Genomic DNA, 59,150 nt, shown 5'->3' with positions numbered 1-59,150 from the left:
GAAGAAACTGATATAAAAGAACTGCTGTAGCGGACTGGATCGCCTTCTTTATTACTGCCCATACTGCACGAAGTGAAGTAAAATATCACAAATGAATTCAAATTATAAAATTTTGAGTTTCACTTGACCATAATTCTGTTTTTCAAACTTATTACACAAGGTTAATCTAAAATGTTCTTGACAGGAAGGAAAATTTTTCCGAAAATATAAAATAAATTTGCATGCATTGAAAATGTGAAGACCTGGCACGCCATTCTGTTGGGTATCAAAAAATAATCTAAAATTGAGGATACCGGGACACGTATGATATTTAGCAAAAATTATTTTCCTATAAAACTTCTCTTGTATGCACGACTGTGGTATGTACGTGTACCATAGTGTACAGTAGTGTATGTACGCTAGGCGGTGTTTAAACAAGCAATCAATGTTATCTTTTAATTGATTAACACACTAATGCTAGTCAGACAACCAAATTAGGACATTCTATCTTTATTCAGATTAGTGTGGAGTGATGATTTGGTTTGTGTCAATTTCCTGAACAACAATTTGACTCGAGACCTACCGGTATTCGCTGAATCAGACACTATATGCGTGATTAACTTCCTTGGTCGGTTAATACATGTATCTTTATCCAGTGTTATTTCTATGGAAATAATGAAACATATACAATTTCCAAGGCAGTAAAGGACGAAAGAATTCTCCTTTAACCTCTGAAATACATTACCCGGAAAACAGAATTAGTTAAAACTAAATATTCAAAGTTATAGTGTTGTTCAAAGTTAAACGAACACATCAGTTCAATGGTGAATTTAAGGGTGTCTCACAATAATGTCACGTGCGGGGGTATCGACATCTACTTTGCAAGGAGTATCTCATCATTGACATCCAACAAACCTCTCTAACATTCTTTCCCCCTTTTTCGTTTGATTTTGTGGTCCCCTCCCCACCTTCCTTGAATCATATAATATCAGGCATCATTATGCTCTCCACCACGCACTTATGAGTATAAATGCTGGTCGTGACGCTTCGGATCATCTATAAAAATATTTATTGTGAAATACAAATTTTAATACTGAATGTTGTATCTGAAGCAGATTTTGAAGTTTTAGAAATTTAGAAGAATTTACAACTATTGATAAATCTAAAAATAGAACGTAAACTTTCTCTCACCATTAGGTGGGGTTGTTTCCCTGTGACGGCAAGAAATGAAAACTGCTTCGATAACACAGAACTCGCGATATCGTAGGAAGGAAGCATATTAATAATGAAGAAGCATTAAAATAAACATCGAATAATGCAACAATTTTAACACCCCCCCCCCCCCGATGTTATGAAAATCCCCAAAAGTAAATTCAGACAACCATTTTTGTTTCCTAGGTCTACATGGAATATGCAATCATCTATACAGTACAGCAACTAGGCTAACATTCACATTGATAAACAAGAGGCCCGTGAGCCACAAGGCTCACCTGAGTCACATTGGCTGTCCAGAAGATTTTACCCTCTTTAATACCATGACAAATTTTAATCCCGTGTTATGGTCTCAACCTAGCCCTATGGGTTTATTATTTTCCCAAACTTGAATCCACACAACACAGAGATGCTTCAATATCGATCTGACTAACATAGTATAGTTTGCTGCTTCAATATCGATATGACTAACATTGTATAGCTTGCTGCTTCAATATCGATCTGACTAACATAGTCTTGCTGTCTGCCTTAGACAGAGGAGATTTTTAAAAATGATTTCAAAGATTTTCCCCAATACTCATGTATCATGTGAAATTTGATTCCCGACCTTAGACCCAAATCAATCTCAAAGTTAATATAAAATTGTATTCACACAATTTGGGAACGTTTGCATATTGACGTGATTTAGTGCGGCCTTGCTACTCTTGAACGATTTGTCTTCATTTTCAATACATTCTCATGTAAGAATTGAATCCCTATTGAAGACAATCCTAGTCAAATCTGCATTACATTGGAATGCTTCCATCTACACCACAATGACATGCTTGTAATTTATATGAGTAGTTTTCGAAAAGAAAGTTTTCAAAGAATTTATATTTTCCATGCCAAATTCTGATGCCTACATGTACCTATTGAAGCTCCATCATAACACACACACACCCTTCGGACCATGAAGGTGCTTGTACATCAATTTGTCTAATCACGGACCTGCTATTCGGGGGGGGGGGGGTATACTGAAATCTGAACTACCTGTGGATGATTGCATACTGATATGACAGAGCAATTCACTTTTGCTCAAGAGAATAATACGTTTTAAAGTTGTTTTCAATAAATATTCCCATACAAAACTTTGTCCCCATATTGCCCCCCCCCCCCCCCCCCCTCCTTCTCGATCCATGATTTGAACAAACTTGAATCTACGTTATTTGATGATGTTTGTATATTGATATGATTAATTATGACCCTGCTGGTCCTGAGAAGATTTTTGAATGTATTTCCTACATTGTATATATCTCATTGTGAAAAATTCCCTATTGTGGAATTTGTGGCCCCAATTTACCCCTAGGACCCATGATTTGAATAATTGTGAATCGGAAACGTTTACATAAGTTTTGTCTTTTCTTGTTCCGTGGTTCTTAAGAATACTTATAAAAGATACCACCATATTTTCACTATTTCTTAATCATCACCCTTTAAAAAGGGCGTACTTCTCCATCTGAATAATTCTGAATACCCTTTACACAAGTGTTTTATTGCAAGTTTGGTTGGAATCGGCCCTGTGCTTCTGAAGAAGATGTCAAAAATATTACAAGTTTACGGACGGACAGACAAACGGACGGTGACGCCGGGCAAAATATGTGATCAAAAAAGTTCATTTAAGCTGTTTCAAATTAGATTAATTTAAAAGACTAGCTGATTCGTGGCGATGCGATATTTTAATAAACTGGTCATTTAGTCTTTGGTTGATAGTAAACAAAACAGATTTTGCATTGAAAGGGAATTTCGTTATTCTTATACCTATGATAAACTCACAGAAATTAAAATGTATGCAAAATGTCCAATCAATCAGGCAGACATTCGGGTACAACGACAATATTAATGCTTAGCTCAAACTTTAAAGAAAAATATCACACATGGTAAAGGATTAGTGCGGTGCGCAATTTGGAATCAAGTATTAAATCCATCACATGTACATGCTTGTATAAAGAGAAAGGTATTTTCATTTCCTTCATTACTCAAAAATACTCAAACTCTGCTACAATATATACTGTTCATATTTGTGATTAAATATATATAATCTCATCGAATCCGAGTGAATCTAAAGCCACAAACACGTTAAATCAGAAGAATTGACCTCGGAGGTCACCAGTTCCAAAAAATCACTGCACTAGTCATATTTGTAAATATGCCAGGAAATGAAACTGATTTCTGCCAGAAAAAGACGAAAACGAGGCGTAAATTCAAAGTTAAACCAAACCAGTCTACATCGGCAATCTTGATCAATGGAATGAATTCAAGATGAAACTAATGCAGATTTATCGAAGATTCTCATGGTATTAAAATGTATCCAATATGCCAATTTTATTGAAAATTCATGATAGAAATTTCTCAGTGGCACATTTTCCCGCAATAATTGTTTTCTAACACTTCTAAAACGTTTTAGTCATTCATGACACAATGCAATATTTCAAAACACTTACTGGTCATTTAAACCATGTATTGCTTTTAACCATAAAAATAATCGGGAATCGATCTCCATAGGCATTTCACGCGGTTGATATCGTCAAGTGCCTTCGCTATCGTTAAAGCGAAGGGATGGATCCAGAAATTTTCAAACGCAGAGGCGGGGAGAGCGGCGTGTTTGTACATTTACTGCGCAAAGTGTGCGTGTTTGTGAAGAGCATAACATTTTATTAAAAACAAGGAATGGGTTGCAACCCCCTCTAAATCCGTCACTGAAACGTAACAATACACAGATTTCATATAAATCATATGGCTGATAGAGCAAGAGACCATTGCATTAAGTAAACAATATGAAGACATTCACAATGTACATAATGCTTATCCAGGGCTTCACCTTCAACTCTCTATAAATTCGTTACGAGTAAGTTTCTTACATCTATAGCATACTATATGCGAGTATATATGTATTCATTGCCCCTGATCTGTTCATTTGTTTGCTTGACCCATATGGCTGCATTCTGCAATAGAGTATTCTACAATTTCGTTATGAAATCTGATGTTCTTTTGTTTTATCAATATCGACCGATTATTCGGGTGTGAAAGGGGGCAAGTTTCCTATACAAAGGTTTCTTTGGTAAGCAGAGGGGGGTATTGTATAACCTTATTTATATTAAACTCTTGTTCAACGACAATTCACACTGACCTGCGATTTTCTTTCGATTGTAAAAGCTTTTGTCAAGGCGTCAAGAGCTCATTTTCAAAAAAAATATATAGATATATTCATGTTAACACGTTTTATCAATACTTGCAAAATACGTCACAAATTGGATGTTCTGACTTCAACTCATAGATATTGACCAAGTAGTTCTTGTCTTAACAATTTATTACATTGTAAGTAACAATCATATAAAGTGTATAACAGAGTATAAAAAAAATGTATAATGGATGAAATGTTTTTGATCTCAGTATATGAAATTTTCCGTGTTATGCAATCCTTAGAACGAACAGTACTTAAAAGCACTTCCTGTGGACAATGGATGGACCAGATTCATCGTATTCCTGTTTGCTGATCCACATCTGTTGGAAGGTGGAGAGAGAAGCAAGGATGGAACCACCGATCCAGACGGAGTATTTCCTCTCTGGTGGGGCAATGATCTTAATTTTCATTGTGCTAGGAGCTAAAGCTGTGATTTCTTTCTGCATACGGTCAGCAATACCAGGGTACATGGTTGAACCACCAGATAATACTGTGTTTGCGTACAAGTCTTTACGGATATCAACATCACACTTCATGATACTGTTGTATGTGGTTTCATGGATACCGGAAGATTCCATTCCAAGGAAAGATGGCTGGAACGTTGCCTCTGGGCACCTGAATCGCTCGTTTCCAATGGTGATAACCTGACCATCAGGAAGTTCATAACTCTTCTCCAGGGACGATGAGGATGCAGCAGTGCCCATCTCCTGTTCGAAGTCCAAAGCAACATAGCACAATTTCTCTTTAATGTCTCTGACGATTTCTCTTTCAGCTGTGGTTGTGAAGGAGTAACCGCGTTCTGTGAGGATTTTCATGAGGTAATCGGTCAGATCACGTCCAGCAAGATCCAATCGCATGATGGCGTGGGGAAGGGCGTAACCTTCATAGATGGGTACTGTGTGAGATACTCCGTCTCCGGAATCCAGTACAATACCAGTTGTACGACCGGAAGCGTACAGGGAAAGTACGGCCTGGATAGCGACGTACATGGCGGGAGAGTTGAAGGTTTCGAACATGATCTGTGTCATCTTTTCTCTGTTGGCCTTGGGGTTAAGTGGGGCCTCGGTCAGGAGGACGGGATGTTCCTCTGGGGCTACACGGAGTTCATTGTAGAAGGTGTGATGCCAGATCTTCTCCATATCGTCCCAGTTGGTGACGATACCGTGTTCAATGGGGTACTTGAGAGTGAGGATTCCTCTCTTGCTCTGAGCCTCGTCTCCTACATAGCTGTCTTTCTGACCCATACCAACCATTACACCCTGAAAATTATTGAATTATAAAGTTATTCATTTGAGTATATGTATATAGAGGATATAGTTCATGTAATAATAAGCATGGGTTTAGAGAAAAACAACATTTTACTGAATGTGTACATGTATATGCCGAATCACTTTAAAATATGCACGAGTTCAAGTGAATCGAAGCGAACCGTGCTATACAAAAAAAAACCCAACCCACCCAGTATCACCATTAGAAGAAAGAAAAAACGTTACAAAGATAGAAAAGCCATGGCTGTTGTGCAGAAATTAAGAATTTTCAAATGCGTAATTCTTATATCATCATTAGCCTCTGATAACGGTTTTATTACTCCGCTTTGAACCACGAGGTTCCCGTCTTATGCTACTCATCAATATAAGTAAACTACTAAATGAAATCGCTAGAATATTTCAAATATATTTAAGCAATCTTGATTCGAAATTATCTTCTTAAACGCTGTGTACGATGCCACCTCTCCACTCACTAGTTGCCAACCACGCCCAAATTTCCATTCATTAAATGCCACGTGTTCTAATAAAGTCTAATAAAGACTAGTAGATTGATACAGTCGTAGTGCGATAGTCTACATATAATTCAATTTACCTGATGTCTGGGTCGTCCAACAATGGAGGGGAACACGGCCCTGGGGGCATCGTCTCCGGCGAATCCGGCCTTGCACATTCCGGATCCATTATCAATAACTAAAGCTGCAACGTCTTCGTCACCCATTTTTTTCTGTTACTTTTGAATATTCTTCCTACACTCAGTGTACGTGTTGATCTGAATGAGAAAGCCAGCCGGTGCGCGTTCCTAAATATAAGCCGAGACACAAGTTCACCTGGAAGATTACCATATATGGTAAAACCTATCGGGCGTTTAAATGTCTGGAAATCACGTGATATACCCGCAGGGAGCTGTAATGCACATTTTATGAGTGTCCTGTTCTATTGACTTGTTTTGGGGCTGTGAGTGTTCATAATGCATGACAAATTGACGACTTCTCGGTGTAACAAACGAATGCACCGTTTATTTTATCAGACATTACCAAGGCAGATAAATTATGTCTTTTTTATGATCAATTTTATAACACACGCACATGTGTAACGTAAAAATAAAAAGAAAATAAAACGAATATATGCAGTTTCAAAGTTTATTCAAAACACTAGCGCTAGTGTTTGAATACATATTTAGGGACTGCATATTTTTCTTCTATTTTCATATCATTTTAACTGCATGTGATACCAACTCTTTCTTGGATTATGTACACACACACACTCGTTATGGAATGTGTCATTCTGATTTTCATTATTTATTTACAACTGTACCGAATCAACTTCTAATATATATATATATATATATATATATATATATATATATAGCAGGGCCGTAAATTACATGGAGGCGGAGGAGGCAGCTGCCTCCTCCAACTTTTGAGCCAAAAAAATTAAAATTTAAAGTTCATTAGAATTTATGTTGTTTCCAATAACTAAGAACATGATACCTCCCTTAAAAAGCATTCCAAATCTTTCTTTTAGAATGAGTTAGTCAAGTAACATCTTAGAAGGCCCTAGAATCAAGGATTTTGCACGAAACGTGTTCATTGTGCACAAAATGTGCTCAGCATCTGGGGGCCTGGGCGGCCCCCAGACCCCCGCTTAATTTCCTGCCTCCTCCAAATTGAAGGTTAATTTACGGCCCTGTATAGAGAGAGAGAGAGGGGGGAAGAGAGAGGGAGAGAGAGAGAGAGAGAGAGAATGAGAGGAGAGAGAGAAATGACAAGGTATCGGCCAATCCTGGATTATTCGTTTACCGAATTCGTTTTATATTATGTAAATGGTAAAAGTATCACTAAAAGATACATTGATATGTATTAAAGGGGTATTAGCTGTCATTTTGTCTCAAAACTTTTAATTCATCAAAATTATCCCATATTATATATTTCAGTAATAACACCAGTATTTAATTATTTCAAACACTTTTTACCCTCAAAACAGGCACATGATTTTGTAATTTTGGTGATTAAATAATTATTGTCTTGAAAGACAACAATTCTTTAAATTTTCAAACGTATGGTAAATCGTCGTGTCTTGTTTAGAAAAATGTAAACAATAATTCCTTCCACTCTCGGAGATATAAATGACGAAATCTTTTGATTTATTGAATTCCTCTTATTGGGAGAACTTAAATTTTTTCCAAAAACTCTTAGAATTTACGTCATTATATTTAGTTCACCTTATTAATAATGGCAGAAAATAGTAAAATTAATACATAGGAGACATATTTCAAGCCCTATAAAATCTGTAAAATGCAGGAGCTCCCGGGAGCTACGTCCCCTGGGCCCCCAGTGGGGGTATCAAGGCGGCCCCCAGTTCCCCTGCCTCATAAAGTTGCGCCTCTTTATTGCTGTTTCTAAATCCGCTCCTGCACACGGACATATTGATTTTGTCAAACATGAAATGACTGAATACACAACATCTATCCCTGCTGTATTTTTGTAGGATACATATTTATATTGTTATCTATTTATTTTTGTAGTTGATTTCACCAACAACTCATCCAAACTTTCAGTTTTTAGCTCACCTTAGCTGAAAGCTCGAGTGAGCTTTTCGGATCGCGTTTTGTCTGTCGTCCGTCTGTCCGTAAACTTTTATCATTTTCGATTTCTGCTGCAGAACTAAGGATTATTTTTAAGCAAACTTCCAACAAAGCATTCTTAAAATTGTATGAAGGGGATTCAATATTCGTCAAAAGAAAAAGCCACGTTGTGTTTTAAGAAGAGAAATGTTCTCAAGAACCACTGCGCCAAAAACTATGACATTTTTGAAATATTTGAATGCATCTTATAATAATAATAATAATGTCCTTTATTTCAACAGGATAGCACAATTAGTTTAAAACTAGTTTACATTGTGGTCCTGAAAACATATATACAGACAGCAGTATTATACAGATACAATATAAAATAGTATATGAAGGTGTGTTGTATACATACATGTATGCTATTTACATATATAAAACTGAAAATAAAACAAAGTAAACAAATAAAAATAAAACTGAAAATAATAAAAAACAAATCTATATGGTTTTAATTTCCCTAATGAAAAAAATTTCAAAGATAAGCGGATTTAAAAGTTTCCAATGTTGGGTAATATTTTAAAAATTCTGGCATATTATTCATTAACTGCGAACCGTAAATTGTAAAAGACTTTCTAAAATATTGTGTCTTTGCTCTCTGGATATATAATGAATTACTTTGACTTAATCTGGTAGATCTACTGCTAATTTCATGAACATACTGAAAAACATCTAAATAATCGGGGGTTAGACTATGTAAAACTTTGAAGAGAAGAATGATAGTTCTATATACAAAATAGTCTGACAGAGGCATCCATCTAAGTTGCTACATCATTTCTGTTGTAGGTGTATAAAAATTTCTATTTAAAATCACTCTAGCAGCTCGCTTTTGAAGTTTGCATAATTTGTAAAGACCGTCCTTGTTTTTCATATTGCCCCAGTCAGTACAACAGTAGTTAAAATTAGGAAAAACAATTGTATTAAAAATTTATAGTAATAATTCAGTTGACAAGAATGAACGTAATCTAGATAACACACCTATATTGCTTGCAAGTTTTTTGGTTAAAATTTCAACATGTTCAGACCACGTGAGACATCTGTCAAATATAAACAGATTTCTTCAGAGCAAATTTAGATTTATTCAAAGCAAATGATAAGTCATGCTAATATTGAAACAACCTTAGGTACAACCTATCGCAGATTCAAGTTTGTTCAAATGTACGCCCCCGTGGATAGATTGGGGTCACAATCGGGGATAAAAGGTTTAGATTGAATATACAAGAAAAAATTATCTTGAAAATCTTCTCTAAATTGACCATGATTTGTCTTTAATTTGCAGGCATACTCAAGTAATGCAAATTCAAATTTGTTGAAATCCTCCCCTGTGGTAGACTAGGGCCACATTAGGGGATTAAAGTATTATGTTGGGATATACATGTATAGGAAAATCCTTCCTCTCAAGAGCAACAGGATTATAATTAGTCGTATCAATATGCAAGCATACTCAGGTAACGTAGATTTAATTTTGTATACATTATGGCCCCGGGTGGGACCGCTTATAAAAAATATTTTTTCTCTAGAGAAGAAGTGCCATGATTAGTCATATTGTATGATGTCCGGATAGGACCATTTGCAAAAGCGTGGCAGCGCGTTAGTCACAACTCGCCTTCGCGCCGACAAGCAACGCGCCGTCACGCTAACACAACTTTACACAACTCGCTTTCACGCCGACAAGCAACGCGCAGTGACGCTAACAGAACTCACTTTCACGCCGACAAGCAACGCGCAGTGACGCTAACAGAACTCGCCTTTGCGCCGACAAGCAAACAGAACTCGCCTTCGCGCCGACAAGCAACGCGCAGTCACGCTAACAGAACTCACCTTCGCGCCGACAAGCAACGCGCAGTCACGCTAACACAACTTGCCTTCGCGCCGACAAGCAACGCGCAGTCACGCTAAAGGCCCTTTTATACTGAGCGCGAACGCGAACGCGACCACTGCGAGTTTTCACGCGACTTTCCGCGCGAATCATTGTTCGTATTGAAAGCGGTGATACTCGTGGAAATTCGCAGATGACACGAGGTCATTTATGTTTTGGCCATGGCGAGCTACATATCTTCGGCTTTTATCATAAATAATTGGATGTTCCTCGATTAAGAGAATGAGTTGTTCTGTTCTGTCACCTGGCATGATGAAGCCTGAATTGTCACAGACAAGTATGACTTTTGACCTCACATTCTGATTGGCTAATGAAAATTGTTCGCGCGGTCTTTTTCCCAAAAATTCGCTCTGGAGACTATTTCCGCGGTGTTCCGCGCGAACATGAATTTGGCCGCGTTCACCGTCAGTATAAACAACATCATTCAAAATGAAGTTAAGCAATCCAATGCGAACGCCGCGTTCGCGCTCAGTATAAAAGGGCCTTTACAGAACTCGCCTTCGCGCCGACAAGCAACGAGCCATCACGCTAACAGAGCTCGCCTTCGCGCCAACAATCAACGCACAGTCACGCCAACAGAACTCACATTCGCGCCGACAAGCATCGCGCAGTCACGCTAACACAACTGGTCTTCGTGCAGACAAGCGAGTTGTGTAAGCGTGACTGCGCGTTGCTTGTCGGCCCGAAGGCAAGATGTGTTAGCGTGACTTTGTGTTGCTTGTCGGCGCGAAGCGCAAGTTATGTAAAGTTGTGTTAGCGTGAATGCGCGTTGCTTGTCGGCGCAAAAACGCGTTCCTTCGCACCGGGTTATCAAAGATCAACTGGTGTGCGCCGGTTTGACAAAGGAATTCCTTTGATCCAATTATTTTCCTAAAAAGTAAAGTGGATCTAAGGGGGTGGAGGATGTTAAATAGCTTGTGAACACTATTTTGTACTACAAATATTTGAATATTCTATCAAAATGACAAGAACGATAGTAATGTTCCTTATTTTTTCGCCGGCTTATTTCATTTGTCAGTGCGCCGCTTTACGCCGTTCTCTCTCCTTTGATTTATTGACAGAAGAAATTCTTGCATCATAAATTTATTACATTGCAACAAATATATAAAGTGTATAACAAAGTATTAAAAATGTATAAAGGATGAAATGTTATGGTCTCAATATATGAAAATTTGTATAATATCTTAAGAGTCCCTAGAAAGAACAGTACTTAAAAGCACTTCCTGTGGACAATGGATGGACCAGATTCATCGTATTCCTGTTTGCTGATCCACATCTGTTGGAAGGTGGAGAGAGAAGCAAGGATGGAACCACCGATCCAGACGGAGTATTTCCTCTCTGGTGGGGCAATGATCTTAATTTTCATTGTGCTAGGAGCTAAAGCTGTGATTTCTTTCTGCATACGGTCAGCAATACCAGGGTACATGGTTGAACCACCAGATAATACTGTGTTTGCGTACAAGTCTTTACGGATATCAACATCACACTTCATGATACTGTTGTATGTGGTTTCATGGATACCGGAAGATTCCATTCCAAGGAAAGATGGCTGGAACGTTGCCTCTGGGCACCTGAATCGCTCGTTTCCAATGGTGATAACCTGACCGTCAGGAAGTTCATAACTCTTCTCCAGGGACGATGAGGATGCAGCAGTGCCCATCTCCTGTTCGAAGTCCAAAGCAACATAGCATAATTTCTCTTTAATGTCTCTGACGATTTCTCTCTCAGCTGTGGTTGTGAAGGAGTAACCGCGTTCTGTGAGGATTTTCATGAGGTAATCGGTCAGATCACGTCCAGCAAGATCCAATCGCATGATGGCGTGGGGAAGGGCGTAACCTTCATAGATGGGTACTGTGTGAGATACTCCGTCTCCGGAATCCAGTACAATACCAGTTGTACGACCGGAAGCGTACAGGGAAAGTACGGCCTGGATAGCGACATACATGGCGGGGGAGTTGAAGGTTTCGAACATGATCTGTGTCATCTTTTCTCTGTTGGCCTTGGGGTTAAGTGGGGCCTCGGTCAGGAGGACGGGGTGTTCCTCTGGGGCCACACGGAGTTCATTGTAGAAGGTGTGATGCCAGATCTTCTCCATGTCGTCCCAGTTGGTGACGATACCGTGTTCAATGGGGTACTTGAGGGTGAGGATACCTCTCTTGCTCTGGGCCTCGTCTCCTACATAGCTGTCTTTCTGACCCATACCAACCATAACACCCTAAAAATCGAATTGTAAAAATACATTACTTTGAATTTGAGTTTATGCATGGATAATGGACGTAGTTATACTATATGCTATAAGCACAAAAAAAAAATAAATGTTCAAATCAATTTATCCATTCACACGACATAATACACGTATATATGCCGAATCAGCAATATTCAAGTGCACGTGAAGTGAATCGAAACGTATCGTACTATATCAAATAACGTTATTCTTCTACCAATCTAAATAAAATCAGATGTAGGTCCAATTTTAATTAGATTGTTTTTGTACAGAATTAAAAGAAAAACGATAAAGGTATCTAGATAAACCACGTTTCTCGTCCAGAAAATCAAAAAAGAAAAAAAAAAGAAATATGAAATTGCGTATTTACATGTATTATAGATCAGTATATATTCAAAATTAGCCTCTAATGAAATGTAGGGACTGGTTCTGATTACAGGTAGACTGCTCAACAATACATTAATGAATCACGTGGTTCCTGTTCAGTGTTATTCATATAGAATGTACTAGTAGATGTGGATTTAAAAAAAATGAACACACTGCTTAATGAAAGTTCTAATATATTATATTAAAGCAAAATCTTTTTAACAGTGTGTACGATGCCACGCCCCTACACACTAGGTCGCCAGCCACACCCAAATTCTTAAAAGCCACGTGTTCTAACAAAGACTTGTAAATCAATATAAGTCAAGTGTTATGTAGTCCACATGTAATTCAATAGTCACAAATGCTATCCAATTGATTTGTTCAATAAATGTGCTTTATATACGACAGAGCTAGAAGCATTAAACAATTGATTGTTCCAAATATAGTTAGGGAAACAGAATTTACCTGATGTCTGGGTCTTCCAACAATGGAGGGGAACACGGCCCTGGGGGCATCGTCTCCGGCGAATCCGGCCTTGCACATTCCAGATCCATTATCAATAACTAAAGCTGCAACGTCTTCGTCACCCATTTTGTTTTATTTTTCAGTTCCTTGGCCTACCACCGTCAGTACGAGTTTTCTAATGAATGAGGAGGCCGGCCGGTGCGGTTCCTTAAATATAGCTGACAAACACATTCACCTGAAAGATTACCTTATATGGTAAAAACTATTCGGCGTTTAAATATCTGGGAATCACCTGATATACCCGCAGGGAGCTGTAATTATATTACACGCTAAAACAGGTCAATTATGAGTGTGAGGTGACATCCGAATGAAACAAAGTTTGGCTTTTATTCAATGGAAGATTTTATGTTTTTATGTTTTGATAAACTTGTATCTCAAATATTTCATTCATCGCACTGACTATATCATAAAACGGACACTCCTCAAGAGTACTAAATTATGTATCTTTTTAATTTTTGATTAACTTTGAAATGAAACGGCACTGACGGGTATTCACCATCCAAGTTTATCATCTCTCTCTCTCTCTCTCTCTCTCTCTCTCTCTCTCTCCTCGCTGTGAATTGTGTATATGATAAAATTAAAACTGACATGACTTCATAAATACGCAATATGTTTTTCAGTTAACCTGGATTACCCTACCAGAATATAAAGTTCAAGTACATTCTATACAATATATTCTGTTTTCAGGGCTTTCAAATAATTTTCACTAGTATGAAATAATTCCCAATACCAAATACAATTATCACGCTTGAGTGCACATGATCTACTAGTTTGAATTGACTAATGTACATCTCTGATCCTATCGACATGATCTTTACCAAAGGATTAATTCAGGGTAACAAAAACAAAAGGCCAAAAAATCCATAGGACACATCGCTCACCTGGGTAACCGTGGTCCTGCCATTGTTCAGCTGTTGTGATTTTTAAAAGATTTTTTTTTTTATCAACCTTTACTCCCATAAAAAATTCGACCCCATATTGTGGCCCTAACCTAGCCCCAGAGGATCACAACATAACTGAAAATGAATTCACACAACACTGAGATGTCTCAACACCAATATGACTAACCTGATCTTACTTTTCTGGATAAGACCAAGGTCATAAGGTAATTGATTATGGTATGTTATGAAGATATTGCCACAAGAAACCTATACTTAGTATATCTACAGAATATGAAAGCTCCATCTTTCAGGAGAAATTAAAGTAATTTCTCCCTCTTGTGTGAATGTATGAATGAGTGTTATTATCAGATATTAAATTTTGGAGAGAGAAAATTCCTTCCTCTTACGATGTCATCAGATTGTGCGAAATCGATGATTTATTTAGATTTATCCATGATAGGAACATAGATTTTGTTGAAGTCTATTTCGATAGTTATTGTAAAAAATATTGTTGAAAATAAACTATTTCAAAAGTCTAAGTTACAGATGAATAATCTACGATATGTTTCAATATATTGAATCCAAGAGTAATAATTCTGCTTTTATTGATATCTTTATAAAATCTATCAATCGATATATCTCCTTTATTTTTTACAGACATTTTGTATATTTTATGAAGGAACAGTTTTGAAATTGTTGTGAATGCTATCATATCGTCATAATAAGTTTTTATGAAATTTGGATAACGCTGTTTAAAGAAAATTGCAATTTTCTAACGGTGATATATGATTCTGTTTATGTATGTCTCGCATCTTAAACACTGTGATGACCTATAAATATTTGATAATTTATTAGTTTTAACTCTAATGAATGGAAATAAATACACCTTTTAAACTTGTATCAGATAAAACTGCGAGTATGGAGTTACCTTAAATAGGTAAAAGTTTCATTAAAAGTAGGTTTAAACTTCTAGGTCATGATCACACGGTCAAGCTCCACAAAATACTAATGTCTTGCCATAAAGATACTATATACAAAATATGAAAGCCCTACCTTCAGGAGATATTGAATAGGCCAGGGGTTTTATTAGAATGTAGGTAAAATTCCAAAGCCAAAAGATCAAACACCATTGTGTACAAAGCCTGGCCACAAAGAATCTATCTACAAAACATTAAAGACCCATTTAAAATAGTTTCGAATATATTTAATCAGTTATATTTTATAAGAGATAGGTCAAATTCCGAGTTCAAGGTCAAAGTTCAAGATATGAAATGAAATGTATTGTCGTAAGAAATATATATACATGATATGAATGATCTACCTTAAATAGTTCAGGACATATTGCATAGGTCAGATTGTTATCAAAAGTAGGTCCAACGTCCAAGTCAAGGTCACAATATCACACACCATTGCATCATATAAAAGGATTCTCCGTAGAAATGTATAATGTATACAAACGGGATAATTTTCAGCCTCTCCATCGTCAACTTCCCAGATTTATGTAGCAATATTCCATTATCACCCGCATATGGTGTTGATTCGATACGCAAGAGCTTGTTCTGTGTAAGGTCGCGAAAGTTTTTAAATCGAGACAGGCTACTGACAAACAAGTTGATGGTAGAGGGGTTTCAACAGTCTCCAGGCCCGTAGGAAGCAATTTTACTTGGGGGGGGGGGGGGGGGGGGCACCACACCAAAGTAATTTACGACAAAAAATTTACGACAAAAAAGTGATATCGACAAAACCATTAATAAAAAGATAACTGCATAAATATGTGCAAGCATTGAGGAGTACGTCATGTACATAAATCTAATTATGTACATAGAATCTAATTAGTTTCCCAGAAAACCCCTCAACTTTAATTTTAAGTTTTTGGGGTTTTTTTTGGAGGGGGGTGTTAAGGATTTTTTAAAATCTTTTTTGTTTTTGTTTATATCTTTATCATTTTGTTATCAATCATTTCTGAGTCATAAGGTATTTAGTACTCGGTAAACTTTCCAAAAATCGCCAGTCTGTGTTCACTTTCACTTACGAACACCTCAACTATTTTTTCTGGATTCAGTTCATCAGTCTCATTTTTATGAACATGCAATAAAAGCAAATTGTTTGTTCGTATTTGGCTCACTGTTGATCTCAGTGATGTTTTCAATCTTTTCAAGGCGCTGAATGAACGCTCACTGGTTGCGTTAGTTGCAGGAAGTACCAAAATTAGTTTAAGAATTTTGAGGATCTCGGCAAACAGACTTTTTTCATTTGAATGTCTGAAAAATTCAACCACACTTGGTATATCTGGCGTAAAGTCTTTTGGCAAAACAGTCTTTAACATTATAAGCTGGCAGTGAAGATCCTTTGGCTTCAAATCTGTATCATATAGGGTCGTGACAAAATTGAATTCTTCTTCAAACGTTTGACCTGTGCAAGCCTTAATTACGAGGTTTTCAAGATTAACATAAGCTTTGTAACCTGGTTGGTCAAATCTAGATTTCATGCCAGCTAAAAGCAGATCTAATGCCTCGTAGAAATCTTTCCTATACATATCTGCACACGATGAAAAAGTATGTGCTGCTGTCCCATCATCAAGTTTACGAGGAATTTTGCGTTTTCTAGGAAGAACAGGATTATCGATGTTCTTCTGTTTTGCTTTTTCAACAACTTCCTCGTAAAACTGAGTGAAGATTGTCTCATCTCGGAGACTTTGCAAAGCACTCATTGTCGTTGATGCCATTTTTTGACCATCACTCGCCGGGAGATTTGGAGCCCTTGCCAAATTATCACTATAACGTAAAAGTTTTTCACTCAGTAAACACCCAAAGAAGAAATCAAACCTGCACATAGAAGCAGCCACTCCCCTAATTCTGTTTCTCATTTCTACCTCATGCACGTATTGGAGGCTTTCATCCCAAGCATTTTTTAGAATTTCATAGTTTGACAAAATGCTCAAAAATGTGTCGGCTTTTATTGTCCATCTTGTGGGACACAAAACCCTTATTCCCGCTGACGTTTTCTCTAGATTTTGGGCATTTTTTAATGTATTGAAAATCATCTCCCTTCTTGGAGATTCTTTAATCAACTTTGTTATATCCTTTGCAATGTCCAGGGTGTCTCTAAGCAACTTACATCCCTTAATAGAATCACTGCAAGCTAGGTTAAGAGCATGACCATAACCGTGTATGTAAAGGGCTCTGGGTTCAAGTGCATGAATTTGTGTTGCAACACCTGTCTTTGAACCAGCCATGTCATAACACTGGCCTCGTACTTTGTTGATAGGCAGATCGAACCTCAAAAGGGCATCTTTAATTGCTAGGGTTATTGAATTAGCCCCAATGTCAGAAAGACAGTACATCCCTAATAAATCTTTATGAGCGGTAAAAGTTTGATCAACCCATCGAATGCATAAAACAAGTTGCTCTTTGTTGGAAATATCTCGTGTTTCGTCTGCCATTATTGAAAAGAATTCAAACGATTTGATGAAAGCAACAATTTGTTGCAAAACCTGCAACCCCATCACCTGCAAAATTTCATTTTGTATATCTGGAGCAACATACTTATTTGTCTTGCGTTGTAGCCATTCCTGAAGCTGGGGATCGCGTTTAGCCTCTAGCATGAGAAGTTGATTAAAGTTGGAAGTTTTTCTCGTCTTTGTCACCCCGAAGAGCAATTCCTTGTCGAGCAAGAAACTTCAAAATGTTTGTGATTTTAAGCAAATTCTCTCTGTTAGACTTCTTCTCGACTTCGTGCGTCTTTGAAAGACATTCTCCAACATCTTTAACCTCCTCCTTTATCGTAAACTCCCTTTCCATTGCCTCTTTATGGCAATCACTTTTCTCGTGTGCGGCGAATTTTGTGGTTGCTTTTTTCCAGTTTTTAAAACCACTTGATATGAAAGCTTTTTCTTTCTTGTGACAACTGAGAGTCTTCTTCTGAAATGATTTTATGCAAGGAAAACAGAATACAACATCTTTGATTTCTACATAATGATCAAACCAGGAGGCATTGAAAGATCTCATCTTTTTAACAAACTTTTTTGCTGGAAAGAAAATATTCCGTGGCTGATTTGGGGTACTACCGATCTCTGGTGTATGCTATTTTTCATGTACAACCTGGGGCTTTTGAACTGGTATTTCTGAGATATCATATTCTGAAGAAGAAGAAGAATCAATAAAGGAAGCAACCTTAACATGTTTGTCTGTTTCCTTGTTTGCAGTTTCCCCCAATTTACCTGTTTCAATAGACTCCTCATTTGTGTTAGACTCCAAGAGTGGGGAAGGACTATCTAGTGATTGTTTTGGTTCAAATGAGCGATGAGGTTCAGAATCCTCAAAGGATAACCTCGAACGCTTTGAAAGAGGTTCCTCATGCTTGTGAATACAGGCAACAAAATGATTAGGTGTCCGACCATCTATTTTTGTAGCAATTGTTTGAGTCCACATGATGTGGATACTTACTTACTTACTTATCCTCTTCATCCCCGGTGGGACATAAGGCACCAACAAGCTTCCTCCATTTGTCCCTGTCCTTTGCCAAGTGCTGAGCCTGTACCCAGGTGTAACCTTCCTCTTGAAGTTCCACTTGGATGGTTCTCCTCCAGGTGGTTCGAGGTCTATCTGGCTTTCGTTTCCCTGGTGGTGTCCAGTGCAAAGCAGTTTTTGGAATCTTCTCACTGGGCATTCTCAGAAGATGACCTAGCCATCTAAAGCGCCGCTGTTTTATCTGTGTTGAGATACTACTACATTTGCTAATATTGAACAAGTTCTTGTTTGTGATTTTGTTAGGCCAGTATATTCGGTGAATTTTTCTGAGGCAGCTGTTATGGAATGCCTCTATCCTCTGTATGTCGCTCTGTATTATTCTCCAGCATTCCGAGCCGTAAAGGAGGACTGATTTCACGTTGCTGTTAAACAACTTCAGCTTGGTGTTTATGCTGAAGTTTTGTGACTTCCAGATTGGCTGAAGTCTGTGAAAGGCTGTACGGGCTTTTGATATTCTTGATTGTATGTCTGTTTTTGCTCCATTGTCATTGCTGATTACACTGCCAAGATATGTAAAATCTTCTACAATTACAATTGGATGGTTATTGGTGGTAATTGGATCTGTGATTTTCTGGTTTACCACCATCACTTTTGTTTTTGCTATGTTGATGTTTAGTCCGGTCTTTTGGGAATATGAATTTAAGATGTTTGTTTTTTCTTGTAGTTGTCTCTGGGTTGTTGATATTTCTGCTAGGTCATCAGCAAAATCAAGGTCTTCTAATTGTTTAAACATTGTCCACTGTATTCCATTTCTAACAGATGTTGTGTTTCTCTGTATCCAATCTATTACCATCAAGAATAGTATGGGTGATAGAATACATCCTTGACGGACACCAGATTTTACTTCGAATGGATCAGAAATGTTGTTTTCTAATATGATGTTGCATTCAAAACTTTGATAGAAGCATTTTATAAGAGTGATAAGTTTCGTTGGTATACCATATGCTGTCAATATTTCCCAAAGTGTATCTCGGTGGACGCTATCGAAGGCTCTCTTAAAGTCTATAAAGTTTATGAATAAAGGTGTGTTCCATTCAATGCATTGTTCAATTATATCGATATCATTGTGACGTCATTCTTAACGTCTTTCAAAATAAAACTGAAGAAATGTTACATGGACGACAGCAACGGCAAGATTTACATTGTTGAGGATAGTGAGAACGGCAAAGTACATTTGTTGTCGAACTATCTTCTTCGCCCAAACATTCTTTAATTCATTATCATTAGTTTGACGTACACGTATTAAATTCCTGGGGGTGTGCTATAATACAAAACATTCTATATGATTTCGCGTTGGAAAATTTTGTGTTCAATAATATGACAACTAAATGGTAATGAAATACATGTAAGTTCTTATTCTTATTTTTTGTACATGGATTTTGCACTGATATTTTGGTGAAACAACACACAGTTGGTTCAGTCAGTACCAAAACACCGTGTCGTTTACAAACCAATGGATTTCGGCGTGTCACACCATCGCACTTTGGCGTGTCAGACCATTGCACTTTGGCGCATGGGTGAGGACAATCGTACTTTGGCGTGCCACACCATCGGGGTTTGGCGCAGACCATCGCACTTTGGCGTGACCATCGCACTTTGGAGTCCCATCGCACTTTGGAGTCTTACACACACACACACACACACACACACACACACACACACACACATATATATATATATATACATATTTGAACTGCCTGATGAACCATGTAGACATGGAGAAAGCGCTAGCAGTAAATTATTGTTTTTTATGGAATGTGTCATTCTGATTTTCAATATTTATTTACAACTGTGCCGAATCAACTTCTAATATAAATAAATAAATATATATATATATATATATATATATATATATATGATTCCTTTTTCATGTAATGTATACGGATGTCTCCAGATGGCTCAAACTTCGATTTCTCCAAGTTCTCGATCTCTCAAAGCCCAACCTAGGTCCCAATTCCCCAAGTATTGAATTAAACAAAGTCATCCCCAAACTTTCGAACTCCCATTCATTCGAAACGTTCAGAGTATTCCTTAAAATGGTGTTTCTTCAGGATATATGACCCTTACCTGATTTAGGTTTTTAGACTTTGTACCTCTCAAAGTAACCCCCCCCCCCCAATCTAAACAACCCAAGGCTATGATTTCAATACGATAGTTTTTACCTATCATAATGATGCACTCGATGCACTTAGTCATTAAATGTGTAGTAAATGTGCGCCATTTAAATTGGCTGCTTGACACTTCACCCAGTGTTTGACAAATGATTTTGGCATTAGTAATCAACAACTAGAGCAGATAGATATTAAAGTTTAATAAAATATTCAAGATTTGTACCAAAAGAGACTGGCTCTTCGAGCTGGAAGAATAGACAACAATATTACCGAACACTGATTATAGTCCCGGCAAATAAAGTTTGAGATATCGCCAAGTCCGTCTCTCCGTGCAAATGTGCCTAGACCACAACTTTTAAAAATACACCGTAAGCTCATTCTTCACATAAAGATTATTAATGACCATAACATGCATATTCTTGATGTAAGGTCATCTGCACCATTTCTAAAGGTCTAAAAATTAAAAATTGATTAGAGTCTTAATATTTCTTACTAATGGCAAAATGTTTTAATACTGATAAAAAGTTTCCATATGATCAAAGAATGTGTCCTGGCCTTGACCCATGGTCACATTGTCACGTTCACTTTTTAGAAAATACAAACCCTGTCCTGACCATATCAAGTAATGAAGAAACATTTAGATTTCATACTTACAACAGATTTTCATGTTAACCGAGGCTGCATTAGGACCTGACCCAAGGACATAATAATTATGGTCAAGTTCAAGGTTTTTATGTCACACAGCTCCGACGGAAGACCTCTCGTTGCTTTGCAACGAGCTTTGCTCTAGTTCTTAGTATTTTTACACAAAATATTCACAAATATTCTAGTGGTTAACCTATACTTTCAAAAACGAGGGAAATGGCCTTTATTTCGTTGTATTTTTCTTCATTTACTGTATTAACAGTAATCTCATCCAGACTATGGTTATGCCCATGTACCTCTCAAAGTACACCCCCACCCACCCCCACCCCCAATCTAAGCAACCTAAGACTATGATTTCAATACGATAGTTTTTACCTATCATAATGCACGCGATGCACTTAGTTATTAAAGCAGTCCTTATTTACCAAAACAATTCTCGACACCCACCTCACGTCCGCGGTAGGGCCCGGGCCACGCTCCGCCCCGGGCCTTCAGCAGTGAAATCTACTCTCTTTTTTTTAACATCAAAAACTACAGTCCTGTTTGCCCAATCCGGTGGAAACATCCAGACGCTCGACTTTCCGTAAACCCCAACGAGCACATTTACGGGAGTTTCTCCATCAGGCAACCACCTGTGCGTTTTGTGAATAAACCATCTATTTGCAAGTGTAGGTAAAACCAAAGTGGCAATATATCAGGCCGTTTGTTGTATATATATATATATATATATATATATATATATATATATATATACCTGTATGTACGTACATACATACAGAGATGGAGAGAGAGAGAGAGAGAGAGAGAGAGAGACAGACAGACAGACAGACAGACTGAGGCGATCCAAAAGTTATGAGGGAGAATGTAGGTTATGCATGAGAGTAAGAAAAAAAGTTTCAAAAGTCATAATTTAAGTTATTTAAAAGTAACTGTTAATGTTTTTATGAACTAACCTTTGAACAGAGATTTTTTTTTAATCAAAGTACAAGAAAATGATATGCGAGTTGAATGTGTGAAAAATTGAAAGAAAAGGAAGATTCATCAATTATTGAAATAATATCGCTTTTATTGTGTGTACTTTTTCAGTCCATCGGTTCAAAGTATAATATGTACAATGAAAGCAACGTACATGTACTTTATTCATTTACTTTTTACTTCATAAACTGTATTTATTTTTGATAAAGAACCTTATGAAATTTAAATGTGTATTCTGTAGACTCGGGCATGGTATGCAGTAAGTCTTAGCCTTTAACCTCTCTGATCATCATTAACGGCCCAGGTAGTATTAGCATGTCAAAGAAAAAAGATCAGTTTCAGTTTTCAGTTTACTTTATTCACTCACACCATATTATGGTACATGAGGTACAATATATACAATATTTACAAATAGAATATATTATATGCAAGGTACACGTGAAAAAAGCAGGGAGTTGTTTAATATACTTAAAATGAGTTAAGGAGGACAGAATTGGTCATATATTTTAGATATAAAACTACACAATTTGATAAGTACATTAGGGTCTGAAGTTGACATTAACTCTGAAAATTTGAAAAAGTTAGGTTTGTGACAATATTTTCTACACAGATACTTTCTTCTATAATATTCAAAAAACTTATCGCGATCACGATGCACATAAAAGGTTAAAAAAAAAAAAAACTTTGATTATATGATAATGGCTTTTTTTATTTTTTTTTAATTTTTATACCTTTGGTGTTAAGATGTGAATCTACTAGTTTATAAGCAATACAAAAGCCTTTTGCGGTTTTTACACGTTGGGCTGGGCAGATCAACTCTAAACAATTGTACTGTTAAATTTTGTTACATGAAAAGTTTAGAATTAAAGAAATATAGACTTTCTATAATAATATAGATTGTTATAAAGTTTAAAATTCTGAAATTTAGCAGTATGATTTAGCTCCCCCCATCTTAGTACTAATGTTACAGCTACAAAAGAAACTTGCTTTTTAGGAAATTTAATATAGTAACACATAAATACTCGTGCCGAAAAAATGAAATGAATTTCCATTGTTATGCCCCTTATTCAAAGACCACATGTTGTCCGCTCAATATCTTGAGAACCATTCACTTGATCGTAATGCTATTTCATATGTACGTTGGTTATGAGAAGAAGACGACCCCTAGTATTTTTCAGGTCAAAAGGTCAAAGGGTCAATCTACTCTGGACATAGGAATATACTGTCCGTTCAATATCTTGAGAACCCTTTGCTTGACATACATCAAACTTGGTACACTGTTACATCTTCAGGAGTTGATGACCCCTATTGATTTTTAGGTCAAATGATCAATCCGCTCTTGACATAGGAATATATTGTCTGCTCAATATTTTGAATTGATGATACTACTACCAATTAAATGATGTGTGTGTATAACCCTTTTCAATTTTGCACCGGGGGGGGGGGGGGCATATGTGTTTTACAAACATCTCTTGTTCAAGTTTAATTTTTTTTTCAGAACAGAAAAAAAGATATGAGAGTCTTTAAAAGGAAGCGGAGTCGACGCTAGCTTGAGTTACATGTAGCCCTGTCGAAGAGATACTAGAAAAAAGTGATTGCCAAGAGTAAGATAGTCTCACAAATGATTTATGTATATGACATAAAACTTTTCCTTCTTATCCTCATGCACAACCTAAATTCTCCTTCACAACGTTTGGATCACTTGCATAGGCAACGTCATTTACCTCGTATATTTGCTAAATAATACCCAATTCAAAGTCCGAATTTACTGCAAAGGTCTCAAATGTTGTGAACTAATGGTGAAAATTGACAATTATGTTTAAAATGAAATAAACACAAATTCCTGTCGGTAAATACGATTTTCTGACAGCGTTTTCGCTCCACCCACCCTCGCTTCAGAACAAAAATCGTTGCTAATCGATGACCCTTGCATTTTATAAGAGTGTAAAACAATAGAAAATAGAATTACTCATCGAATCACATTCTTACATTTTAATTAGAATCTCAACAATTGCTTGCATTGAGGCAATTTACCATCTATGCATGTGGAATTTGGGTATCGATTGCATAACCGGAAATCGATCTCTTTTGATTTCTATACATAACCTCTTGTTATGGAATTGATTGATTAGCAGGCGTGGAATTGTTTGACATGCTTTACGTCGTAAAGAGTATCAATTCATAAAATACATTGGTATATATATGTAAATGTATTTATTGGATAACTACAAATGTTTAAACAACACACACACACACACACACACACACACACACACACACACACATATATATATATATGCAAAGATTCAACAACATTGAAACCAAGTTTTAAAACCTAACAATTAACATATACACAACCAGCAAACATTCCTCTTCATGCTCTGTTACTTAGATTTATAAACATTCCTCTTCATGCTCTGTTACTTAGATTTATAAACATTCCTCTTCATGCTCTGTTACTTAGATTTATAAACATTCCTCTTCATGCTCTGTTACTTAGATTTATAAACATTCCTCTTCATGCTCTGTTACTTAGATTTATAAACACTGAACAAAAAATGCTTGTCGTCATTCCCTTTACAATAGTTACAAAGACATCATTGACCTACTGGGAACTTACAATGAAAAGCTCCGTCGGCATTCACACGAGAGAGAGAGAGAGAGAGAGAGAGAGAGAGAGAGAGAGATTAATTCAGTGTTAAGTAAAGATGAGATACCATTTTAGAATTATTTTTTTTAAATTTTCAATGAGATACCATTTTAGAATTATTTTTTTTAAATTTTCAAAAGGTCTTATCTGAACTGTGTCAAACTAGGAATCGATCTTTCCTATCTACCCTATTCAATAAGATGATTTCATTCACTTTATTATCGCTGTTACACTTACATATGTAGTAATGAAAAAATACTATTTTCTATCTGATCGGGGTTAGAATAGGTCCTGAATATCCCTTGTCTTTCGTAAGAGGCGACTAAATGGGGCGGTCCTTCGGATGAGACCGCAAAACCCGAGACACAGCAGGTGTGGCACGATAAAGATCCCCCCTGCTCAAAGGCATTAAGAATAAATTTTGGAGCCCTTCACCGGTAATGGTAACGTCTCGATATGAGTGAAAAATTCTCGAAAGGGGCGTCAAACGATATAAAATCAATCAATCAATCAAACCAACATCTGAATTATGAACTCATCTTATCGTCTGCATCACAATAAAGATCAACATTTATATACATGTTGTTTTTTCTATTTTGCTGAAGTGTTTTCCGGTCGCTACACCGCATCTTCTCTCCGAATGATTATAGTAATCTCCAGATGATTATAGTAATCTAGACTGAAACTGATTTCCAATGTCTGACGTGAAGTAGACAGAGCAGTCTCCACCAAATGGGGTTCCGATTCCATATCACGTCTATAAAATATAATATACTGTATCCACGGAGCGAGTAACTCGAAGGTCATATGTAGGTCAAGGTTTGTGGTTTGTAGGTTTTACCACAGGTATCTGAATTTTAATCAATAAATAGATAAACATGTAAATAGAAAAGAAAAACTCCATCTATATATATATGAATATTTATGTATAGATTTTTTTCTATTTATATATATTTATTGATAAAATTCAGATACTGTGGTCTTTGATGATCAGGTCTTTGATCAGTCTGTTGGAATTCTCATGGGTACGAATCGTGCTCCATTCTTAGTTGACCTGTTTTACTAGCTGCAATAATGAAACCCTTTCCTAGGGGGGGGGGGGGGGGGGGGGGGGGGGGGGGGGCTACAACTCCTTAGGATCTCCGTAATGGTGCAAATGCGGGAGTGATTCACTCCCGCAATATTTTCGATCATTCTAAACATTTGCTGACTTTCTTTACGTAAATATAATGATATTCTATGTTTCTTCTTAGCCAATATATAAATTTACAACCTGCAACTTACGATTTGTGAGGCTCTATTCTACTGTTTTCAACAATTTCGATATATTCCAATTTCTCGAATCATATTTGTGCGCCATGTTTGATGACTGAAGTTTCAACTTCCGATTGTCAAGTTATTTGGATATGCCATATAAGGTGGTATTTACATCAATGGACAAGTGCGGAAAAGAAAACTATTTCGTCGGTATCAAAAAGATTTAGATTCAATATCAAGTTGAAAAACGAACAATAGAGTGTAAATTATTTCTGCAACCATATGGTCTTCCTTTCTTTGTCGGAGTATAGTGTTTCAACTTCAGACGGGCATTCAAAAAATAATTAATGTACAATTAAATTTTTAATTCATGAATGTAGTTATTTTTGTTCTGTGTATTTATTGAATACTTATATAAGCTGTGATCTACAGATACATTGTGTGCACTTCCCATGTTCAGGGTTTGCACATTATTACTTCACCAAGCTGCCATTGTTTTTAGTGCTTCTGTGTACAAAGAGAGTGAAGAACAAAATTGGGCGATTTAAAATAAAATTAAGAATTTTTAATCCACTTTAAACATCAGAAACAATAAGTTACGTATACAAAGTGTCACAAATCTTTATAATCACGTTTCCATCTTTACACACAGTTCTAAGTGTCATCGTTTTAAAAGTCCAAAGAACCTCAGGATCCGTTCCCTCCATGTGGTCCTCCGTCTCGCCACCACACGGGGTTCCTCAGTAGGAGACAGCTCGGTGGTACAGAGGAACCTGTACTGGAGAAAATTTGGTTTCACTGGTTTGGTCTCTTTTTGAGTGATCCTGGGTAATCCTTGATCACGAGGTTCCGGAACGAGTTTGAATGTTTCTATACTGGATAAAAATAACTTCCGTGGAATAAATTTAGGTATTTTGAGAGCTGGTTTCAGTGCAGACAGAAATTTAGTTTTGTCTAATTTACTTCTTATCTCCTTGGTCTTCTTCTTAAGCTCTTTTAGAATAGGAATCATTAGGCAAGCATGTTTTTTCTGCCATTCATACTCCTTTTCGCGCTGTAGATCTGGATCTGAATTATTCTCAGCCTTTTCTACAACGAGGCTCTTTTCAATCGTAACTACAGAGTGTAGTTTCAGGACTGTTGATTCCGGAACATCCTTTGATTTTGTGTCCAGTTCTTCACCACTGCATTTTGGTTCCGCCGTCCTTAATGTGTCTCTCTTATCTACTCTTTCTGTGGTTGTCTCCAATGCATTACTTTTGGTTTCCGTCGTTGTATATAACAGAGTGAAATACGTGTCATTTACCCATGACGGCAAAAATGAGCAAGTATTTGCATTGGCTGCTTTGAGATTTTCAATTCTTGAGATTGTGTCTCTGATTCTGTCATGGGGAACAAAATCAGGACTTGGTTCACTTCCTAAAAACACGTCGCTTTGAAATTCCATTTTTATTACCACAGGAATGTAGATACTGACTCCAAGCAAGCGTTTGTTTTGGTTTGGTGGTAAAGAAGTGTATTATGACGTATTATACATCGTGTGGATTATGACGTTTTATACATTGTTACGTTCATAAACTGTGACGTGGTCATGGTGTGATCTACATTGTGAAATCTTTTGTAGACAAGTTAGATGTAATAAAAAAATCTTTAGGCTTAACGTAGTTCCACACTCCTGTGACGTCATAAGATTTTCCAAAGTCAATAATTCAATGACTGGAACATAAATTTTGTTGGAGTCTTTTTCAATGGTTATTGTTAAAAATCTTGTTAGCCATAAATATTTCAAAAATCTTAGTTATATTTGAATAGTCAATAATGTATTTCAAAATATTGAATCCAAGGACAATAACTCTGTTTTCATTAAATTATTTATCAAGTCCATTATGCAATAGATTTCCTATATTTTTCACAAACATTTTACCAAGGTGATAAGGAATTATTATATGTGTCTTTTCATGTAATTACATAAAATTTTAATCCATCAGTGGTTTTGAATAGCTCAGCTGTATGGTGCCAGACTTAGGTTTTTTATGGGGGTATACATACTCTGGAAGCTATAGATTTGAAATTATTAAGGAAAGGTATGGATTTTTTTTCATAAATAACTACAACAGATGTACATCTACTAATATAAACAGAAAAAATGATATGTAAACCATGCTATAAGGAAGTTGTGTCCATATTAGTTTGTTTTTTAACATTTTGGAGAATAAGGCTAATTCAATAATTTTGCACTTATTATACTAAAACTTGATGAACATATTGAAAATGACATGTGTTTTAGTTATTGACATGTTTCCTGATAAATAAATGCAATTTAAATTATTATTATTATTTTTTTCATTTTAAAATAACAACAGATAACTGTTTCCAATGAATTTCATAAAAATCTACATAGGGGTACATGACTTCAGTAGTGACTGTAATGAAAATTAATATGGAAATCCTTAACTAATTTGCCTTTTTTCATTACTCTGAATGTTAATCTATTGATTCCAAACAAAACAATGCTACCTAAACCCCAAAAATTCAGGACTAAGGACCCACCTTAATATTGTTTCATTATGAATGATTCAAATATCGAAACCAGTTACTCAAGTTTTATTCTACACACTCGTTGTTAACACAACAAACAAGCATTCAAAAACAATATTCACGCTTGCACAAGTAATTCATATAAATATATATCACAAAGTGAATCTCGGATCAAATCTAATAATGCATGTTCAAACCTTTTTTAATGTAATGCGTTTAAGCGTTTTAGGTCAAAAGATGATTTTCTTTTGCGTCTGTTGGCTGTAGATGGTTCATTATTATGAGCCAGAGAATAAAGCTCAGAGTCGTCAGTGGGTAGGGCCTGGGTCCCCGAGGCCAAAGAAGTTCAAGACGCAACAATCTGCTGGCAAGGTGATGACCACAGTATTTTTGGACGCAAAAGGCGTTATTATGTTAGACTTTTTACCCAAGAGAAGTACAACAATTACAGATAGTTTTACAAAATTCTTTACGATTGGGGGTGGGTTATCCTCTGTCCTTAAGACCATATTTTAATTTAAATAAGCGGTCACACACACACACACACACACACACACACACACACACACACACACACACACACACACACACACACACACACTAAAATCAGTCAGTTCGAGCTTTTTATGCTTGAGGTTAGATCGGTGCATTAAACTTGATCGAATAATCTTTTACCCTATGCGGCGCCTGGTGAATATACAGATTAAAATTAAATATGTTCGCACCTGTGATTTGGAGTAATGTCAATTTTTTGGGAAGTGTATTTTTATTCTACATTGAAGGAGAATTGAATTAGGAAATTAAAAAGAAAAACTGGAGTTGCAATGCTTGTTACTGAGCTACAGTGTTCTAAACATGATCTTTTTGCACTTAATATTTTTTCAATTAAACATGATTTGTCTGTTGGTGTCAACACAACATAAGCAACACAAATCAATCATTACATAAGATAGATAAACATGTATAATAAAGTCTTCTAACACTACAGATAAAAAGTTTAATACTAGTAATGGAAATGAATAATGACCTTTCTGCACTTGAGATACGAAAAAAAAAAATCATAATATCAAATTTAAGAGTTTAAAAGGACATATTAGGAGTATTGTCAATTTCTAAAATTTCACATAATTTTCAGGGTCTTGTCTTAAAATTTATATGAAATTTTATAAAGTGGGGGTTGGAGATCAAATTTTTAGATTATTGGTCAAAATACTGAATTTTTATACAAAATTTTAAGTAAACGAATTTAAACTTTTATAAGAATCGCTGTTCTGTTTGGAAAAATATATCAACCAAAGTAATATATCACAACATTTGAACTAGTTCCAAGTCTCAACTACGTGTATCATAAATTATAAATCTGAAATACACGTATACATAGGAGCATAAAAATAGAAGATATATCAGATAAAACAGAAACTGTTATATCTCGCAGATTTAGAACTTTTTGATTAATCAATCCTTCCGCCACAAAGTATAGTCCCTGCAAAGCCCTTTCAAAATTTGAATTGAAACAATTTTTTTAACTGGATAGAGTTCAGTAATAGACGTGTGATATGTTGCACCCATGGGATCAGTATTGAATCAGTAAATACTTAGTTGTAGCATCCTGCGCAGTTGTACTCAAAAGCTCAGAGGCTTACGTTCTTAAATGTCCTTTAAAGCTGACATGAATTAATAAATACGTACACCTTTCTCATCTTATCCGCCATATTTCTCTCAGGTAGCCTAATTTACTCTACCCGTATATACCCCAAATGCGATTGTCACACCTGAGTGATTTTTCTAGGTGGACTCGACCAGTGCATGTTTCCGATAGTAATATATAGGGAATGAGAAACAAATAAAACCACATTTTAATTAAAACATTATGCTTTTCTCAAAATTACAAAATATTTATTGTATACCAATGCAACATTCTGGAAGTTTAGATAAGTTAGACAAAAATGTAAAAAAAAAAAAAAAAAAAAAAAAAAAGCTTTTCTTGCGTACTTGCAAGTGCATGCAAGTATTTGCAGTTTCTTGTGGAATAAATGCGGAGAAATCATTTGCCAATTACATACTGATATAATGGAATAAGCAAAGAGCATAAAATATATTATTTATATAAATTCTTGCAAAATACAGGTCCATGCCATATGCATAATATGTAATGCACATGGCATATTCGCCACACAAAAAAACCCCGTATCAAATCAATAGGTATCGGAGATGTGCACTTACCGAAAATATTAGATTCTCTTTATTCTGATAAATCCACGAAACAAAATGATAAACTCCATTTGTATCTCGTTAGAACTTTACAACACGTTGTCATTCCATTAATACAGACTGCGACACACTTCACCCGTGCCAAATAGGGTGTCTTCAATCAGGGGAGATGTCAAAGTCGAACATTTTTCCTGTATTGAATGCTTGTCTGGTCGGGGTTTTTCAGTTTATAGAAATCAGGAATCTAATCATATACACTGAGCATCTAATTGGATATATTGCGTGCTCAATTAAAAATTTATCGATGATCATATACAAATTTGGATATACAAATAAGGGAATAATGATCGAAAATATACATCTGTTTAAAAATGCGGGTATCACATTTGCAATCCACAATAAACAGTTGATTACACAAAAACACATATAAAAGGAAATGTATAAACGAAAATATAGTTTTATTGTTTCTTTGGAAACCACATAATTATTTCCGGTCTCTATATGTTCATATTCATTGATTGAACAGGAGAGAGAGAGAGAGAGAGAGAGAGAGAGAGAGAGAGAGAGAGAGAGAGAGAGTCCTATTTCGATGTACAATATATCATTTCACAGAAGGAAAGAAAATTGATCACTGATATAATGGTAAGCTTGCAAGCATTAAAAAATCCCAGCTATTTAAAAATTTGTTATTGACAATATATATTAAAAACTTACAGGAGTTGATGCTTATAGTTGAATTAATTACAAATTTAAAAAAAAATATCAGTTTAAACTGTGCATGTAGAAAATACTGACTTTGTATGCTAGAATAACGGAAAAAAGTAAACTGTCAAAAAAGTGGGGAGAGCAGACCAACCCAGCCCAGCCTCCCTGCCCACCCCAACCCCCTGTATACGTGCCTGAAACAACATATAAATTCGTGTTGAAAGAAAGGTGCATATCTGTATTTCATTAAATTCCAAGGGAGCTTGGATTTATGTGTTCCCCTATTAATTATTTTGTATGCAAGATTCGTTCCCGAATTTAGAATCATGCTTTCAGTCAGAGCAGAAATGAATTTATTTTGAAGTACATCTAGTTTGAATGCAAATGTGGGGTTCCTTCTTTTAATTTCATCAGACTCATTAGAACCCCCTCACCCAAACTATGCAGCTTTGTTTTTATTGATATCGAAATCGGCATATGAATCCGGATACAAATTATATAATGTTTTTTCGTGATCATACAGATATCGATACTAGAAAATGTTTATACTCTTGCCTTTTGCATATCCTACTAATGCATTACAGTAGATTGACACTGTATCATATCAAATAAAACCTCAACACGAATTTTACTGATTTATGAATACTAACATCTTATCGAATACATTTGGATATGAAATTTCGACGTACAGCGGTATGTCTATTTTCAGAATATATCCATTGCGCCAGATCTACGAAATGAAAATAATCATTATGACATGTTACAGAAACGTTAATACACACATATGCTATAGTCCTGCAATGCATGTATGCGATTTTTCTGAATACATGTATTTATGTATTCGTGAATGAAGTCCCTACGCTTAAAACTATCTTGGCCTTTATGCATTTTGTTTGGTGATTTTGGTTTACCATTCCTTACACTGTAAATGAAGGAAAACTTGGTAAAGGGTGCAATTCTACACCATACAATTAGTATGCATGCATGTGTTGAAAAGCAAAATGTACATGTAATAACTAGACATGTATCGTCATTTTTCATGGGGGGGGGGGGGGGGGGGGGTTGTTACAACAAGAAGAAAAAAATGGAAAATTGGATTCTTCAAAATTTCTTGCCATTCAAAATAATAATTAAACAAGAGGCCCATGGACCACATCACTCACCTGAGTCACCTTGGTCCATATCAGAAGACTTTCCCTATATATTTGCATGTAAAACCTTAGTCCTTATTATGGCCCCAACCTACCCCTGGAGGCCATAGTTTTTGCAAACTTGAATCTACACTATGTCAGAAAGCTTTCATGTAAATGTGAACTTCTTTGTCCCAATGGTTCTTGAGAAGAAGATATTTAAAGATTTTTCCTATATATTTGTATGTAAAACTTTGACCCCCCCCCCTTGTGGCACTATCCTACCCCCAGGGGCCATCATTTTAACAAACTTGAATTTGCACTATATCAGGAAGCTTTCATATAAATCTCAGCTTTTCTGGCTCAGTGGTTCTTGAAACGAAGATTTTTAAAGATTTTTCCTATATATTTGTATGTAAAACTTTGATCCCCTGTTGTGGCCCCATCCGACCCCCGGGGGCCATGATTTTAACAATTTAGAAGCTGCATTACCTAATAAAGCTTATCTATAAATTTCATCTTTTCTGGCACAGTGATTCTTGAGAAGAAGATTTTTAAAAGATGCCACCAAAATTTCACATATTCTTAATTATCTCCCCTTGAAAAAGGACATGACCCTTCATTTGAACAAATCTGAATCCCCTTTACCCAAGGATGCTTTCTGGCAAGTTTGGTTGAATTTGGCCCATTGGTTCTGGAAAAGAAGTCGAAAATGTGAAAAGTTTACAGACGGACAGACAGACGGACGACGGACAAAATGTGATCAGAAAAATCAGTGAAAACTGAGCCTGGAAACATCCGTCCGTGAAATGAGCACTACAAACAACAGTATACTGGGACGATCCTGTCCAGTCTGCACGGGTCAGTCTCACAAATCGAGTTTATGCTGCTCTCTGTCGCCCGTCCTTCGGGAAAACATGGACGGAAACGGTGTCCGAGGGCCTGTTGTTGCTTCCTACAACTACACACATGCGTCCCTTACTCTTACTTGCCATTTCTCTTCGAATATTTTCTTCTTTTATACTCCCGTCTTGTTGTGAAGAAACTGCCAATGATGGGTTGTGATGTCAGATCCGGTATTACATTTTCAGTCTCGTTTTCGGTATCGTAAAGGTGTTTTTGCCCATTATATCGTTTATTGATTAAAATATAACTGAAATAATTTTACTATCGGTATTTATTTTTAAAAATACATAAGATAAACCAAAATGTATATTTGACTTCCGGAACACTTTAATAAAATGATTTGATAGCCTTTTGTCTTTCAAAACTACCGTTACCAGTGGTAACATGTTTTCCTTTAGATATCACATTTATTCTCTTTTCTGTTCAGTTGTTTTCCTCTGCTCTGATTACATATATCTAATTAATACCAGCGTCTATGAAGCCGTGTAGACAAAGCGTCATGCTTGTTTATAACGGTCGATAACTCGTAGTCGTACGTATTGTATAAGACAAAATGCCGATATCAAAATCATCGGCATTTACCAGAAGTGCTCTGTTATACATATAAATCCTTATGAAAAAGAAAACACACACACACATTTAATGATTAACATTCTCTCTCAGAAGAAATTGTATGATAATTAACGAACAATAATCATGAAAGGAAAATAATTGTCAATCGAAGAATGACCTGTATATTTTCGTGAAAAACACCGAGGAGGCAGCTAGCGTAGGAATATGAATACTTCTTATTTACATTTCTGGTGAAAAAGTGATTTTCTTAAAATCATTTGATGTTAATTTTGTTTTCTTCTTCGTATTACATACACATCGATATTCTAAACATTTGTTGTAATATTGTATCTGCTGATCATGAATGGAACTATATTTTTTCAGAGCAATTGTGTGAAGAGTATCTGAACCCAGTAATAAATCTTGAAAAGATAGTATGCACTGATCGAATTTATTAAAAAAAAACCTGTTGGTGATAACCAGATACAATTCCTGAACAACAAAAGAAAATCACTATAAATATGTGACAAATATAACAATAGATTGTACCATAGTTTGGCATGCTTTCTTTTGTTAAAAGTGTGGGTTATCTGTACTTTTCTTTAAACCCCGTCCACAAACTCGAAAAAAAAACATCACTGTCCAGACCACTGTATGAGGTTCCTCCAGATCAAAATTGCCCATATTAAACACGGATAACTGACTCGGACTAAGTTCTCCAAATAAATATTCGCACTCAATCTCATCTATAGCTTGAGACAAGATAATATCGTCAATGGTTTCGTCCCAAAGACTTTCTATTTCCCTATTCTCCTCCATGTGTGTGAACAAGTCGAGAAACACGTGTAAGTAGAAATACGGGTATCATTTATAAAGATTTCATAAAAGACCCAGTCACATGATAAGAACGCGTTCGAGAGAACAGCAGCGGCCAATCAGACTTGTCGTGTTTCTTTTATGGTTTCGCGCCATACAAATCTTAATTTTTTTTTTTTTGTTTCGCTTATGTTTCATCGATATTTTTTAATTCATTGTATATACATGTAAATGTTTATCAGCCAAATTAGTCAAAATATTTAGTACATTGACGACTATCAAATAGGATTTTTGAATTAAGAGTAACTAGCATCATCAATTAAATATGTTGCTTAATTTTTAAACAGAAAAAAGCACAAATATGGTTTCTTAGAATTTTAATTGTATATATTTTCAATTCTTTGAAGCTAATACCGGTACTAGTAGTCGGAAAATGAGTAAATATGAAATAAGAATATTAAAACCAACAGTCCAAACATTTAGATGCATTTAAAAAAAAAAAAAAAGAATAGTTAACGTTCACACAATTTTTGGTGATAGAAAGTCATTTTAAAAGAAATATATAGTGTTCAAAGTGTAATGTAAAGACAAAAAATGACACCATATTATTAACAGGCGACCGCGCTTCCGAAAGCTATAATAAAATATAATGAATAATAGTAAACTATGGTACAAGTGACTTACCCATATAATATTGTTGATTATGTTCAGCTACGCTCCCTCGTGTCATTATGACCACGCCCATCGGGTATCTGCACAACTATTACATATCCAACTAATATGGCGGATTAGCAGAGAAATATGGTGGACATATAGAATTATACTATATTTATTAATTCATGTCAGCTTTAAATAACTAGTTAAAATTTGTAAATTTCGAACATTTTCTTTTCTCAGATATTTGTAAAGAATCCATGTTTGTTTTCGCTGTCTTTGCATTGTTTTGTTTTATGAATTTTCATCATTTTCAATACATTGTAGAGAAAGTGTCCGGTTATGGTGATTTGGTACCTAAGAGAGATAATCACAGAAATTGGTGCCGTCTCAGTAAGTTGGACCATTTTGGTCGTCCATGATTTTTAAGTGTTAACTTCTCAAACCGTTTTATTGGTGCCCTGTTAGTTAAGTGTGGTTTGTCCCTTCAAAATTTGAAAATTTCACTACTGAAGCTGGCAAAATACCTTGTAGTACGGCCATAGATACACTCAATGCATCAAGAGATTATGGAGAGTCTGTAGGGTTATAGGACTCTGCAGATTTTGTGAGACAGCAGAAAGCTATCCAGTGAAATGAGATAGGTGTTGAAAGACTGATTGATTGTTTGCTGTTTTCTGCCACACTCAGCAATTTTTCAGTTAACTGGTGGCGCCCAGTTTTTATTGGTGGAAGAGATATATATTTATAAATGGTAAGGTAAACACGTGTTCGAATTTATTCCCGGTGTGTTATTAATGCCTCGTTCACACGAATAATTTAATCCGCATTAAACGTAAGTTCATGCGAATTAAATCTGAATCGCGTTCACACGGAGATTTTAATGCGCATTAGTTTACTTCGAATTAAAATTGACGTCGCGATTTAATGCGAATTAAATTTACTTTGCATTAGCTCCGTGTGAACGCTAAGCGAAGCTAATTCGAATTAAATGTAGACGCATGCGTAATGGCAAATTTGGGTCACATGCATCATACCCGTGGTCAGCTATATAATTTATATCAATGTTAGTTTTGTGCGAAAAACTAATCAAAATGATAGTAATCACTAAAACACATGTACAAACAGCATGTCATTAGATAATGTCAGACGTAAATATGTGCTAGCTCTGCATAGGCATACTGAGTAATACAATATGGAAAGAATTGCTTTTAAGGACGACAGACCTAATTCGAAATTTTGCACTTCTGTGCAGAAAGCCGCGCACATCGCTATTTACAGTCTCCGTGCATTGTGACGTCGCTGCAATTGTTTCATCACATTATGAACATGCGAAATTTACGAACTGAACTTGAGACTGTATATTTCTTTCATTATACAAGTAATACATCTTGTTTTAATCCATATTTTATATCAATTCTTCAATAAAGTCGATTTATAGAATTTCCATAACTTTTGTATCTGTGAATCCGCATCGTCGCAAACCACGGGTTATTGTTTCATTCTATTTCACAAATAAACAATAACCCGTGGTTTGCGACGATGGTGAATCCGTGACTTTAAAAAATCTGTCCGTAATTCTTCCGTGTTTTATGTATAATTTCTGGGATTCCGTAATTGTCCGTGTTTTACAACCTTCCGCGCATATGGGATGAATCAAACTGTCTTGCGTATGCACAACGAAATAAAAAAAAAAGAGACTCTTTTGTTATTAAAATTTTACTTCTGAATATAGTTTATATCATGAATATTTTTATCAATAGTAATTACTGTATTACTCTATAAACAATTAACGATTTGCGGCATGCACCAGAAGCGTATTACTCAAAAACCGACGACAATATCTATTTACAACCAACTGCGGAAAAGAGGGTAGAATTATATTTTGAAATCTTTCGACCATTCATTAAAACGACAAAGAAATAATGACTAAAACCGTATCAATCAACAACAAACGAAGAACAGAGGCAGGACCGGGAGTAGTTTCTCGGCTGACAATAAACACGCTATCGCCCCTACCCATTGGATAGATATTTTATTATTATACCAAAGCAGAATAATTCCTCTTCCGACAAAAAAAAAACCACAAAAAAAACCCCAAACAAATCGTTCCGTCATAATGTTGGGAACAGCTGCTATAGTTGTGACGTTGAATACGCCGCTGGGCTTTCAGTCTAGTCAATCTAGCAAATCACCTCAAAGTAATTGCAACAGAAACAAACTCGACGGAATTTAATAAACATAAGCGTGATTAACAACATACAAAAAATCGGACAAAATCGGACAATGGGAAATATTTTAAATTTAGACTTAAATGTTTTAGTAAACCATCGATATTTTGTGGTGTTTACGGCACGCCGTACACGTAAAGGGGAGTAACTTAACTGTGACAGTCATCGGAATAAAGTTATACACGACGATCTAAAGTGCATGTAATAAAAAACGCGATTAAACAGCTTAACAGTTGTATTAAAAAGGTGATTTTAAGACCTTCTATATACATACAATATTGCTCAGCATCTCATATTCTTTGTCGACTTCCATTCCCGGGGAACTTTCGCGAATAAAGCTTCAAAATATTTTGTTTGACCCTCTACTGAATTAATTTTAATTATAAAACACAATATTTACTTTAAAAGTTATGAATAATCAATTATAAATGAAATCTTAAAGAATTAGTGTCAATTTACAAGGGGGAATTACGGTTGTTAAAAAAAAAAGTATGGAAAGCCATTCGGGTTAAAAGTTTCAGTTATTTTGTATCTTCATCATTTGAGCAAGCGTTTTGTATTAAAAACTTTTATAAAACTAAGTAAGTAAAGTATTTTTGCTTTTCTTTTTCAAATTCAGGTTTGGGGAGTCATTCATGGGTAATAATAATGATAATAAAACATTGATAATATAAATAATAAAAAATCAATGTAAGTAAACACTTGCGCATAGTATCATGATTTGATGTAAAATCGAGTAGTTACTCTTTCTAATTAGTCTTGGGCTCACGACCTGCGGAACCATATCTCCTAGCAGCATGCGAACAGCGCGCTAGACCGCCCGGCCATCTATTCAAGACAAAACTTGTTTTCGATGACGATGGAATTCTCGCCACGCTGGCACACGATCATTGAGAATGGAAATGGGATACAGTTATTTATCGTAAATTTTAGAGGATCATACAAAATGCACATTGTGTTTGAAATGTCTATATATAAAGCACAGAAATAGCAACGAACTCTGAAATAAACATAACTGCCCTAAGGGACGAAATCAATGTCGGATGAAAATTTAAATTCAATTAGTTAGGGGGAGGGGAATAAAAACTCCCGCAAGTTTCTGTCATCCGACATCGATTACACTTTAGTGGAAAAAGGAAAAAGACAAGCGACTGTTGAATACCACATAATATTTAAAACATATTAATGAACATTTAATAGATTTAATGTACACTTTCATTTGTGAATAAACAGTAGAAAAGGTATACAGAGGTATACAGAGTGTTATTTATAATCGTACGTTTCTTTTTTTGTTTGTTATTCGATTAGTTTCAGCATTTGTCATATTAAGTTTTAAAGGGGGGGGGGGGGTTCTTGGTGAAAACTATGTGAACTTAGTTTTTTGTGAGACATTGAATTTTTGATCTTGCCCCTAATATAAGTGAAGAATATCGTTAAAACCAGACGTCTTTTTAGGAAACGAAGTTAGTCAATCCTTTCCCTTTCTACATGCATTCATAGGATGCGACACAACGTCAAAAATGTTCGGCATCGGAACAGGTCCTGTATAGTCAAAATGTAGAGAAATCGCGAAAAAATTCTGTATATGATTAGTTTTGAAATGGAGGCAGGCTACTGACAAACAAGTTGATGGTGAAGGGGTTTCAACTGTTTCGTTTAAAGTCAGCATTTCGCGAATTATATGGTCGTTATAACAATCTACTTTGCCAATACAACCTATCATTGGGTCAAATCTGCCTGACTTGTTTCATATAGATTGTTAGGCCGTTCTTGGCACAATGATATTGAATAAGGGTAACTCCGTTTGCCTTATTAAGATATAGAGCTCACAGCGGGTGTAACCAGTAAACAGGGGGTGCTTACTCCTTCTAGCCCATAGGCATCTGATCCCACTTCTGATATATCCAGGGGTCCGTGTTTGCCCACCTCTCTATTTTGTATTGCTTATAGGAGTTACGAGATGGATCACTGTTCGTTATCTTCACCTTCCTATATGAGGATTTCATAGAGAAAAAGATATATTCTGGTGTCGATGTCATATCGACTTTGTACGATGGAATACCATTTAGACACTTATAGAAGATTTGCTATGTGAAGAATTGTCTACCACAATATCATTTTTATAAGTTCAGTCATTGCCACTAACTACAGCTGCAGAAAAGGAGCACTGCAAGAATTTTTTAAGTCATAGAGTGGACTAAAGAAATGATTAATTTGGATCCTTCTAATTGGGGCTTATCACTGCTTTCAGCAATTCTTGTATCCGTTAAAATTAAATTACAAGTCGCGCCAGATAAACTTTTGAACGTTTTTCGCTGTAAATGCAAGGCAAATTGTGACACTAGCCGTTGTACTTGTAAAAACATGGACTGAACTGTACTGCAATTACTCAAATGATCACTTATATAATTATCAGGCACGTAGCAATAATGGCTCTACACCTTTTATCATTACATGCAAAGTTGATAAATTTTTACGTACAGAGGTCGATTTTTAGACAGATTGGTTGCTCTCCCTCCTCTTTTTTTTTTTTTTTTATAAATAGCATTGTCGTGAACTGTACACAGTGGAAGTGTAAAATTGAACTGAGAGAACAACCTTAGCCCCCCCCCCCCCCCCCCCCCCACCAACACCACACACACCATCAAGTATTTTTATAACTTTGGATTAAAATTTACTTGTCAATTTTAAGGCAATATTGTGAAATTATCTTCACACCCCCCCCTTTTTTTTTACGATGCTGCGTGCCTGATTCAATTTGCTTTTAATTCTATGTGTCCATTGTTTTTAAAACAGATTACTCCTGAAATTCTCGGTATTAATTGCACAATAATTTGGATAGAACTAAACATCAAATACGGCTATAACCCCCCCCCCCTTTTCCCAAACTCTAGAACTTGACGAAGTGCACGTATTAAAGATTTCTTTATAAAATCGAAGAAACTGAACCTTGTTTCGTCATAGATGTAGTACAAACTGTTAAAACTCAGCTTAATAAAGAATTTGGTAACGTAAACTTTACTATACACTGTTTGTTTTAAAATACTACATGTATTTATGTGAAACATAGGACCGGAATGGTAAGCGCCTCCAACTTCCGATGTAAGGGGGGTATCTGCAAAAATGTAGGTCATCTTTTACAGACCATTTTTGAAGGGACACTTGTTTTGTGTTAACAGTTTATTTTAATGTATAAATCTTCATGTGGTAACTCATATATGCCTAATGGACAGGAAAAAGTATTTTCTTCCAAAATCCAGTTTTTAACGATTTTTGTTGGAAAATGAAGATTTCAGCCCAAAATTCGGCAAGGGAAAATAAATTTTGGTGCAGAAAAGATAAGTTGTGCATTTGGACGTTTTATTCTTAAATTTATAAGATCAATGCCATCTCTTCTATGAAACAGTCATTTCCTATCATTTCCAGTTTTTCACTATTTTTGTTTTAGAAAAAGGTAGGTTTTCCTACCTAAAATGGTATTTTTCATATATATTGCCAATAATCTATATATCTTACTTGTTGAGCAGTTTTTAAAATAAATCCTAACTTCATTTTTTTATTGTTAGACTCAAATGTATGACAAAATGTGGGGTTTTTTCTTAAAATTTCAATCTTTAACAATTATATTCAAAAAAGCAAGATTTTACCCAAAAATTACAGTCAAGGAAGGAATATATTCTGCTGTAAAAAAAATTAATCGAACATTTCCAGGTTGAAATTTGAGATATGAAACTTATTTTCACTGTATGTTACATAAAATGGACATTTTCTTCAATTTCCAGTTTTTAGCGATTTTCATGAAAAAACACATCCTTTTACCCCAAAATTCCAATTTTCCCATGGAAATACAAAAGCCGATTTTTAATATGTTGTTTGCATGTGTTTTCTTGCATGAATAATCAAAATTTCATTTCTGTTGCAATTAGTTTGAGGTTTTGCTCATTTTTGAGCTAGATTGACTAGACTATATGGCTAACATAACATTTGTATTTGACGTCACAATGCCGATTGCGCGGAAAATCGATCCTGCCGTTGAATAGTTTGAAGACTATCTATATCATCCTAGCGCAGATCTTAGCACAGAACCGATCACACGGCAGAGATACACATATATTGGCGAAAATAGTCGACTTATCATTATCTTTTGATGTAGAGAAAAATACAGTCAGTTAGAATAATATGCGTCTGAGAATGCAATTACCAATCAACATGTACCACCGTATTACAAAAACATGTATATATGCATTTACATTCAATACAAGTAGCCTACAAGAAATATCAGAATTCCTTTAATAAAATAGATTTATGCTACTCTTAAGCTTAACTTATAAAAATGTTTCAGGGAATAAAAGTCCATTTTGTTTCTGAGAGTGTTCATAAGAAAAATCTTATAGATGAAGATGACACTTGAAGTACATGTTAGATCCTATCTTGAAACTGTCCGATAAGTCATGTACTTGATCTCTTATCATGTATGCTTTTATTCAAACATTTGAAATTTTTGAATTTATTTAGAAAGGTTGAAGATTATGAAAATGAAAACAAAGTATGCATATTACATATAGGCCTACACTATATATACAAATCCACTGCATACTGAGCTCTATATCGGATTTATTGAATTTGTGACAGTTCAGACATTACATATTTTGACACCACCCCTGGAATATTATGCAATGACTCAGTGTCTAGATATGATTGGTGAACCTTTTCCTAATCCATGTGATTATTTAGTATAAAGGAAAAGTATGAAACTACAAGTAGAAAACCTATCCATTTCTTATTCAATGACATTTTCCTTGAAAACTGGCCAAAAATCGTCCTTTGACATGCTCCCCTGAAAAAGAATTGCCGATGACCCATACTTTTTTTCTTATAATTAGTAAGCTTATTGTCTTTTTAAAATCATCCTTTAATTTGGTATAAAACTCTATTGTAGAATTTTTAAAATTTTAACTTTTATATTGCACATTGGAAATTTCCCTATATTTCCTTTGCAATTATGACTACCTCATAGTCAACTTTTGAAACGCCCCCCGGTGAAAATCAAATACGATTTTCATTTGGTTTTTTCATTGATTTTAACTCATTAATGCATGCTTTACCTTATATCAAAATTTGAATAAAATCTCTATTATAGAAACGAATTAGGTCCGTCACCCTTAAATACGACAAAAATGTTTCGATGATTTTCTCTTTTACATTTTAACAAATATGTTGCTTGATCATTGTTGAATTTCTTGGGTGCATTAATTTTTTTTTATTTATTATGTTTATGGTTGTTTTTTTAATGTGTTTTTAAAAAAAAGGATCCCCCCACCCCTATTTGCGTGGATTCAGAATATTTCTGGGAGAGGGATGCAAATCTTAAGTTGATTAGGGGGGGGGGGGGGTTGCAAACCACAACTTGTGGCACAAGGTAGTTGAGAGGGGATGTAATAAGTAAAGGTCAAAATTATACATAAAACTATGTTTATTCACCAACTCTTTTGTACAGGTTTATAAAATTCTTGCACAAAATGTTCATAAACTCTATGAATGTACAGAAACCCTTTTTAAAATGTATTTAATTTTCAATTACCCCATCCCTGTACAGGGTGAATGCTGTAACAGTGTCATGTATGAGAACTGTGGACAAACAAAAAAAGAGGATACAAGACAGTCAGTCCAGTGTTAAGAAGAAGGAAGCATGTAGGAAAAGAGAAGCTTCTAAAACAGGTGGCGGACCCTGTTCTGAAGTTTTATTTAAGCCCTGAGAGTTGACTGTGAGTACTGGTAACATACAGACCTTCATGAAAAAGAGAACATTTTTCTTCAAGGGTTTATCCAGCTTTTAAATGTTAAAGCTCATTTCATATTTTAGGGGAAATTTTGAGAATGCAATCATGAAATTCCAGGGGAGGGATAAGATGGGGGACATGATCCTCAGATTATAATATCTCTAAAATGGCATATGAATTGATTGAGTAGTGATTATCATCTATATTGAAAGACTTGGATGATTATAGATTATTAATTAGAATATATGATTTTTGTTCAAATTATCATTCAGTTATGTGTTGTTTTTACAATTGAAGGAAATTTTTGCCTGTGGATGGGGAAATATTCATTTGTTGTCAAAGGGGTAAAGGTATCCTTTACTATTTAATAGTAAAAAGAACCTTGATAAATCCCTGTTTTCATATCTTAATCAAGTAGCAATTACTAAATGTCCATAATTATCAACCCTTTATTTAGCAATTTATTTTGAACTTTGGCCATTGATTGACAAATGAAGAAATTACATGTGCTTTTTATTGTGAATTAAAAGAATGTATATATATATATTTTAATTATGTCTCCCCTCTTCCAGGGAAGACATGTTGTTTTTGTATTTCTTTCTGTCCGTCTGTCTGTCGCAAAATGTGCATATTGTCGGGCAGGAGGAGGATCCAATTATTTTCCTAAATGTTATAGTGGATCTAAGAGGGGTGTAGCTTCTACTCCTATGTGGCTTATTTTTTCTCCACACCATGCAGTACACTAAGGGGAGGAGGTTTCAGTTGAAGCACTTAAAATTTGGGGAACTCGGAGACATTTGTTTTTCATAAAAACAGTCTCTATGGCCAATAATGAAACTGCTATTGAAAAAAAGATATGCAAACTGATATAGACACTTTAGTGACTTGATTTTTTAGCTCACCTGAACCGAAGGTTCAAGTGAGCTTTTCTGATCACATTTTGTCCGTCGTCTGTCTGTCCGTTTGTAAACTTTTCACATTTTCGAATTCTTCTCCAGAACCACTTGGCCAATTTCAACCAAACTTGGCCAAAAGCCTCCTTTGGTGAAGGGCTTTCAAGTTTGTACAAATGAAGGGCCATGTCCATTTCAAAGAAGAGATAATCACAAAAATGCAAAAATAGGGTGGGGACATTTAAAAATCTTCTTCTCAAGAACCACTAAGCCAGAAAAGCAGATATTTACATGGAAGCTTCCTGACATAATGCAAATTCAAGTTTGTTCAAATCATGGGCCCCGGGGGTTGGATGGGGCCACAATAGGGGATCAAAGTTTTACATACAAATATATAGGAAAAGTCTTCTTCTCAAGAACCACTGAGCTAGAAAAGCAGATTTTTTTTTTTACATGAAAACTTTCTGACATAGTGCAGATTCAAGTTTGTTCAAATCATGGCCCCCCGGGGGGTAGGATGGAGCCACAAGGGGGATGAAAATTTTACATACAAATATATAGGGAAAAACTTTTAAAATCTTCTTCTCAAGAACCACTGAGCCAGAAAAGCTGAGATTTACATGAAAGCTTCCTGACATAATGCAGATTCAAGTTTGTTCAAATCATGGGCCCCGGGGGTTGGATGGGGCCACAATAGGGGATCAAAGTTTTACATACAAATATATAGGAAAAATCTTTAAAAATCCTCTTCTCAAGAACCACTGAGCCAGAAAAGCTGAATTTTACATGAAAACTTTCTGACATAGTGCAGATTCAAGTTTGTTAAAATCATGGCCCCCGGGGGAAGGATGGGGCCACAAGGGGGATCAAAGTTTTACATACAAATATATAGTTAAAATATTTTTCTCAAGAACCACTGAGTCAGAAAAGCTGATATTTACAAGAAAACTTTCTGACATATACGATGCATATCTGGTAAATATATTTATCAACTACATGTAGCTACTTCGTTTTCGAGTTGAACCTATTAGCTATACTATAATCTGCACTCTTATTGAAAACTTTAAAATACACATATGGCAATTTGTACAGAACATCTGCTGACAAATAAATACACATGATTAACTTAGCAAATTATTTGACATATTATTATATTTCAACTCACCATATGAAAATTCGGCAGTTTGAGAAAAGTTGGTGTACTTTTTCTTACACAATTACAAAATATTTAAAGTCAGATTACTTGTAACTGAAATCTACATGTTCATGTGCAAATTTTATATGTATCCATATACATGTATCTCTTGAAAATTTCAGAATCTGTTGTGGACATAACTGCAGAGGAAACTTTTATTCCATCTACAGGTGTATATGTGTATTTTGCTTGGGATGAGAAAAAGGGAATGATATTGATATACATAATAATATTTATACCCCCCTTCAAACAAGAGGGGCATATTGCTTTGCACCTGTCGGCCGGTAGACCACATGTTGTCCACTCAATATATTGAGAATCATTCACTTGATCGTAATGACATTTCATATGTGGACCCCTATTGTCAAAAGGTCAATCTATTATGGACATAGGAAGACTTTGTCCACTCAATATCTTTAGAATCATTCACTTGATCGTAATGACATTTCATATGTGGACCCCTATTGTCAAAAGGTCAATCTATTATGGACATAGGAAGACTTTGTCCACTCAATATCTTTAGAATCATTTGCTTGACAGACATCAAACTTAGTATCCTGGTACATACCAAAGAGTAAATGACCCCTTTTGATTTTGAGGTCACATGGTCAAGGGTACACTGGTACAGCATAAGGAGTAGATGACCCCTATTGATTTTTAGGTCACATGGTCAATCCACTCTGACATAGGAAGATATTGTCTACTCAGTATTTTGAATTGGTGATACTACTATCAATTAAATGATGTATGTGTATAACCCTTTTCAGTTTTGCACCATGGGGGCATATATGTTTTACAAACATCTCTTGTTTAAATTGCATTCTGATTTCTTACATGCATATTGCTGCATATTAATATTGGGATAAATGACAATGAAACCGGTCATTGGAAATTATTTATTAAATAATAAGGTACTTGTAAAAAAAAGTTCTGTTTGTAGCAAGGTTAATATGGTATCCTAAAACTGCAAAATACATGTATTGTAGATCATTCTCAAAAATGTTCTTTATAACAACAGCATCGCAGGAGGTCTCTTTGAAGAGGAAGATTCGAGAACCAGTGGGGAGGAAAAAGTTTAGGAACTATGGTAATGATTAAAGCATTAGAACATTTCCTATGAATATATATAATTCCATAAAAACAAACATGTACAGTTCACATCTGTATATTATCCTGAAAGTTTGAAAATTGTAATTATGTTTTTACTACCAAGCACTTTTGATATGTTTAAAGATATTCAGGTGTTTCATATCACCATAAAAAATATGAACAAATTACTAGTACATTTACCTTGCTACCTACAAACCAAGGTGAATTCAGGTGTGATTTGGAGCATATTTTAAACATGTTACACCAATTTCCTGTCGAGTATGTTCTATTTTATACTTTATAATTCGCTAAAAGCATATTTTAACGATCGGTTGTATGAAAGGAATAAAATTTTGAATTTCAATTTAAGAAATGGAAGACCTGATGGAATTGAAAAGAAAGAGATTGGAACAGAAAGAGGGAAAAGAGACGTTCCAGTGTTTTAACTGGGCTTATGAAGAAGCAATATATTGTCTAAAGTGAATGCTGGTCGTCAGAAGAAATAACAAGTGATTTCTTGGGAACATATAAAAACAAACACGACAAAACTCCTTGTATGTAGATCTGTTACATGTACATTGTTAAAAGATATAAAGTGTTTTGAACAATGAATTCTGTATCTACACAATATTCATTAAAATATCTATAAAATAATTTTCAATGATATAGTCTATATTCTTTTATTTATTGTGCGCACCCTTTAAAGAGATGTAATCGAATTTAATGCGCATTAGTTTACTTCGCATTAAATATTACCGCCGTGTGAACGCTATTTAATTCGAATTAATTTAATGCGCAGTATTTTACTTCGCATCAAATTTAATGCGAAGTAAAATTTAAGGCTCATTCGTGTGAACGAGGCATAATAGTATAGAGCTTTCGATTGGATTTTTCTGATGCGTTGTGAATGAACTCGTGCGGAACAGGTAGTTTACCTGTGCCCAGATATGAGAATTTGAGGTTTTTCTGCTCTACGTGCAACCAGGTCCACCTCCTCCCTTATTCTCCCTTCAATATTTGGGCATCATCATGTTACTCGCTCCGCGGAGCATGTATTCTACGTACTTAATTATAGCATTTATTCTGTAAATGTGAATGCATGATTTCTGCTTTTATAAACGGAATAAATAGCATGATTATAAAAATTCAATAGTTAACCGTTTAAACCAAACATGTCAAACTAATTCGCCCCGCGGAGCGAATAACATGATTATGCCGCTTCACAGAGGTAGCTGCAAATCTGTTGCACCCGGTCTAAAAACAAGAATATGAATGAAGACCAGGGTATGGTGTCCACATAGGTCCATTTGCAAAAGCGTGACTGTGCATTAGTCACAACACGCCAACGAGCAACGCACCTTCGCGCTCTCACGCCAACAAGCAACGCGCCTTTGCGCAGACGAGCAACGCGCCTTCGCGCTCTCACGACAACAAGCAACACACCTTCGCACCGTCACGCCAACAAGCAACGGGCCTTCGCACCGTCACGCCAATAAGCAATACGCCTTCGTGCCGTGTTGCTTGTTGGCGTGACGGTGCGTTGGCGCGTTGCTTGTCTGCACGAAGGCGCGTTGCTTGTTATCGCTAAGGCGCGTTGCTTGTTGGCGTGAGAGTGCGAAGGCGGGTTGCTTGTTGTCGTGAGAGCGCGAAGGCGCGTTGCCTGTCTGCGCGAAGGCGCGTTGCTTGTTGTCGTGAGAGCGCGTTGCTTGTCTGCGCGAAGGCGCGTTGCTTGTTGGCATGACGACGTGTTGTGACTAACGCGCAGTCACGCTTTTGCAAATGGCCCTATCCGGACACCATACCAGGGAGCTACAGAATCTAACAGAGAAAAATAAACCCACATAACTTATTAAGCACAGGAGGTTAACAAGGGTGTCGGCAATGAATATTTTGAATTTTTTGCATTCAGATGCGACCTCGTAATAAGGTATATTCAAATAACTCCCTCGGTCAAAGGCGTTTATGCATTAATTACCACATGTTCAATCTTACACCAGACATTTATGCATGCTCGTACGTTCATGCAAAATTCTTTGAATAAAGGTGGATATTGAAAATTCTCTGTCAGAAATTTCTTTCCGATTGACTGTATTCTAAAATGCACAACCTAATAAATGGGAGGCCGTTTGGAGTGCATTTGTAACGGTGAACTTTTACAATACTTGTCTATGGAAAATAAATAGAAAGCAAATTCGACAAGATTTTTACTGTAATTTGGGTGACATTATTATATTGATAAGATAGCGGGTTTGGGGGTGGGATGGATGGATGAAGGGCGTGAATACGTACACAAGTCCCTATTCTGATATCACGTGGTCTGAGTCCCCAATACCTCTCATTACCAGCTCATTAGAGTTATCGCGCTTTGATGACTCTTGTGCGTCATTGGTAAGAAAATGCACAAGTCTCGCGAGTAAGTGCGAGATTACTGGGACGAAACGTTCATAGCAACCCCCCCCCCTTTTTTTTAAAAGTTAAAGTACATTGTGTATCTTTAAATAGAATAGCCATTGGTCAAACTGCATTTTTAAATATCCTAACACTAGTTTATCAAGGATGTTACATGTTTTTTTAAACTCTACTACACCTGATTTAAAAATTCCAAACAACGATGTTCTCTGTCCTAAGGCAGTCAATCAATATTTTGTAATTTTCAAAATAGCTTAGATGTAGTTTGGAAACGCAATTGTTGTGTTAATTAGTGTTATAAACGTCTTAAAAAATGCAGTTTGGCAAATATATAACTTATTCTAAAATATTGAAAAATGAGAGAGAGACAGAGAGAGAGAGAGAGAGAGAGAGAGAGAGAGAGAGAGAGAGAGAGAGAGAGTGAGGGAGAGGGGGGGGGGATGGGGTACATGAACGATTACAAAGTCCATGCCCATATGAACCTGTCCAAGTTGTATGATAAAATGGAATGTCTTCATAGTCTGACAGAATAATTCTAATAACATATGAATCCCATTAATTACAAGAAAAGTTATTATGTCGGATGTGCATGTTGGTTTTTCCCTTCACAGTTCTTCTTGCGATTGATGCTTTATATCGGTTAGATTTGGCAGATCCTTCACATAGTTTAATAAGTTCGTCTGTTTTCTTGTAAGAATAACCAACTCCTAAATTTGCCTTTAGAATTTTAATCAGTGTCGTGGTTTGCAGTCGATTATAATATGTATTCGATACCATAATTTATATTACGTATGCCTAAGTAATGTTTACGTATGTTGTCCCGGTAGCACGACTTTACGCGCCTTTAATTTGAAGAGTTCCAATGTTTAATAAAGGTGTAATAATTTAATCCTTATACTGGCATTATATATATGATACACTTAGATGCGGAAGGCCTTATATCAGTATTATAGTTTATTTTAACCCCCTCCCCAAGTTAGATACAAATATAATTTCAGTTTTTTAAAGTCTGTATATCAAACAGGATCAAGCATCTAATTAGATTAGAATAAACCGGCCTTAATGTGTACCTTACCAGAATGAAATGTTTTAAAATAGTTAAAAAACGGAGAAAAAAGTCATTAAAAAGTTCATTAATAACCAGCCTCGAACACTGTCTTAAGTTAAAATGTCTGGAATAGGTGAATATTTGCACATCTTAAACCTAAAAAAGGTGACTGCATTTACTGTGTGTTTCATTTCTATGTGTATATATACATGTACCCTTGATATTATACAATTATGAAATATCGTATGTTGCCAAGTCTGAGGAAACATCCGAGGGCGTTTGCGTAATTGAGAATCTAACGGACAACCAAACGTATTTTCTGAAGGTTAATATTAATAAAATTAATTTTCTGAATATATCTTTTATATATTGTGGAAGCAATTCGATTAAATACGTTCTTTAAATAGTTATTGATATTCTTAAATTTGGAAATACTGATCTTAGCTTTAATTCAATTGGTATCATTAATTAACATGTAAGTGCCCCCCCCCCCTCTCTCTCTCTCTCTCTGAATTAATTGTACATGTGTATCATTACTTTTTTGTACGAAAGCCGGCTAGGCTCATAACGAGTTAAAACGAGTTAGTATCTCGTTATAACGAGTTAATTATCTCGTTATAAAGAATTAATTATCTCGTTATTATGAGTTAGTATATATGGAAATGTTATGGGCCTGTTCTTTCCAAAATTTAGACGAACAATTATAAATTATCGAACTCCACTTACATACTGTGATGACTGTGTGGTTTACGTAACAATTTATTCGTCGTAAAGATGACAAGTAAATGTTTATTTCTACCTGCGAACCAATGAATAGATGACGATATATTTTCTTCTATTCAACAAAAATATTTATTTTCCATTGTCATGAATAAATTTAGATTTAATCGTTTTAATATACATGTACTACAATAGTTTGACAAATATTTCGATTTAACTCGACATTTGAGCAACAAATCAGCCAGCCTAGGTGCAGATGACTTTATTGAGAATAGATATATATTTATACCACTAATGCAAACTAGAGAACTAGAGAGCTTTTTTCTTTTAAGCTCACCTGAGCTGAAAACTCAAGGGACTTTTTCTGATCACTTTTTGTCCGGCTTCCGTCTCTCCGTCTGTGTCCGTCAGTAAACGTTTTACATTTTCAACTTCCTCTCCAGAACTGCCGGGCCAATTTCAACCAAACTTGGCACAACGTATCCTTGGGTAAAGAGATCACAAGTTTGTTCAAATGAAGGGGCAGATCCCTTCAAAGGGGAGGTAATCACAAAAATACAAAATTGAATGGGGTCATTTTAAAATCTCTCAAGAACCAGTTGGCCAGAAAATTAAAATTTACATGAAAGCTTTCTGACATATGCATAGTGTAGATTCAAGTTTACTAAAATTATGTCCCCAGAGGTAGTGTAGGGTCACACTAGGGAATCAAGGTTTACATGCGAATATCTTTAAAAATCTTATCAAGAACCACTGCGTCAGAAAAGTTGAAATTTACTTGAAAATTCCCTGATATAGAGTAGATTAAAATTTGTGCAAATCATGGTCCCGGGGTTAGGGTGGGGCCACAATAGAGAATCAAAGTTTACATTTAGATATAAAGGAAAAACTTTTAACAATCTTCTCAAGAACCACTGGGTCAGAAAAGTGGCAATTTACATGAAAGCTTCCTTACATACAATAGATTCAAGTTTGTTCAAATCATGGTCCCCGGGGGTTAAGAAGGGGTCACAATAGGGGATCAAAGTTTTATATGCTGATATATTTTGGAAATCTTTAAAACTCTCTTGAACTATCTATAACCTAGGAATTTTATATTTTGTATTTACAATGTACATTCTTTACGGAAGACCTTTCCTGTAATTCCATGGTGTATGATCTTATGACATTGACCTGGAAGTTTGACCTACTTTTAATAAAATTCCGACCTATACAATATTCCCTGAACTATTTAAGATTGATCTTCCATATCTTTTATAAATTTCTTATGGCAAGACCTTCCATTTCATATCATGTCCTTAGACCTTGTGACTTTGAACTCTGATTTTGACCTACTTTTTAGCTCATCTGAGCAGAAGGCTCAAGTGAGCTTTTCTGATCAAAATTTCCATGGAAATTTGTCCATTGTCTGTCGTCGTTGTTGTCGTTGTAAACTTTTTACAATTTTATCTTCTTCTCCAAAACCACTCGGCCAATTTCAACCAAACTTAGCCAAAAGCCTCCTTGGGTGAAGGGCTTTCAAGTTTGTTCAAATGAAGGGCCATGTTCCTTTCAAAGAAGAGATAATCACAAAAATGCAAAAATAGGGTGGGGTCATTTAAAAATCTTCTCAAGAACCACTGGGCCAGAAGAGCTGAAATTTACCTGAAAGCTTCCTGACATATTGCAGATTCAAGTTTGTTCAAATCATGGGCCCCAGGGGTAGGATGGGCCACAAGGGGGATCAAAGTTTTACATACAAATATATAGGGAAAATCTTTAAAAATCTTCTTCTCAAGAACCACTAAGCCAGAAAAGTTGAGATTTACATGAAAGCTTCCTGACATAATGCAGATTCAATTTTGTTGAAATCATGGCCCCCGGGGGTAGGATGGGGCCACAAGGGGGATCAAAGTTTTACATGCAAATATATAGTTAAAATCTTCTTCTCAAGAACCACTGAGCCAGAAAAGCTGAATTTTACATGAAAACTTTCTGACATAGTGCAGATTCAAGTTTATTCAAATCATGGCCCAGGGGGTAGGATGGGGCCACAAGGGGGGGGGGATCAAAGTTTTACATACAAATATATAGTTAAAATATTCTTCTCAATAACCACTGAGTCAGAAAAGCTGATATTTACAAAAAACCTTTCTGACATAGTGCAGATTCAAGTTTGTTCAAATCATGGTCCCCGGGGGGTAGGGTGGGGCCACAAGTAGGGGGGGGGGTCAAAGTTTTACATACAAATATAGGGAAAATCTTCAAAAATCTTCTTCTCAAGAACCATTGGGCCAAAGAAGTTGACATTTACATAAAAGCTCTCTGACGTAGTGTAGATTCAAGTTTGCAAAAATCGTGGCCTCCAGGGGTAGTTGGGGCCATAATAGAGACTAAGGTTTTACATGCAAATATATATGGAAAGTCTTCAGATATGGGCCAAGGTGACTCAGGTGAGCGATGTGGCCCATGGGCCTTTTGTTAGAAAACATACCTATTAAGTATATCCGGAACTATTTAGGTAGGACTTTCATATCCTGTTTATAGATTCTTCGGCAAGACTTTGTGACACAATGTGTTTGACCTTGGAGTTTGACCTACTTTTGAAAAACCCTGATCTATTTAATATCTCCTGAATCATTTAAGGTAGGGCTTTTATATTTTGTATATAGACCTTGTTATACTTTGTTTTTTTTTTTTTTTTACATGTACCTAATGACAATGAACGACAGGGCTAAGATGGCTCAGATGAGCGAAGTTTGTTGGTTTGTCCGATATAGTTTTCATTACAGGTAGGGCGGGTACCTGTAAAGTGCGAAACGAAATCGAAACGAAACGAAACGAAATCTACCGAAACGAAACGAAATCTACCGAAACGAAACGAAACCCACCGAAACGAAACTAAACCTACCGAAACGAAACGAAACAGATTGTATGATCGAACTCTTTTGATTATGATAATTGAAAATGGTATCTTAGGCCCCTTTTAAAGTTTACATATATAAATAAAATTCTCCTCCCCTTTGATGTAGGCTTTCGGCTTGACTGATACAAAGTTTTAAGAGTTGGAAAGGGGGGGGGGGGGGGGGTAAGCACAAAGTACATAAATACCATGTGCAATTAGCTTCGGATCCATAAATTTCAGAACGGAAGGTTACAGTCTCACAGGTCAGAGGTCTGGGGAAACACACTAAACGAGGGATGGGGTCGTCGGCATTGAATCCGATTTTGGGCATAAATACATGTTTCAGTGTTTTTTGCTCTAAAGACAAATATATGTATATATGTGGATATTGTGTATTTGTATGTAGTATATCAAACGGTGGATTCTGAATATGTCCTCCCGTTCTCTTTGTGATTTCTGCTTAAAATCCCCTTGTTCATAAGCCTTTTCAGTTTACAAAATGCCGACCTCCTCATAATATTATTGGATTAAAAAAAATCCGTTTTCCGTCCCGTTTTCAATTCCCCGTCGTAGCAACATCCCAAATGTATATAGTTTTTCCATTATTGAAAGTACTCGCACCTCAGCAGTTAGAGATAAAATAAGAGGTTAAGAGCTCTTCCTGCTTTCAATTTTCTCAGACACCAGCTTCTTCAAACAATGTATCTATGCCCAAAGGCGGATCCAACGTCGGCGACCCCACCCCTCGTATAGTGTGTTTCCCCAGATCTCTGAGACTGTAACCCTCGGTTCTGAAATGTATGGATCCGAAACTAATTGTACATGGCATTTAATCAACTACGGATATGTACTTTGTGCTTACTCCCCCCTTTCCAACTTTTAAAACTTTGTAACAGTCAAGCCGAAAGCCTACATCAAAGGGGAGGCGAATTTTATTTATATATGGTAACTTTCACAGGGGCCTAAGATACCATTTTTAATTATTAAAATTAAAAGAGCTCGGTTATACAATCTGTTTCGTTTCGTTTCGGTGGGTTTCGTTTCGTTTCGGTAGATTTCGTTTCGTTTCGTTTCGCACTTTACAGGTACCCCAAGTAGGGCATTGTACGTTGCGGTACATGTAATCATCTAGAGGAAGGCAGAGAAAAAATTCTTAAATGCGGCAAAAAATTAACACCAAATTCTAACATGACATGCAAATCCGAAAACGTAATATATTGTATGACCTGCCCTATCTATTGTTAAAAGTTTGATTGACAGGCTGCCTACCATCGATCACCATACAGGTAAAATTTGGGGGTGGTAACTTAAAATTGGGTCTTTAAGTATTCCGAGTTAAATTCGTATCTCTCCTTTGATTCATTGACGAAACTAATTCTTGTTTTATGAATTTATTAGATTGTAACAAATATATAAAGTGTTTAACAAAGGATTAAAAATGTATAAAGGATGAACAATTATGGTCTCATTATATGAAAATATGTATAGTAGTAATATTTTAAGAGTTCTTAAAAGTTCATAGAAAGAAAGGCACTTAAAAGCACTTCCTGTGGACAATGGATGGACCCGATTCCTCGTATTCCTGTTTGCTGATCCACGCATGTTGGAAGGTGGCGTGAGAAGCATAGATGGAACCACCGATCCAGACGGAGTATTTCCTCTCTGGTGGAGCGATAACCTTGATCCTCATTGTTGGTGGTGCGAGAGCAGTAACTCCTTTATGCATTCTGTCTGCAATACCAGGGAACATCGTTGAACCACCAGATAAGACAATATTAAAATACAAGTCTTTCCTGATATCGACATCAGAGTTCATGATACTTTTGTATGTGGTTTCATGGATACCAGAAGATTCCATTCCAAGGAAGGATGGCTGGAACATGACCTCTGGGCACCTGAATCGCTCGTTTCCAATGGTGATAACCTGACCGTCAGGAAGTTCATAACTCTTTTCCAAGGACGATGAGGATGCAGCAGTGCCCATCTCCTGTTCGAAGTCCAAAGCAACATAGCATAATTTCTCTTTAATGTCCCTGACGATTTCTCTTTCAGCTGTGGTTGTGAAGGAGTAACCACGCTCTGTGAGGATTTTCATGAGGTAATCGGTCAGATTACGTCCAGCGAGATCCAATCGCATGATGGCGTGGGGAAGGGCGTAACCTTCATAGATGGGTATTGTGTGAGATACTCCGTCTCCGGAATCCAGTACAATACCAGTTGTACGACCGGAAGCGAACATGGAAAGGACAGCCTGGATATGGACGTGCATGGCAGGAGAGTTGAAGGTTTCGAACATGATTTTTGTCATCTTTTCTCTGTTGGCCTTGGGATTGAGTGGGGCCTCGGTCAGGAGAACGGGGTGTTCCTCTGGGGCTACACGGAGTTCATTGTAGAAGGTGTGATGCCAGATCTTCTCCATGTCGTCCCAGTTGGTGACGATACCGTGTTCAATGGGGTACTTGAGGGTGAGGATACCTCTCTTGCTCTGGGCCTCGTCTCCTACATAGCTGTCTTTCTGACCCATACCAACCATAACACTCTAGGAATTGAATTGTAAAAGTACATGCATTACTTTTATTTGATGTATATACATGGATAACAGATGTAGTTCTATTTTATAATCACTTTGGTTCATCTAAAAGAATTATTTCAATGTTTTGAACTCGAGTTCCATTCAGACGACAACGTAAATTAATGTATAAATGCAGATTCAGCAATATTAAAGTGTACATGAAGTGAATCGAAGCATATCATACTATACCATAGCAAGCAACACTATTCTCATACAGAATTACAAAGAAAATCGCGATTAAGATTTCTAGAAAAACCACGTCTATTGACCAGAAAATCTAAAATTCAAATCCATATGTTTGTCCAACTTTCTATTTTGTATTGCTTATAGGAGTTATGAGATTGATCACTGTTCCTTATCTTCACCTTTCATTTACTATACATCATCAATATCATAAAAAAAACTAGCCTCTAATGAAATGTAGGGACTAATATTCTGATGAGACTGCTTATCATACTTTCGTGAATCACAAGGTTCCCGCTCAGCGCTATTCATATTGATGTTAATCAATTGATTTATTTTAAAAAAGTAAGTTTTAACGAAACTTCTATGATATAAGCAATTATCTTTAACAGTGTGTACGATGCCACGCCCCTACACACTAGGTCGCCAGCCACGCCCAAATTCTTAAAAGTCCTAACAAAGACTTGTAAATGAATACCAGTGTTGTAGTCCACATGTAATTCAATAGTCACAAGTGTTAATTGTCGCCTTTCACCACCAAGTGGTGTCTTTTTTCGTAGTAATTCCAATTTAAAAAATCTAAATTGATTGTTCCAAATATAGTTAAGGAAACATAATTACCTGATGTCTGGGTCGTCCAACTATGGAGGGGAACACGGCCCTGGGGGCCTCGTCTCCGGCGAATCCAGCCTTGCACATTCCGGATCCATTATCAATAACTAAAGCTGCAACGTCTTCGTCACCCATTGTATTTTATTTTTCAGTTCCTAGGCCTACCACTGTCAGTAAAAGTTCTCTGATGAATGAAGAAGCCTGCCAGTGCAATTCCTGGAATATAGCGCAGAAACACAATCACCTTATATGGTAAAACTATTCGGCGTTTGAATATCTGGAAATCACCTGATATACCCATCTGATACCTAAGAGCAACCCGAGATAATTTTACAAAGCCTTTAAGGAGTTATGCTGCACCAGCGAAATTTGATATGGATGAAAAGAACAATATTTTGAAATTGAAAACTTTGAACTTTACTTTATTTAGTAAAAACAAAATGCAGTTTTAGTACAAAGGAATCTGAAACAAGACGTTTTTGTGAAATGCAAATGCCCCCCGATAAGTAATAGTTAATATTGTATATTTATTTCGATGTATTTTGATTTATTTGGACGAAGGGCGGTGACGAGTGAGAAGCACGAGTCGAATGTTCAATAAGAGGGTGTTGCACCGAAGTGGGAATTTTCCCTAATCGGAGCTCCGTGCCAGCACTCGGGACGTAGAACTGACCTTCATTAATATTTATACTCATTTCGTATTTGCCATTTAAATACCTGAAGGATTCCCCAGTACTAGGGACAAGCCTAATACATTTTATGTGTCAATACATTATACATGTAGTCTAAAGATAATTTTTGAAATCGTGAAAATTAAATGGTCTTTTTTCTGAGTATCAGATACAATGCATACGGTTACATGTTACGAGTGTATCAAATATTATTCTATACTACAACAGTCCAAAAGCTCTTATACTCGTATGTATTGTTTTCTACAATCAACAATTGGCAATTGTACATGACTCTGACCACAAAACAAAATATGGGAAGTTTAATATGCTTTAATAAAGTTAAACATTATTCGAAGTACATGCACCTGTAAAACTTGATTTAACATACCAATTTGCTACTGGAATACATATAAACTCAAACTGTTTAACGGTTATTTACCATGTTTGGCCTTAAAGTTTTTCTTCCAAAGCTTTGCAAAGTTCACAACAGTTTTTCTTAAAAGGCACCATGCCTTTGTCAACAACTTTCATTCAGAAAAACATACAAGTTCTCGTTAGCAGCCTTGACTATTAAAACACAGGTATTACATGCTGTATTCGACGTGTTTGTTGAAAGTCCTATTCACAAACTAAACAGTGTCCAGGTTGAAAATTTATTTCAAACTCGGCACATGGTAATAAACAGAGATTTGACATGAAAAATTTATAAAGTCTAGAAATGTGTTTGAATTAAGAAAAAAAAATCTAGATGGAAAACGTAATATGGAAAAAAATGTGTTCGTGAGGGAGTCGAATCCGGTCGTTTTAAAAATAGAAAACATCTTTACATTTCGGAGTGGACGACCTTACCCACTGAACCACTTAGTAGACCATACATCACTAAGGAAAATTAACGTACAGGTGAAGTTGAAAATAATCCCAGTGATGTTGTTTCGATTTTTTTTTAATTTACAAAAAATGCCCTTGTGAAACAAAATTTCAAAGCGACAGTTTTTTTTAGAGGAAAA

General features: G+C 35.9%; 3 protein-coding genes across 6 annotated transcripts in view; all 3 read right to left on the bottom strand.

The window, feature by feature from the left end:
* Positions 1–4,519: 4,519 nt before the first annotated feature.
* On the bottom strand, positions 4,520–13,493 carry LOC125669568 (actin, cytoplasmic 1-like). 3 transcript variants are annotated; one of them, XM_056162603.1, is made up of 2 exons: positions 13,237–13,419; positions 4,520–5,670 (listed from the first exon to the last, which is right to left on the bottom strand). In XM_056162603.1, the coding sequence occupies exons 1-2, from the start codon at positions 13,360–13,362 to the stop codon at positions 4,666–4,668; spliced, it is 1,131 nt and encodes a 376-aa protein (XP_056018578.1). In that variant the 5' UTR covers positions 13,363–13,419; the 3' UTR covers positions 4,520–4,665. The 3 variants fall into 3 exon arrangements, with proteins under 3 accessions (XP_056018578.1, XP_056018577.1, XP_048760129.2); XM_056162602.1 differs by lacking the exon at positions 13,237–13,419 and adding an exon at positions 6,272–6,631; XM_048904172.2 differs by lacking the exon at positions 4,520–5,670 and adding an exon at positions 11,249–12,396 and having other exon boundaries at positions 13,237–13,493.
* A 5,133-nt stretch (positions 13,494–18,626) lies between these two features.
* Positions 18,627–19,499, bottom strand: LOC125668988 (uncharacterized). Its single transcript, XM_048903434.2, has one exon. The coding sequence runs from the start codon at positions 19,497–19,499 to the stop codon at positions 18,627–18,629; it is 873 nt and encodes a 290-aa protein (XP_048759391.2).
* Positions 19,500–55,480: 35,981 nt separating this feature from the next.
* LOC125669559 (actin-like) overlaps positions 55,481–59,150 on the bottom strand; it is a 6,001-nt gene continuing 2,331 nt past the window's right edge. The window contains exons 1-2 of one of the 2 annotated variants that reach the window (XM_048904149.2): positions 57,482–59,150; positions 55,481–56,644 (exon numbers count right to left, since the gene is read on the bottom strand). The exon at positions 57,482–59,150 is cut by the window's right edge and continues 2,331 nt beyond it. In XM_048904149.2, coding sequence (XP_048760106.2) covers positions 55,640–56,644; positions 57,482–57,607 — 1,131 coding nt within the window. In that variant the 5' untranslated portion in view covers positions 57,608–59,150 and the 3' untranslated portion in view covers positions 55,481–55,639. The remainder of the gene's footprint in view (positions 56,645–57,481) is intronic. The other variant, XM_056162601.1, reaches the window with a different exon arrangement.

This window comes from Ostrea edulis, chromosome 4 (assembly GCF_947568905.1).
Source record: "Ostrea edulis chromosome 4, xbOstEdul1.1, whole genome shotgun sequence".
Lineage (NCBI taxonomy): Eukaryota > Metazoa > Mollusca > Bivalvia > Ostreida > Ostreidae > Ostrea > Ostrea edulis.
Note: the sequence above shows the minus strand (reverse complement) of the source record. Positions and strands in the feature narration are given on the sequence as shown.

Coding starts and splice junctions, on each gene's coding strand:
- LOC125668988 (XM_048903434.2), bottom strand. CDS start 19,499: ATGGTAATAGATTGGATACAGAGAAACACAACATCTGTTAGAAATGGA.
- LOC125669568 (XM_048904172.2), bottom strand. CDS start 13,362: ATGGGTGACGAAGACGTTGCAGCTTTAGTTATTGATAATGGATCTGGA. Junction 12,397..13,236: donor TTGGAAGACCCAGACATCAG/GTAAATTCTGTT, acceptor TTCGATTTTTAG/GGTGTTATGGTTGGTATGGG.